Source organism: Neovison vison, chromosome 2, assembly GCF_020171115.1.
Source record: "Neovison vison isolate M4711 chromosome 2, ASM_NN_V1, whole genome shotgun sequence".
NCBI lineage: Eukaryota > Metazoa > Chordata > Mammalia > Carnivora > Mustelidae > Neogale > Neogale vison.
This window is the reverse complement of record NC_058092.1, coordinates 157,990,351-158,062,439: the sequence shown is the minus strand read 5'-3', so window position 1 is coordinate 158,062,439 and position 72,089 is coordinate 157,990,351. Positions and strand designations below refer to the sequence as shown.

Here is a 72,089-nt window from a genome sequence, read left to right as displayed (position 1 = left end):
GAACAGGTTGGACTGACAGTCTTGAAGGAGACTCTCTGTCACACAGTCTTGAAGGAGGACCCCAGTTTCACAGTCTTGAAGGCGCATGGTGGGGGTGGCATCACGAAGCCAGTTCTCTGACTCCATCAAGTTCCGGGGCTCCGATCCCCTGCGCCGTGCCTCAAGGTGTAGCTCTTCGAGGTCTCGGACCAACTTTGTACGTTGCAAGGGACTGTCACTTTTCCCTGCAGGCCCTGATCTTCTCAGCTTGTCACGGAGGCCTTGGTTGTTGGCCAGCACACGGGGTTCTAAGGTGACTCCCCAGGCAGGGGCCTCCTTGAACTCCCCCACCTCCCCGGGCTCTTTGGCACTCAAATTCTGGGGCTCTAAGTTGAGCTCTAGCATGGTCATGTCCCGTGAGGCCCGACCCCCATTCACCCTCCTTAGCTCCTTTGTGGCCATTGCTGGACTTGGGCTTGACTCCAAGTTGCTGTTCATAAGAGTCCTAGAGACAGTCTCACTGTGCCAGATTCTGCCCACAAAGTTGTATGTGAAGGTCCGAGAAGGTGACCTGGGTCCCTGTCCAGCCATAGGGCCACCCTCAGGTGAGGTCCCTTCCAGAGCCTGCTGGATTTCCTCACACGTAGGTTGGGGAGCACCGAGGGCACCCCCCCAAGTGGGGTAAGACTCTTTCATCACCTCTCCTTGATAGGGCTGAGAAGGATTTCCCACGAACTTGGTGCCCAAGCCAGCCTTGGATATGCAGGTGGCTGAGCGGGAAGGGAATGCCTGGGAGAGTAGGAAGCCATTCTTCAACTTGAAGAGGTTTATAGTCTTGAGAACCTTGAGGGGGAGGCCCCAACGGTGCTTCACCCTGAGTCTTTTGATATGTGCTTCTAGCATCCGCTGAGCGTATGGACTGAGGATGGAAAAATCGTGGGAGGACTCCCACGTGGAGGGTCCAACTGGGACAGAGGGTGCAAGGCCTGCCTGGGTCTGGGGCTTAGTTAGAGTTGGGAGCTGGGACTGATCCAGAGGGAGGGGCTGGGGCTGAGTCAGAGGGAGGGGCTTGGGCTGAGTCAGAGGGAGGGGCTGGGGCAGGGGCTGAGTCAGAGGGAGGGGCTGGGGCAGGGGCCGATCCAGAGGGAGGGGCTTTGGCTGAGTCAGAGGGAGGGGCTTGGGTTGAGTCAGAGGGAGGGGCTGGGGCAGGGGCTGAGTCAGAGGGAGGGGCTGGGGCAGGAGCTGAGTCAGAGGGAGGGGCTGGGGCAGGGGCGGATCCAGAGGGAGGGGCTTTGGCTGAGTCAGAGGGAGGGGCTTGTGCTGAGTCAGAGGGAGGGGCTGGGGCAGGGGCCAGTCCAGAGGGAGGGGCTGGGGCTGAGTCAGAGGGAAGAGCTTGGGCTGAGTCAGAGGGAGGGGCTGGGGAAGGGGCTGAGTCAGAGGGAGGGGCTGGGGCAGTGGCTGAGTCAGAGGGAGGGGCTGGGGCAGGGGCTGAGTCAGAGGGAGGGGCTGGAGCTGAGATGGAGGAAGGGGCTTGGGCTGAGTCAGAGGGAGGGGCTTGGGTTGAGTGAGAGGGAGGGGCTTGGGCTGAGTCAGAGGGAGGGGCTGGGGAAGGGTCTGAGTCGGAGGGAGGGGCTGGGGCAGTGTCTGAGTCAAAGGGAGGGGCTTGGGCTGAGTTAAGGGGAAGAGCTTGGGCTGAGTCAGAGGGAGGTGCTGGGGCAGGGGCCAGTCCAGAGGGAGGGGCTGGGGCTGAGTCAGAGGGAAGAGCTTGGGCTGAGTCAGAGGGGGGTGCTGGGGAAGGGGCTGAGTCAGAGGGAGGGGCTGGGTCTGAGTCAGAGTGAGGGGCTGGGGCAGGGGCTGGTCCAGAGGGAGGGGCTGGGTCAGGGGCTGAGTCAGAGGGAGGGTTTGAGTCAGAGGGAGGGGCTTGGGCTGAGTCAGAGGGCGGGGCTGGGGCGGAGTCAGAGGGAGGGGCTGGGGCTGAGATGGAGGAAGGGGCAGGGACTGGGACAATCTCAGGGTCAAGGGTTGGGGCCTGGCCAAAGGGTCATGTAAGTCATGGGACAGGGAGAGGCGTGGAACCACGTTGCCCTGAATCTGGAGTGGCAAGGCATGAGAGAGCTCATTGAATATGACAGACGGGAACTCCAATGGGGGATCGGTCACCCTGACAGTGGCCACCAGGGACTCGCTGTGCAGAAAGGGGAGACCCCAGAAGAGCTGGAGGCATTTCTGCTCTAAATTGTCCCTTGGAATCTTGGGTCCTGGGGGTGTCTCAGGACCGAGCAGCTGTTTTGCTTTGCCCCTCATGCTCGAGAAGGACGGGCGGTCCGTGGTGTCCTGCCCGTCACCTGGGGACTTGAACATTCTTCCGAAAGAGGTCAGCTGGTATTTTGACCTTTCTTTCTTGTCCTTCTCCCTCCAAGACCTCAGTTCTTTTCTTTTGCCAATGAGTATCTCCAGAAGATTCTGGACATCTGGGTTGATGAAAGGGGGGATCCTAGTCTCTTCCTGTCTGTGTGTGGGGTCTCCACAGAACAAGGCTTCTGGTGGGCCATGGGACAGAGGCACTTGACGGGATTCCAAGTGTGTTGAGTTGGACAGGTTCCAGGCATTGGCAGCTGCCTGCCACCAGGACAGGGCCGAAATGGGGCAGTGTGAGCGGCCCAGGCCCGAGATGGCCGGGACAGGAGAAGCTGACCTGTCAGCTGACCAAGGCGGGTGCGAAGCCGAGCTCTGTGGGATGGGGCACGGCAGGGGTGCCCTTGAGTCACACTGAGGGACAGTGAAAGGAGAGTCTGGTCGCTCTGGGGCCAAGGAGGCGGTCAGAGGCCCAGGGCAGGCCTCTGAAGGAGGGAGACATGGCGGGGAAGGGGGAAGAGCAAATGGCTGGTGTGGAAAGCCATCCGGGGGGAGGAAAGGCTCTACTAGCCAGGAAGTAGTCAGGGAGGAGTGTGAAGCAACGGAAATTGAGGAGGTCATTGGTCCTGCTGGCAGGGTGGAGGCCAGAGGCCGAGGGGACCCCGTCAGTGGAGTTAGGGCAGGTGATCGGGCCACAGCGGGAGCAGCATCTTGCAGAGGCTCCCTGCATGGCTGACGGGCTCCAGCTGGCACCCCTCGGCGCACCTGCCCAGGGGCTGCTTGATGTAAGAACTGGTGAAAGCCCCCCTGGTCAGAGAGCCTCTCCAGGTGGCTGTGGGAGACAGGAGGCATGAGCTGCCACTGTAGCAGTTGGGTCCGGGAGCGGTCCCCATGGCCCTCCACACCCCACACCCACATCACAATGCTCCTGCTGTCCCTCACCCTGGGTCTTTGGTCACAGTCTGTCCCCATGGCTCCTCCCAGCCCCCACAAACAGCCCCAGAGGCTGTTCCCTGCAGCCCAGGGGTCACACCATAGACTCGGGAATGCCCACCCAGGGGAGAAGGGGGAAGATTCTTTACCTTTCCAGAAGGGAGAACAGGTCCTGAAACTCTTCCAGATTTTTCAGAAATTCTCTGAAACCTGGAAACAGGAGACCGGGTCACAGCAGAAGACAGGGTCCAGGGATCTTACGGGAGGCTGGGTACAATGTCCCAAGGGGAGACCTTTGGGGGATTGGACTGGGGAACCCCAAACAGCACTGTCCAAGGCCACATGCCCGCATGGTGACTACAGGATTCATGATGGGGATCACTTTGTCTTTCCAAATTGCATCCCCATTCATGACCTTGCTGGGGTAGGAAGGACTACTGTAGCCTCCAGAGGAATCTAAGCAGAGTTGAACAGCTTATCCACAGTGGGAGCAGGAGGTCCCCGCCCCCAGTCCAGGCCCTGGGGGGTTTGGTTAGGGAATACCAGTTTCCAGCCCCTCAGGGCTTCGTTCTGGTGCAGAATCTGGGAAGCCTCCGGGTTCACTCTCCCTCCTCAGAGCCCCCAACCCCCACCCAGGGCTCTGTTTCCTGAGGGATGGGCTCAGGCCCTGGTGTCCTGGAGACAGTGGGACTGGGCCTTCAGAGCGGGGGGCACAGTGTAACTGGGGCACGCAGGGGTGAGTGGCGGACACTCACCTTTCATGGTCTGATGTTTTTTGCTTCTGTTGCTCCTTCTCCGTGGCTCGACTTGGTACTGAGATAAGAGAACATGGGGAGGCTGGGACCCCCACCCCAGCAGCAGATGACCCAGTGCTCAGGGGCCTGACCTCCGCTAGAGAGGCAGCTCTTAACCTCCGGTCCTTGGCCACCGGTCACTGTGTTTGGGACGCTGCCCTGGACCCCTCCACCACACCTGGGCTCCGGCCCGAGATCTTCAGAGAGAAATCCTCATGTCCCTCTAACCCTTGGCTGGTCTGGCTTGTCCTGGATGGATGGTGCTACTCTCTCCTGAGAATACCTATTCTATTCTTTCCCATTTCAGGGGTCTTTCCAGTGACTTGGAAAAGTGGAAAGAATAATAGAAAAGATGATCAAGTTACACTCTGCTGGGTCTGGCCCGAGGGTTCCTTACCTTCCCGCTCTTCCTGTGTTTCTTCCCTCGTGGTGAGGACGGATCAGGCTGGAAATAGGAAAGAAAAAGGACGAAGAGCCCCAGTCCACACACAAAGGCAAAGATGGCATTAACTGCCCAGAGAGTGGGACTGGGGCTCAGCCAACCATCAGTTAGGGATTCCTGAGGGAAGAGATAATCCTCCATCTCTTCCCTCTAGAAAGTATTAATGTCCAATCGCACTGCTGCCCTCAGGTAACTGAGCCCTGAGAGTTAGTGACCGATCGCACTGCTGCCCTCTGGCAACTGAGCCCTAGGTGTCTCCCTGCAGACACAAGCCCCCTGCCCACATCACAGAGCTGTGGTCTGGTCACAAAGGGCCCTTGAGGGCAGGTAAGGGACACAAGTAGCTGGGCCACACCCCCTCTCCACCGCTAGCCCTGTAGCTCTGTCATCCCTCCGCCCTCCCAGGCCTGTGCTACCCGCTCACCATGCTAGAGACAGACCTTTCTCAATTTGCCTGCGTGAAGCTCAGATAATACCTGTTCCCCTTGAGATCTCCAGTTGTGCTCCATCAGTTTCATAGCTTTTAAAAACCTGTTGAGATACCACCTTACACCAGCTAGAATGGCCAAAATTAGGAAGGCAGGAAACAACGTGTGTTGTAGAGGATGTGGAGAAAGGGGGACCCTCTTACTCTGTTGGTGGGAATGCAAGTTGGTGCAGCCTCTTTGGAGAACAGTGTGGAGATTCCTCAAGAAATTAAAAATAGAGCTTCCCTATGACCCTGCAATTACATCACTGGGTATTTACCACAAAGATACAGATGGAGTGAAAAGAAGGGCCATCTGTACCCCAATGTTTATAGCAGCAATGGCCACGGTGGCCAAACTATGGAAAGAACCAAGATGCCCTTCAAGGGATGAATGGATAAGGAAGATGTGGTCCATATACACTATGGAGTATTATGCCTCTATCAGAAAAGACGAATACCCAAATTTTGCGGCAACATGGACGTCACTAGAAGAGATTATGCTGAGTGAAATAAGTCAAGCAGAGAGAGTCAATTATGTGGTTTCACTTATTTGTGGAACATAAATAACATGGAGGACATGGAGAGATGGAGAGGAGAAGGGAGTTGAGGGACATTGGAAGGGGAGGTGAACCATGAGAGACTATGGACACTGAAAAACAACCTGAGGGTTTTGAAGGAGCAGGGGGTGGGAGGTTGGGGGAACCAGGTGGTGGGTATTGGGGAGGGCATGTATTGCATGGAGCACTGGGTGTGGTGCAAAAACAATGAATACTGTTACGCTGAAAAGAAAGAAAAAAAATCTGGAGTTGTCCTTGGAATTTTGGTTAATTCCAGGAACTTTTGTCCTCTGTGTGCAGCTCCAGTCTCCCCACATAATATGTTCTTTCCTTGCATCACCCTAGTACAAAAGAAACTCAAACTTCTTTTGTGCTTCTTTAGCCATGTACATTTTGAAAACATCTTAAGATGTTTTATTTCAATTAATCTTCACTAACTTCAGCTAGAGGGACTTAGAAAGTTAATGTTTATTCAAAATTTACAAAGCCGAGGAAGTAGGTAAGAACTTCCAAATGAGTTCACATTTCTCCCAGGCTTGCAGCGAACTGCTACCTGACAGCCCAAGTTTCTCAACATTCACAGTGTTGTCTAGAAAGTAGCTTCAGTTCTGAGAATGTCTTGGTTATTCAGTATTCTACTGACACCATGGAAAGTTGCCTGTGTGATGATGTCATGCCTCTGCCCATGGGTTCTGACTGTGGTAGGGCTGTGAATTAGAGCCATCGCTTTTGAAAATGCTTCACCAGGACCTGGGCCAGGCTGAAGAGAGCAGGCCTTTTGAAAGAGTGATTCTGCTGCTAGAGCTAGAGAAAACCTGCCATTTTGTAGTAATAAAAACCGGGGACCAACCCAGTCCTGTCGAGTGGAAGGTATGTGCTCTGCAGTATCATGCTCAAGTACAGTGAACTACCGTGAAACATCGTTAAAGTGTAAATTACTTAGACATGCTACTGAGAAAGAGATAAAAGCGACTTGCAGAAAAATTGTGCCGGATGGTTGCATTTGTTCTAGTTTCAAAACTATACAAAATCAAAAAAAAACTATACAAAATCAAATACGATTTAGCGATGCATTTACTTTGGTAAAAATATAAGGTAAACACAGAGAATAGTGAACAGGACTGATGGACAGACAGGGGGAGGGTTGTACAGAAGACTCCAAAGATGTGGATAATACTGCATTTCTTAAAATGGTTGGGATGTGTACGGGTTTCTTTTCCTTATTCCTTACATCTTCTATATAATTCATAAATGTCAGCTTGTAGCTTTTAAACACTAAGATACACTCTAATGTAAACAACCCCTTTGGAAATAAAATCAGACATAGCAAAAATAAAATGGCCGATAGGAAGGGAGGAGAAAAACCGATTGTAAGATGCTTTGTGCCCTGCAAGGGTCTTTGCTGCCAAGACCTTAAAGATCCCAGTGTGACTTTCAGTTCTGAAACCTCCCCACCGCCCTTCTTATGACAAGTATTCCAGCTAAGATCACTTTCTGATGGTTCCCAAAACTAAAAGAAAATGCAGGCTTTTGATTCTCAGTGGATGGTACTTGCTTCCTGCTGGCTGGAGATTTTCAGCAGTAAATGAAGGTATTGGGCTGTGGCTGTTAGCAGGCTGCATTCTGACTGTGCCAGGCAGCAGGGCCTGGGTCTGGCTGGCCCACCACCAGGGCTCGTGGAACAAGGTGACCGTGATTCAACAGAAAACAGATCATACCATGCCTCACACTTGGGGATGGATTTTATTAAACAAAGAAGAGGAGGGAAAATGTGTTTGAATATAGGCCAGGGACGTTCAAGCTAACAAGCCCAGAGCTTGCCAAGTGATGGGAAAAAAAGGATCTTTTCATAAATAAAACATAGGGAAAAGTAAACATTTGAGATATATAGCAGCTTTTGGAGAAATTGAGATGGGGCTTTCATGTTTGGAACATTTTGGTTGTTTAGTTATAAACACTGATCTACATATTTATGTGTAATATGTATCTTTTCGTAAGAAAAGCAGTGTTTCCATGTATTTACGCTGGACAGACATCTGAAGTTCACTATTTTTTTATTTAATTATTTTCAGAAAAACATTATTCATTATTTTATCACCACACCCAGTGCTCCATGCAAGCCATGCCGTCTATAATACCCACCACCTGGTACCCCAACCTCCCACCCCCCCACCACTTCAAATCCCTCAGATTGTTTTTCAGAGTCCATAGTCTCTCATGGTTCACCTCCCCTTCCAATTTACCCAAATTCCCTACTCCTCTCTAACGCCCCTTGTCCTCCATGCTATTTGTTATGCTCCACAAATAAGTGAAACCATATGATAATTGACTCTCTCTGCTTGACTTATTTCACTCAGCATAATCTCTTCCAGTCACGTCCATGTTGCTACAAAAGTTGGGTATTCATCCTTTTGATGGAGGCATAATACTCCATAGTGTATATGGACCACATCTTCCTTATCCATTCATCCGTTGAAGGGCATCTTGGTTCTTTCCATAGTTTGGCGACTGTGGCCATTGCTGCTATAAACATTGGGCTACAGATGGCCCTTCTTTTCACGACATCTGTGTCTTTGGGGTAAATACCCAGGAGTGAAATTGCAGGGTCATAGGGAAGCTCTATTTTCAATTTCTTGAGGAATCTCCACACTGTTCTCCAAAGAGGCTGCACCAACTTGCATTCCCACCAACAGTGGAAGAGGGTTCCCCTTTCTCCATATCCTCTCCAACACATGTTGTTTCCTGTTTTGTTAATTTTGGCCATTCTAAGTGGCGTAAGGTGATATCTCAATGTGGTTTTAATTTGAATCTCCCTGAGGGCTAATGATGATGAGCATTTTTTCATGTGTCTGATAGCCATTTGTATGTCTTGATTGGAGAAGTGTCTGTTCATATCTTCTGCCCATTTTTTGATGTGTTTGTCTGTTTCATGTGGGTTGAGTTTGAGGAGTTCATTGTAGATCCTGGATATCAACCTTTTGTCTGTACTGTCCTTTGCAAATATCTTCTCCCATTCCGTGGGTTGCCTCTTCGTTTTTTTGACTGTTTCCTTTGCTGTGCAAAAGCTTTTGATTTTGATGAAGTCCCAGAAGTTTATTTTCTCTTTTTAAGTGCACTATTACATGACACTGATGCTCACAGAGATGGATTCCACTCCTGTTTTCCTCTTCCTTGTGCTTCACCTGATATATAATAAAATCTCCAATGATAGAACACAGGGTGTACCACCCTGCCTTTTCTGTGATGAATGCCAAGGTTTGAGAAATGTTTTACCTGGGAGTGCTCACTCAACAGCCCAGGTTGTAGCACTGAGCAGATCTGTGCCTCAGTGTCATCTATTCAAATCCGGGAAGGTCAGTTGAGGTCCTCCTGCCCAAACGCTGGGCAGAGAGACAGAAGCCCCAGATTATGGAACTTTCCCCGAAATAGACAAGAACTCCCAAATGGTTCTGCATATCTCCCAGAGTTACAATGAAACCTTCTAAATATTTATGTTAGTATCTAGAGAAGGAGTTTAGCTTCCAATATAAATATTTTTGTAAATAAAGCCAGTTCAGTGAGACCTGAATGGTTTTTGTGCTCCTTTTCACTACACAGAGGATGCTCCTGCCTCATATCCTCTCTAGCCTTTTAGCGTTCTAGGATTAGTGAAGTTGCAACTACTTTGCCTCCTACCTGAGTCGTCCATCGACAGAGTGAACAGCACACATTGGAGGATATGATAATGTGTTTCAATCATCAGATTGGCTAAGCTAAAAAAATGATACTGGGGAAGGAGCAGAATCACAGGTGCTCTCATATGTCCTGGTGAGGTGTGAGTGGTGGCCATCCACTCCAGAATATTCCAGGAGGAGCTATTGAATTTTAAAAATGGGCTTATGTGCATGTTCTCAGAGCACTGAAAAGTATGGCGCACAGAAAAGGAAACCATCAACATGATGAAGACAGCCTACCAAATTATCACAGGATCAGAGCGGCATATGCACAAAAGTTTCAACAGTTTGGGTTATTGTCATCTTTAATTGACAAGGAAGTGACAGTCCCTCCCCAGATATCATGTTGGGAGGGTTTTTTTTTTAAGATTTTATTTATTCAATTGAGATAGAGACAGACACACACACAAAGAGACACAGAGAGTACAAACAGGGGGACAGGCAGAGGGTGGGGGAGAAGCAGACTTCCCACTGAGCTGGGATGCCAACACAGGGCTGGGTCCCAGGATCTGAAGATCAGACAGAGGCAGACACTTAACCATCTGAGCCCTGACCCCCCCAATTAGGAAATTTTTATGAAATGGTACTAATTAGCTTCTTGGATCCTCAAAAAACCAAGCAAGTTGAAGTGAATCTGAAGCAGACTGTACTAGGACAGTGGATTGTGCTGAATGTCAAGTTGATAAGACCTGTTCTGTTACACAAAGGCACTTGCAGATTCTGATTCTGCCATTTACAAGAAAACAGATGATGCATGGCTCTTCTTGACAGTGAGATAGTCACTGGTATTTGTAGGCGGCAGGAACAGGAAGTCTACAGGGCTCCTCTCTCTGCCAATGTTTACACCCCATTACAGCAAGTTTCCTTTAAAATGCACTGGTTGGGGTACCAGGTGGTGGGTATTATAGAGGGCACGGATTGCATGGAGCACTGGGTGTGGTGAAAAAATAATGAATAATGTTTTTCTGAAAATAAATAAATTGGAAAAAAAAAGTAACAATACCAAGTATTGACCAAAACATAAAATAATACATCTCTTACACACTGGTGACAGAAATATAAAATGGAACAAACACTTCAGAAAAGTCTGATACCATGTATGCTAATCCTACCATCTGAGAAACTTTACTTCTAAGTATTCAGCCAAGGGAAATAAAAATAGGCCTATATTAAAATGCACATGAAGTTCACTGCAGCTATGCTCGTAATAATCAAAAACTGGAAAGGGAATGGATAAACAGAACTGCAGTACTAAACATACAATAAAATATGACTTAATCAAAAAATGAAGGTGTAACTGACAGATACTAAAACACGGATGCATCTCAAAATCAGGCTGAATGAAAGACAGACAAGGAAGAGGACATATTGTGCATCTCCATTTATGTGAATGGTATTTAAAAAAATCAGTCTAACCTAGCTACAGAAGGCAAATCACTGGTTGCCAGAGGCCAGGAGGGAGGGAGGGGGAAGTCCCAGGAATGAGAAACCTTTCTGGGTAATGGGTGTGTCCTCTTCATTGTAGGACTCATACATATGAGTATACTCTTATTTTTAAAACTCAAGTTGGTGACTTAAACAGGGTCTATTTAGCCATATTTCAATTACTGCCCAGAGTTGGTTTTTTAAAAATTTGGAAGCAGTATTATTTTAATAACAAAGATCTTAAAATTCTGAAAATCATTAACAGGTAAAGAGACAATATCATTAAGCTTTATTAAAGTGAATCAACTAAATCTAAATATATCAGTATGTATAAATATCAAAACCATGCATTTCAAGACAAAAATAATTTGCAAAACAGGAGTTCCCACTGATATACTAGCAAAACAATGTTACATACACACACACACACACAAACACACACAGAGAAATATATTTGAAATATTACTGTAAAACTAGTAAGACCTGAGATCAATACTAACCAAATTCAGAAACGTGCGGAAGGTGGTAAGAGTTATAGGGTATGGAATGGATTTGAGGATGGTATGCAGATACTTCAACTATTCTTGTACTACATTACTTCCAACCTGTGACAGACACACCAATGGTAAAGATATGCCTCATAATTAGATACATATATGAAATATTTCACTAAAACACCACCAAGTTTCTCTCCCTGGAATGGCGGGCTATCACTGGGTCAAAAAGCCTGAATTCAATAAAGCTAAGCCATGAGGAGCTTCCTGTCAATTTCAGGTGGGACAAAAAAGTCCCGGCACTCTAGGCAGTTCTCTACTTTCATTAACACACTCAATGTTACTTCTGGTTCCTGAACCCAAGAAGAAGAAGCAGACATATCCTCAACTGTCCCTGGCTGATGCAGTGTACATTCTGATTTGGCTCTAGTCCATGAGGAGAACCCCCAGAGTAGATTCCAGGATGAACCAGACCATCAAGCATTATTTGCAGAAGTATCAGCATAGGTTGGGGACAGACTAATCAAAAACCCTCTGACAGGGGGATGGAGTGACATATGTCTCTCCAAAAGTGAAATCGGGGTCTGAGAAGAATAGTCAGTTTATCTGTTCTTTTCAAAAAGCTTCACATTCCACAGTTAATGTTTTTATAAATGTCTATTTTCAGCTTTATTTCTATTAAAAATTTTGAGATCAGTGATAATATAGCTAAAGGAAAATTTCTGTCCGTATTTCCTAAAGACATACTTCCTTCAACACAATCTTCAGATATAAGAAAGTCCAAATTTTGTTTAAGCGTGCACGCTCAAAACATCTTTACGATGTCTTCTGGTATCAACTGTCTTGCTCAACAAAATGGCATTTCTCGATAAAGGCTGAACCACATTTGTGCATTCTTTGGGTATCTTCCTTATTATTTCCCTGACATACATTGAGTACAACCTGTGTATAAAGGTCTCAAAAGTATACAAGATGTTGACACTTTTCCCCCAAGTGTGCTATGATTGTTATTTAAGGCCAAATTCTGGAAGAATATTTTCACACATCTGTCTGATTGACAGGATTATCTCCTACGTAAGTTTCTTATTTAATAAGTTCTACTTCATAATAATCCCCCATATTTCCTACATGCATTAATAGGGTTTCTTCTACAGTCATTTTATTTGTCTTATTTCAACAGATTTTCAGACATTCAACAAAATCAGAGTATTTTCCCCTATGAGTATTCTCTTGTTTACTTTGGAAGATGACTTAGGGTAAAAATTTGCCATTCTTTACATTCATAGGGGTCACGTCCTTTGTGAATTTTCTGTGGTATTTTGAGGTATGAATCACAAGAGAAAGATTTCTCTCACTGCTGTATTCATAAATTTTCTTCCCCTGTGTGTAACCTTGGATGTACTGTGATAACTGATTTCTTGGAGGTTTTCTCACTCTCGATACATTCACAGGGTTTCTCTCTTATGTGTATTCTCTGATGTACTTTGAGGTCCATGTTGCAACTGAAGGTTTTCCCACAATGATTACATTCATAGGGTTTCTCTCTTGTATGTGTTCTCTGCTGCTTAGTGAGATCTGACTTATGATAGAAGGACTTTCCACATGCACTACACTTATAAGGTTTCTCCCCTGTGTGTATTCTCTGATGTACTGTGAGAACTGATTTCTCAGAAAATGACTTCCCACACTGATTACATCCATAGGGCTTCTCACCTGTGTGAGTTCTCTGATGTGAATTGAGGACTGAGCTGCAAGTGAAGGTTTTCCAACACTGAGTACAGTGGTATGATTTCTTCCCTCTGTGTGTTCATTTGTGTATTGTAAAGTCTGACTTATGGCAAAAGGTCTTCCCACGTTTTTTACACTCATAGGGTTTCTCTCCTGTGTGAGTTCTCTGGTGTACTGTCAGGTATGAATTCCTAGAGAAGAACTTCCCACATTCTTTACATTCACAGGGCTTCTCCCCTGTGTGAGTTCTCAGATGTACTCTGAGGTAGGAGTTTCTAGAGAAGAATTTCCCACACTGATTACACTCATAGGGTTTCTCGCCTGTGTGTGTTTTCTGATGTACTGTGAGGACTGAGTTACTTACGAAGGTTTTTCCACATTGATTATATTCATATGGCTTCTCCCCTGTGTGAATTCTCTGGTGTACTGTGATATATGACTTATGGTAGAAGCTTTTTCTACATTCCTTACATTCATAGGGTTTCTCTCCTGTGTGGCCTCACTGATGTAAAGTGAGGAGAGATTTGTGAGAGAAGCATTTCCCACATTCCTTACATTCATAGGGTTTCTCTCTTGTATGTGTGTTCTGATGTTTGGTGAGTTTTGACTTTTTGCAGAATGTTTTTCCACATTCATTACATTCATAGACTTTGTCTCCTATGTGTGTTCTCTGAGTTATATTAAGAACTGACTTCTCGGGGGGAGGAGTCAAGATGGCGCAGAAGTAGCAGGCTGAGACTACCTCAGCTAGCAGGAGATCAGCTAGAGAGCTTATATAAAGATTGCAAAACACCTGCAAATCCATCGGCAGATCGAAGAGAAGAAGAACAGCAATTCTAGAAACAGAAAAACAACCACTTTCTGAAAGGTAGGACTGGCGGAGAAGTGAATCCAAAGTGACGGGAAGATAGACCCCGGGGGGAGGGGCCGGCTCCCGGCAAGCGGCGGAACAACGGAGCACAAAATCAGGACTTTTAAAAGTCTGTTCCGCTGAGGGACATCGCTCCGGAGGCTAAACCGGGGCGAAGCCCACACGGGGTTGGCGTGACCTCAGGTCCCGCAGGGTCACAGAAGGATCGGGGGTGTCTGAGTGTCGCAGTGCTTGCGGTTATTGGAACGGGAAAGCCGGCTGCAGAGACAGAGCCGACAGTAAGCTCGCAGCTCAGAGTTGCCTTGAACCGGTCACAAGCTCGGTGAGCTCGGAGCGCGGCCGGAGGTTAGGCAGACGCGAGTTACTAGGAGATGTTCTCTGAGGGCGCACTGGGGAGCGGGGCCCCGGGCTCTCGGCTCCTCCGGGCCGGAGACCAGGAGGCCGCCATTTGTATTCCCGTCCTCCAGAACTCTACGGAAAGCGCTCAGGGAACAAAAGCTCCTGAAAGCAAAGCCGAGCAGATCACTCAGCCCAGCCCCTGGTAAGGGCGGTGTAATTCCGCCTGGGGCAAAGACACTTGAGAATCACTACACCAGGCCCCTCCCCCAGAAGATCAACAAGAAATCCAGGCAAGACCAAGTTCACCTACCAAGGAGTGCAGTTTCAATACCAAGGAGAGCAGCAGAATTCCAGAGGAGGAGAAAACAAACCACGGAACTCATGGCTTTCTACTGTGATTTTTTAGTCTTGCAGTTAATTTAATTTTTTTCTTTTTCATTTTTTTTCTCTTCTTCTGCTAAAATTTTTTATAACTTTTACCCTTTTATTTTTTAATGTTTTTTAACTAGACTATCTAATATATATATATATATATTTTTATACTTTTCTTTATTCATTTTCTTTTTTTTAATTCTTTTTTTTCTTTTTTTCTTTATTTTTGAACCTCTTTTTATCCCCAAATCAGAAGAGATCCTAATCTCTTCAATCTTTTTTCTTAATTCTTTTTTAAATTCTTGATTGAATTTTTAATTCAATCTCTTTTTTTTAATTCTTATTTTCTTTCTTTCTTTTTGAACCTCTTTTTATCCCCAAATCATAAGAGATTGGGAGATCCCAATCAGAAGAGATTGGGAGATCCCAATCAAAGGAGATCCCAATCAGAGGAGATCCCTCACCCAATCGTGAGGGGAGAGAAATCCCCCCTCACGATTTGGGATCTCTTCTGATTTGGTTAAAACATATTTTCTTGGGATTGTTGCCACCCTTTTAGTATTTTACGCTCCTTCATATACTCTTAGCTGGACAAAATGACAAGGCGGAAAAATTCACAACAAAAAAAGGAACAAAAGGGAGTACCGAAGGCTAGGGACCTAATCAATACAGACATTGGTAATATGTCAGATCTAGAGTTCAAAATGACAATTCTCAAGGTTATAGCCGGGCTTGAAAAAGGCATGGAAGATATTAGAGAAACCCTCTCCAGAGATATAAAAGCCCTCTCTGGAGAAATAAAAGAACTAAAATCTAACCAAGTTGAAATCAAAAAAGCTATTAATGAAGTTCAATCAAAAATGGAGGCTCTCACTGCTAGGATAAATGAGGCAGAAGAAAGAATTAGCGATATAGAAGACCAAATGATAGAGAATAAAGAAGCTTAGCAAAAGAGGGACAAACAGCTACTGGACCATGAGGGGAGAATTCGAGAGATAAGTGACACCATAAGACGAAACAACATTAGAATAATTGGGATTCCAGAAGAAGAAGAAAGAGAGAGGGGAGCAGAAGGTATACTGGAGAGAATTATTGGGGAGAATTTCCCCAATATGGCAAAGGGAACGAGCATCAAAATTCAGGAGGTTCAGAGAATGCCCCTCAAAATCAATAAGAATAGGCCCACACCGCGTCACCTAATAGTAAAATTTACAAGCCTTAGTGACAAAGAGCAAATCCTGAAAGCAGCCCGGGAAAAGAAGTCTATAACATACAATGGTAAAAGTATTAGATTGGCAGCTGACTTATCCACAGAGACCTGGCAGGCCAGAAAGAGCTGGCATGATATTTTCAGAGCACTAAACGAGAAAAACATGCAGCCAAGAATACTATATCCAGCTAGGCTATCATTGAAAATAGAAGGAGAGATTAAAAGCTCCCAGGACAAACAAAAACTGAAAGAATTTGCAAACACCAAACCAGCTCTACAGGAAATACTGAAAGGGGTCCTCTAAGCAAAGAGAGAGCCTACAAATGGTAGATCAGAAAGGAACAGAGACAATATACAGTAACAGTCACCTTACAGGCAATACAATGGCACTAAAATCATATCTCTCAATACTTACCCTGAATGTTAATGGGCTAAATGCCCCAATCAAAAGACACAGGGTATCAGAATGGATAAAAAAACAAAACCCATCTATATGTTGCCTCCAAGAAACTCATTTTAAACCCGAAGACACCTCCAGACTTAAAGTGAGGGGGTGGAAAAGAATTTACCATGCTAATGGACATCAGAAAAAAGCAGGAGTGGCAATCCTTATATCAGATCAATTAGATTTTAAGCCAAAGACTATAATAAGAGATGAGGAAGGACACTATATCATACTCAAAGGGTCTGTCCAACAAGAAGATCTAACAATTTTAAATATCTATGCCCCCAACGTGGGCGCAGCCAACTATATAAACCAATTAATAACAAAATCAAAGAAACACATCAACAATAATACAATAATAGTAGAGGACTTTAACACTCCCCTCACTGAAATGGACAGAACATCCAAGGAAAAGGTCAACAGGGAAATAAAGGCCTTAAATGATACACTGGATGAGATGGACATCACAGATATATTCAGAACATTTCATCCCAAAGCAACAGAATACACATTCTTCTCTAGTGCACATGGAACATTCTCCAGAATAGATCACATCCTCGGTCCTAAATCAGGACTCAACCGGTATCAAAAGATTGGGATCATTCCCTGCATATTTTCAGACCACAATGCTCTGAAGCTAGAACTCAACCACAAGAGGAAGTTTGGAAAGAACACAAATACATGGAGACTAAACAGCATCCTTCTAAAGAATGAATGGGTCAACCGGGAAATTAAAGAAGAATTGAAAAAAATCATGGAAACAAATGATAATGAAAATACAACGGTTCAAAATCTGTGGGACACAACAAAGGCAGTCCTGAGAGGAAAATATATACCGGTACAAGCTTTTCTCAAGAAACAAGAAAGGTCTCAGGTACACAACCTAACCCTACACCTAAAGGAGCTGGAGAAAGAACAAGAAAGAAACCCTAAGCCCAGCAGGAGAAGAGAAATCATAAAGACCAGAGCAGAAAACAATGAAATAGAAACCAAAAAAACAATAGAACAAATCAACCAAACTAGGAGCTGGTTCTTTGAAAGAATTAATTAAATTGATAAACCCTTGGCCAGACTTATCAAAAAGAAAAGAGAAAGGACCCAAATAAATAAAATCATGAATGAAAGAGGAGAGATCACAACTAACACCAAAGAAATACAAACTATTATAAGAACATACTATGAGCAACTCTACGCCAACAAATTTGAAAATCTGGAAGAAATGGATGCATTCCTAGAAACATATAAACTACCAAATTGAACCAGGAAGAAATAGAAAGCCTGAACAGACCCATAACTAGTAAGGAGATTGAAACAGTCATTAAAAATCTCCAAACAAACAAAAGCCCAGGGCCAGATGGCTTCCCAGGGGAATTCTACCAAACATTTAAAGAACTAATTTCTATTCTCCTGAAACTGTTCCAAAAAATAGAAATGGAAGGAAAACTCCCAAACTCATTTTATGAGGCCAGCATCACCTTGATCCCAAAACCAGACAAGGATCCCATCAAAAAAGAGAGCTATAGACCAATATCCTTGATGAACACAGACACAAAATTTCTCACCAAAATACTAGCCAATAAGATTCAACAGTACATTAAAAGGATTATTCACCACGACCAAGTGGGATTTATCCCAGGGCTGCAAGGTTGGTTCAACATCCGCAAATCAGTCAATGTGATACAACACATCAATAAAAGAAAGAACAAGAACCATATGATACTCTCAATAGATGCTGAAAAAGCATTTGACAAAGTACAGCATCCCTTCCTGATCAAAACCCTTCAAAGTGTAGGGATAGAGGGCACATACCTCAATATCATCAAAGCCATCTATGAAAAACCCACTGCAAATATCATTCTCAATGGAGAAAATCTGAAAGCTTTTCCACTAAGGTCAGGAACACGGCAGGGATGTCCATTATCACCACTGCTATTCAATATAGTACTAGAAGTCCTAGCCTCAGCAATCAGACAACAAAAGGAAATTAAAGGCATCCAAATAGGCAAAGAAGAAGTCAAATTATCACTCTTCGCAGATGATATGATACTCTATGTGGAAAACCCAAAAGACTCCACTCCAAAACTGCTAGAACTTGTACAGGAATCCAGTAAAGTGTCAGGATATAAGATCAATGCACAGAAATCAGTTGCATTTCTCTACACCAACAACAAGACAGAAGAAAGAGAAATTAAGGAGTCAATCCCATTTACAATTGCACCCCAAACCATAAGATACCTAGGAATAAACCTAACCAAAGAGGCACAGAATCTATACTCAGACAACTATAAAGTACTCATGAAAGAAATTGAGGAAGACACAAAGAAATGGAAAAATGTTCCATGCTCCTGGATTGGAAGAATAAATATTGTGAAAATATCTATGCTACCTAAAGCAATCTACACATTTAATGCAATTCCTATCAAATTACCATCCATCTTTTTCAAAGAAATGGAACAAATAATTTTAAAATTTATATGGAACCAGAAAAGACCTCGAATAGCCAAAGGGATATTGAAAAACAAAGCCAAAGTTGGTGGCATCACAATTCCGGACTTCAAACTTTATTACAAGGCTGTCATCATCAAGACAGCATGGTACTGGCACAAAAACAGACACATAGACCAATGGAACAGAATAGAGAGCCCAGAAATAGACCCTCAACTCTATGGTCAACTAATCTTTGACAAAGCAGGAAAGAATGTCCAATGGAAAAAAGACAGCCTCTTTAATAAATGGTGTTGGGAAAATTGGACAGCCACGTGCAGAAAAATGAAATTGGACCATTTCCTTACACCACACACAAAAATAGACTCAAAATGGATTAAGGACCTCAATGTGAGAAAGGCATCCATCAAAATCCTTGAGGAGAACACAGGCGGCAACCTCTACGACCTCAGCCGCAGCAACATCTTCCTAGGAACATCGCCAAAGGTAAGGGAAGCAAAGGCAAAAATGAACTTTTGGGATTTCATCAAAATCAAAAGCTTTTGCACATCAAAGGAAACAGTTAACAAAACCAAAAGACAACTGACAGAATGGGAGAAGATATTTGCCAACGACATATCACATAAAGGACTAGTGTCCAAAATCTATAAAGAACTTAACAAACTCAACACCCAAAGAACAAATAATCCAATCAAGAAATGGGCAGAGGACATGAACAGACGTTTCTGCAAAGAAGACATCCAGATGGCCAACAGACACATGAAAAAGTGCTCCATATCACTCGGCATCAGGGAAATACAAATCACAACCACAATGAGATATCACCTCACACCAGTCAGAATGGCTAAAATCAACAAGTCAGGAAATGACAGATGCTGGCGAGGATGCGGAGAAAGGGGAACCCTCCTACACTGTTGGTGGGAATGCAAGCTGGTGCAACCACTCTGGAAAACAGCATGGAGGTTCCTCAAAATGTTGAAAATAGAACTGCCCTATGACCCAGCAATTGCACTACTGGGAATTTACCCTAAAGATACAAACGTAGTGATCCAAAGGGGCACGTGCACCCGAATGTTTATAGCAGCAATGTCCACAATAGCCAAACTATGGAAAGAACCTAGATGTCCATCAACAGATGAATGGATAAAGAAGATGTGGTATATATACACAATGGAATACTATGCAGCCATCAAAAGAAACAAAATCTTGCCATTTGCGACAACATGGATGGAACTAGAGCGTATCGTGCTTAGCGAAATAAGTCAAGCGGAGAAAGACAAACTTCATATGATCTCCCTGATATGAGGAAGTGGTGATGCAACATGGGGGCTTAAGTGGGTAGGAGAAGAATCCATGAAACAAGATGGGATAGGGAGGGAGACAAACCATAAGTGACTCTTAATCTCACGAAACAAACTGTGGGTTGCTGAGGGGAGGGGGGTTGGGAGAAGGGGGTTAGGGTTATGGACATTGGGGAGAGTATGTGCTCTTGGGTAAATTGGAAGGGGAGATGAACCATGAGAGACTATGGACTCTGAAAAACAATCTGAGGGGTTTGCAGTGGCGGGGGGTTGGGCGATTGGGGGGCGAGGTGGTGGGTATTATAGAGGGCACAGCTTGCATGGAGCACTGGGTGTGGTGAAAAAATAATGAATACTGTTTTTCTGAAAATAAATAAATTGAAAAAAAATAAAAATAAAAAACAATGTAAAAAATATATATAACAAGATACAACAATAAGATATAACAAACAAAATCCCCAGTTACACTGAGCAGTCAAGAAGGTCACTGTCCACCAGTCCCATTATTTTCCATCACGAAACTCTGGATGTTCTTTGTAGTACTTACTACAATTTGTAATTAAACAGACATGTATAATTTCTATTCCCTCCAGTAGACTCCATGTGGGTAAAGTACTTTTTTATATATCTTCTTTGCCCTAGACCCTACACAGTGCAGACAGTGGATGCTCAGTGCACACTGAAGCGGGTGGGTGCTTGGGAGAACCCTAACGGGTAAGGTGCTGAAAGATATCAGAGTAAAATGCTGCTCAAGGTCTGAAGGGGAGCAGTGTACTTGGACTTTATTCCTTTTTTGAAGTGTCGGAGGACTAATAACAGTTATTTTTTTAAATTAATTAATATTACAACTGGGTGTCTGAAAAACTGCAGTTTCAAATTTTGAACCCTATAGATGCCACAGGGTAGGACTTTTTCTTCTTCCCACCAACACGTCAGTGGTGTGCAGCACAGGGACACTTAGAGAGTGTTGAAGAACTGCGCCATATTGTGCTAATGTTTATCCAATCTTTCTCTCAAGGTCAATCTGAAGCGACCATGTCCTTTCTGGGCAGAAGATGGCCATGTTCAATAAAAGACTGCCATGTGGAGCCCTGTCCAGAGGTAAAGTAAATTAAAAAAATAATAATAAGGAAAACATTGCTTCCTCTTGGGCTCTTAGATAAGCATGAATTTATATTTTAGGCCACTGTTAATGGATTTAGACTTGTCCTCAAATTCATATGCTGTCAGCTCTTTTTAACCACATTCTTGAAGGTTTATTTTATACTTGTCACCAAAATGGGTTTGAAGAAGCTCTTGTACCCAGTAGTATTGATTGGTTGAGGAAGTATAGTATGGTTCTAAGCCAGGTGGAAGCCTGGGCGCCTGTTCTAGGACTGGATCTACAATTGACTAACTCTTATTTCATGGTTTGTTGAATATGCTTTTTATTTCATAAGAAAAGTGATGTTAGTGGACCTTAACTTTTACATTTAGAGTGGGAATTAGAGTGCTTTGTAAAGCAGAGGAATTTCAGGCTTGGTATGAGGTCTTGGTGGTTTTGCTACATTAAATAAAAAGCTATACTTATATTTTAGACTTTTGTTTTAGACATATACCATAGTTAATTCTTCTTAAACAGTAGTTCATTATAAGCTCTGTTTTCATTTCACTTTTTACTTTTCTTACCTAATCAATTAATCTAGTTTGTTATCCTTAAAAATTGGGAAAAAACCTTAACCAATGTCCTTTATAAAGGGACAATTTAAAAAATCCTCTTCATTTTCCTTTAAGAATAAATTTTTTTAACTTTTTCATCTGAAATAATTTCAGACCTACAGAAAAATTGGGAGAATAATTCCAATAGTCCTCATTTATTTTTATTCAGATTCTCTGAATGTTTATCACGTTTGCTTTATTACTCTTTGTATATATTATTTTCTGAACTATTTGGGTATAAATTACCAACAAGGGGATCCAATATCCCTAATTACTTGTGTTTGCTTAAAAACAAGATTATTCTCTTATGTAACCACAATGTAACTAACAAAATCTGGAAATTAACATTTTTATAATATGAATGTATAATCTATAGACCTTAGTCATATATTGCTGAATGACTTATTAATGTGCTATATAGCTAAAAAAAGTGTTTTATAGTGTACATTCACTTCATGTGTACGAAATGGTGCTTCAGTAGTTCCATATACTATTCAATGCTGATCAAGATAAGTGCACTCTCAATCCACTTCCCTGGTTTCAGACATTGCCCCCTCCTTATCTCCTCTCTGGTATCCATCTCTTTGTTCTCTAGTTAAGAGTTTGTTGTTTTGGTTTGTCTCTTTTTTGTTCTTGTGTTTTTTTGCTTCTTAAATTCCACAGGTGAGTGAAATAGTGTGGTAATTCTTGTTCTCTAACTGGTTTGTTTTCCTAAGCATTATACTCTCTAAATCCATCCATGTTTTGCAAATGGCAGGACTTCATTCTTTTTTATGGCTGAATAATATTCCATTGTATGTGTATACACCACATCTTCTTTATCTGTTCATCTATTGATCGACACTTGGGCTGTTTCCATGGGTTGTCTATTGTAAATAATGTTACTATAAACATAGGAGTGTAGGGTGCCTAGGTGGCTCAGTGGGTTAAGCCTCTGCCTACGGCTTAGGTCATGATCTCAGGGTCCTGAGATTGAGTCCCGCATCAGGCTCTCTGCTTGGCGGGGAGCCTGCTTCCTCCTCTCTCTCTCACTCTGCCTGCCTCTCTACCTACTTGTGATCTCTCTCTGTCAAAAAAATAAGATCTTTAGAAAAAAAATAGGAGCGTATATATCCCTTTGAATTAGTGTTTTTGTATTCTTCGGGTAAATACCTAGTAGTATAATTGCTGGATCATAGGGTAGTTCTGTTTTTAATTTTTCAAGGAACCCATATGCTGTCTTCCACAGTTACTGCACCAGTTTGCATTCCCACCAACAGTGCATGAGTTTTACTTTTTCTCTACATCTTCACCAGCAGTTGTTTCTTGAGTTTTTGAGTTTAGTCATTCTAACAGATGTGAGGTGATAGTTCAGTTTGTTTTTGATTTGCATTTACCTGATGATGCATGATGTTGAGCATCTTTTCATGTATCTGTTGGCCATCTGGATATTGTCTTTGGAGAAATGTCTGTTCATATCTTCTGCCCATTTTTAAATTGGATTATTTAGTATTTTTTTTGGTGTTGAGCTGTATAAATTCTTTTTTTTTTGAAGATTTTATTTATTTATTTGACAGGCAGAGATCGCAAGTAGGCAGAGAGGCAGGCAGAGAGAGAGGAGGGAGCAGGCTCCCTACTGAGCAGAGAGCCCAATGCGGTGCTTGATCCCAGGACCCTGGAATCATGACCTGAGCTGAAGGCAGAGGCTTTAACCCACTGAGCCACCCAGGCGCCCCGAGCTATATAAATTCTTTATATAATTTGGATAGTAATCCTTAGTTGGATATGTCAATGCAAATATCTTCTACCAGTTAGTTAGGTTGTCTTTTAGTTTTATTGGTGGTTTCCTCTGCTGGGCAGAAGTTTTTTTTTTTTTTTATTTTAGTGTAATCACAAGTGCTTGTTTTGTTTTTGTTTTACTTGCCTCAGGATACATACCTAGAAAGATCTTGTTATGGTCAACATCAGAGAAATTACTGCCTGTGCTCTGTTCTAGGAATATTATGGTGTCAGGTCTCACATTTAGGTCCCTAATCCATTTTGAGTTTTTTTTAAAAGATTTTATGTATTTATTTGACAGAGAAAAATCACAAGTAGATGGAGAGGCAGGCAGAGAGAGAGGGAAGCAGGCTCCCCGCTGAGCATAGAACCCGTCGCGGGACTCGATCCCAGGACCCCGAGATCATGACCCGAGCCGAAGGCAGCGGCTTAACCCACTGAGCCACCCAGGCTCATTTTGAGTTTTTGTGTGCAGTGTAAGAAGTCCCGATTCATTCTTCTGCATGCAGCCATGCAGTTACCCTTTGTTGAAGAGACTTATTTCCATTAAATATTCTTGCCTCCTTTGTCAAAGATTGACAGTAGCATCATGGGTTTATTTCTGTGCTTTGTATGCTGTTCTGTTGACCTAAGTGTCTACTTTTGTGCCAGTACCATACCATTTTGATTACTACAGATAATATAATTTGAAATCTGGAATAGTGTTCCCTTCGGTTTTGATTTTCTTTTTCAAGATTGCTTTGGCTATTCAGAGTCTTTTGTGGTTCCATACAAAGTTTAGGATGTCTTTTTTCTAGTTCTGTGAAGAATTCTGTTGGTATTTTGATAGGGATTGCATTAAATGTATAGCTTGCTTTGGGTAGTATAGAAATTTTAACAATATTTGTTCTTGTAATCCATGAGCATGAACTGTCTTTCCATTTCTTTGTGTCATCTTCAGCTTCTTTCATCAATATTTTAATAGTATTCACAATCAGGTCTTTTCACCTCTTTGCTAAGTTTATTCATAGCTGGTTTATTATTTTGGGGACTATTGTAAATGGGATTGTTTTCTTAATCTCTCTTTCCGCTGCTTCCTTATTACTGTTTAGAAATGCAGCAGATTTTTGTACATTGATTTTATGTCCTGAAACTTTACTGGATTCATTTTTAGATGTAGCAGTTTTTTGGTGGAGTCTTTAGGGTTTTCTACACAGAATATCATGTCCTCTGCAAATAGTGAAAGTTTGATTTCTTCCTTAACCAGTTTGGTTGCCTTTTATTCCTTTTTGTTGTCTGATGGCTGTGGCTAGGACATCCAGTACTACGCTGAATAAAGTGGTTAGAGTAGATATCCGTGCCCTTTTTCTGACCTCAGGGTAAATGCTCTCAGCTTTTCCCCCATTGAGTGTAACGGATTTTCTCTATAAGGCCTTTATTATAGTTGAGCTATGTTTCCTCTAAACCTACTTTGTTGAGGGTTATTGATCATGCATGGATGCTGTATTTCATTGGATGCTTTTTCTGTATCTGTTGAAATCTGAAGCTTCTTTTCCTTTCTCTTACTGATATGATGTATCACACTGACTGATTTGTAAATACTAAACCACCCTTGCAACCTGGGGGTAAAAGTTGATCAGGGTGAATGATTTGTTTTTTTTTTTTTTTAAAGGATTGTTGGACTTGGTTTGCTAGTATTTTGTAGAGGATTTTTGCATCTATGTTCATCAGAGTTATTGGCCTGTAGTTTTTTTTTTAATTAAAAAAATCTTTGTTATTTTTTGTAGTTTTTTTTTAAAGATTTTATGTATTTATTTGACATTTGACAGAGATCATAAGTAGGGCGGGGGGGGGTGTTGGTTGCAGGGAAGCTGGCTCCCTGCTGAGCAGAGAGTAGAAGGCAGGGCTCTATCCCAGGACCAGGGGATCATGACCTGAGCTGAAGGCAGAGGTTTAACCCCGTGAGCCACCCAGGTGCCCCTGTACTTCTGTTTTTTAATGGTGTCTTCACCTGGCTTCAGTATCAGGATGATACTGGCTTCAGAGAATGAATTTGTAAATTTTCCTTCCTCTGCATTTTTTTGAAATATTTTGAGAATAATAAGTATTAACTTTTCTTGGAATGTTTGATAGAATTTGCCTATGAAGCCATCTGGTCCTGGAGTTTTGTTTGTTGGGAATTTTTATTTTTTTTTAAGATTTTGTTTATTTATTTGACAGAGAGAGATCACAAGTAGGCAGAGAGGCAGGCAGAGAGAGAGAGGGAAACAGGCTCCCTGCTGAGATGAGAGCCCGATTCTGGGCTTGATCCCAGGACCCTGGGATCATGACCTGAGCTGAAGACCGAGGCTTTAACCCACTGAGCCACCCAGGCACCCCATGTTGGGAATTTTTTGATTACTGATTCAATTTCATTGTTGGTTATCAGTCTGTTTAAATGTTCTTTCTTCCTGTTGCTGTTTTGATAGATCATATGTTTCTAGGAATTTGTCCATTTCCTCTAGGTTGTCCAGATTTAGAGTATGTAATTTTTCATAATACTCTCCTGTAGTTACTTGTATTTCTGTGGTGTCCATTGTTACTCTCTCTCATTTGCAATTTTGTTTGGGTCCTCTCACTTTCTCTCCCCCATCCTTTTTTTTTAATGAGCCTGGCTAGAGTTTTATCAGTTTTGTTTATCTTTTCTAGGAACTAGCTCCTGATTTCATAGATTTTTTCTATTTTGTTTTTTAAAAATTTTCTGTATCATTTATTTGTGCTCTAATCTTTATTATTTCCTTCCTTCTGTTGGTTTTGGGTTTTGTTATTCTTTTTGTAGCTCCTTTATATGTAAATTTAGGTTGTTTGAGATATTTCCTACTTCCTGAGGTAGGCTGGTATGGTCCTAAACTTCCCTGTTAGAACTGCTTTTGCTCTATCCGCAAGATTTTGGACCACTGCGTTTTCATTTTCATTTGTTTCCATGTAATTTTTATTTCTTTGAGGTCTTGGATGACTCATTCATTGTTTAGTAGCATGTTATTTAACCTTGATGAATTTCCGCTCTTTTCAGATTTTTTTCCTATGGTTGACTTCCATTTTCATAGTGTTGTGGTCAGAAAAGATGCATGGTATGACTTCGGTCTTCTTGACTTTGTTCAGGCTTATTTAATCTGTGATCTGTTCTGGAAAATGTTCTGTGTGCACTTGTGGAGAATGTGTATCTGCTGTCTTAGGATGGAATGCTCTGAAAATATCTTTTAAATCCATCTGATTAGGTGAATGGAGCCATTGTTTCCTTGTTGATTTTCTGTTTGGACAATCTGTCCATTGATGTAAGAGGGGTGTTATAGTCTCCTATTATTATTGCATTCCTATCGATTAGTTTTTGTTTGTTTGTTTGTTGTTAACTGTGTATTTGGTTGCTCCCATGTTGGGTGCATAAATATTTATAATTGTGTATCTTCTTGTTGGAGTCTCCCCTTCATCATCATATAGTGTTCTTCCTTATCTCCTGTTACAGTCTTTGTTTTAAAGTCTGTTTTGTTTTACTTAAGTATTACTACTCCAGCTTTCTTTTGACATCCATTTGGATGACGAATCTTTCTTCATCCTCTTACTTTCAGTCGGCAGTTGTTTTTACGTCGGAGATGAGTCTCTTGTAGGCAGCCTTATAGATGGCTCTTGTTTTTTTTATCCACTCTGTGTAATTCAATGACACCCCATGTCTTTGGATTGAAGTGTCTAATCCATTTACATTCAAAGTAGTTATTGGTAGATATAAATTTATTACCAAGTTGTTACTTGCTTTGTGATTGTTTTGTAGTTTTTCTCTGATCTCTCTCTTGCTCTTTTTTTGTGGTGTTTTGGCTTTCCTTAGTGATATACTTGGATTCCTTTCTCTTTATTCATTGCATATCTATTGCTGGTTTTTTTTTAAATTTCTTTTCAGTGTAACAGAATTCATTGTTTATGCACCACACCCAGTGCTCCATGCAATATGTACCTTCTATAATACCCACCACCTGGCTCCCCTAAAGATACAGATAAAAAGAATCCAACACAAAATTTCAATGCTTTCACTGACCTCCTATCTCACAATACCCATTACAGGTGAATGGGAGGGGAGCTAATATGGCAACCACTGTGTCTGAAACATGGAAGGCATACCCTTTCTTTTCTTCCTTGTATCAGAGCTAATGAAAGCCATCAGCTGGTCATTAGAAATAAACTTTTCCAATTTGTAAGTCAGGTTTTTAGTGTTTTGCTGTTATTTTGAAAAACTGATGGATGATAGAACACTACGGAGGGGAAGAGAAGTTTGTATTCAGGGACTCCCCATATACTCTCATATGGGGATATGGGTATCCCCATATACTCCATATACTCTCAGGATATGCTGGAATGAAGACAGGCTTGGGGAATTCCTACTCATAATGCAAAATAACACTGGGATAAAGGTAAGTATGTGATGAACACCAATGCTTGCTTCTCACGCTTTCTTCAAATATACACACACACGACATGCTAAGAGTTAGCATGTGTCGGTTTAAATGATAGCACATCTGTACCCTACCCTTTGCTCTAAAAACTATTTTAACAACCACGGTGTCTAGCCTTAAGGGATATGGGAAAGCATCTCAGTGATCTATCCTCCTCTTAGGCCCCTGTTACTTAATGACATGAATGACCATAGCTGTGGGATCTTCACACACACGTAGGGAGCAAATCAATGTTGCAATTGCAGTAGTCAAACCCAAACTTTTCCAATTTTTTGATAAACTAAGGAATACATAGTTCACTCCACAATCTCCTTTGCTGTGCCATGGATTCAGATGAACTGGTGTTAATATCCAGAAACCATTTTGAGAAGCAGCCCTACAATTTATAGAAATCATAAAACCACTCATAATAAAGAATCTGATAAGGAGACCAGAAGTGATATGGATCCCTACTGATCTTGCTAGCTGAATACCCACTCCTGATTTCAAGAACAACTGTGCATCAATGACCAGGGGAAGGCCAGTCAGGAAGGCTCACACAGTACTGGGACCTTCCTCCATGGAGGTGGGCCTTTGGCAAAAAGTAGGAAAACACCTCTTGTTTAAAGGACAGCTCTCTAGAATCCTTTTCTCTACTTTTCATAAATACTATGCAACAAGAAAAAGTCAATGTATATGAACTGGAGTCGAGAGAAGAGATCAAATAGTAAAACCTCATTTTTTTTTTTAACATTTAGTCAGAATTTTGGAAAGGATGCCTGGGCTTCTGAATCAAGATGCTTCAAAAATAGACCCCAAATCCCAAAGAGAGCTACACTAGTGTTTTTAAGCACCTTTATCAGTAAGAGTAGAGGACACATCTTTCACAGCATCCATAAGTTTCTTTAAAAAATGAACTATATTTTGGGGTCCCTGGGCAGCTCCACTCAGCTGAGCATCTGACTCTTGGTTTTGGCTCAGGTCATGATCTCAACACCCCAGGATCGAGCCCTGTGTCAGGCTCTATGCTCAGTGCACAGTCTGCTTGGGATTCTTCCCCTTTTCTTCTCCCTCCCCCTCTGCCCATTCCCCCATCCGCATGCCCAGGAGCACACATATGCTTTAAATCTTTTTTTTGGAAAACTAAATATAAAAAATAAAAATTATATTTTTGACCATAAAAAAATCACAAAATTTTGAGTTCCCTGGGGACCTCTCATCATCTGTGAGTCCCCTACACTTACTGCAAATGTAAGAAATTAGTAGGTACCACTAAAATTTACTGAATGAAAAAAAATGTGACTGAAAAAAGTATTCTCTACTTCCATACATCTAATAAGATTAGGCTATCTAGAAATGTTTTCTATTTCCTAGGATATTAATCATCAGTCTACCCCTGTTTAATATTCACAAAAAGAAAAATTTATAATCATAAGTATGTTTACAACTTTCAATTTAAATATTTTTTTAAGATTTTATTTATTTATTTGGCAGAGAGAGAGAGAGAGACAGCGAGAGAGGGAACACAAGCAGGGGGTATGGGAGAGGGAGAAGCAGACTTCCTACCAAGGAGGGAGCCTGATGACAGGCTTGATTCCAGGACCCTGGGATCTTGACCTGAGCCAAAGGTGGATGCCTAACTATTGAACCACCCAGGAGACCCTCAATTTACATATTTTAATTTATCCCCTCAGTTAAGAAATTTGCCATCATTCCAACACAGAGCATGTAAAAATATTTTAACACCTGAGATTTGAGGACAAGCCAATTCCCACTGAACAGATACTTCAGACGTAAACTTCTGAATATTCCACAGGCTCTGTATGGGAAGGAATTCATGAAGGAATTAAATACCACAATTTACTAACAACCAAAACTACTTTCTGGTAAGTATTGTGATTTCTGTCTAGACATAGAGGGTTGATGAACGAAGGGTGGGAATGACACGGGAAGGTTCAAAGGTTCACTTTGAGGGGTCCCCTCCAACTCCTATGGTTCCCTAACCTTATTATATAAGAATATGTATCTTTAGGTGGAAAGGCACAGAAGCAAGAAAGAGACTTGATTCTTGCTGAAAAAGAAAGGGTTTTACTCCAAGGTTAAGGTTCCCTCAGGATATTCTAGAAACAAAATGTCGGCAGCTCTCACAATCAAGGATAATGCACACGAAGTGCAATCCTTACGACTTCCCTGAAGTCAGTTACTTAGTATTTCGTGTATGAATGCCCAGTACTGACCGGTAGGCCCAGTATCTTGTATGTCCTCAATAAACGTTTATTAACTAAATTCAAGACTCTCTCACTCTCAGCAAATGTAATGATATATAAAGTAATTCAAATAAACACCAAATCTTCTGCATACAAAATAACAAAACTGGCAAAGACAGAGTTGAAGCGTAACCCATTATAGTGGCTCAGTCGGTTAAGCTGCTGCCTTCGGCTCAGGTCATGATCTCAGGGTCCTGGGATCGAGTCCCACATCGGGCTCTCTGCTCAGCAGGGAGCCTGCTTCCCTTCCGCTCTCTCTGCCTGCCTCTCTGTCTACTTGTGATTTCTCTCTGTCAAATAAATAAATAAAATCTTTAAAAAAAAAGAAAAACATGGAAGCTGTGTCTTTTTCAATTTAAAATTATTTGTTTGCCATAGCTGATAGGGTTATTTAATGTCTTGAAAAACAAACAAACAAAACATTTTGGAGATTATAGGATCAGCTTCATCAGAGGGCAGGAAGTAGGTCTTCCTATTCAAAGAAGGCAGGGCAAAATTTCAGTAGATGGGACCATCTTCCGCCTGGAAACTAAGAAATCTCTGGGGATCTTGAAGGTAGGAGCAGAAAGTTATTGTTCCTACAAAGGTCAGACAGTTTACCTAGAACTTCTAAAAAAACTTCAGAAAGTTTTTCACCTTTTCGTACTTTGCTGGTTATTAGCTAAGTGGGAGAACCACACAGAACCGTCCAGTAAGACATATGACCCAGGGTTCTGGGGAGTAAAGCACGGAACGTGTAGAGCATTCCTAATACCTTAGAAAGAGTTGAATACTGAACTCTGATTGGCAGATAACAAGCTTACGGACGTACGTTCCTACAGTTGGTATTATTAACAGTTAGGAGAGCTGTTAAGTGGGAGTTTTGATTTGCAGGATTTCTAAACAAGATACATTCAAAGGGCATATCCTTCCTAACAGACACTCCAAGGAATGCATAAACAACAAAACCAACAAGTATAAGACCACCAAGCTGGGAAAGGCAAGATTAATAGCCATTATACTTGAATGATGCATATTCTAGTCATGACACAGGCATAAAAATAGAGAACATCAGAAAGTCACCCAATAGAAAATGAGTATTAAAAAGTCACCCAAAAAGGTGTTAATAATAACAAATTCATAACTAGTTAATAACTAATAACAAATTACCAGAGAAGACTAAGAGGGAAAAAAATCCTAAATACCTAATGTGATCATTTATACCATAAACTTATCTCTCTAGAACAAAAAATTCTTGGGTTTAAGGGTAGCACAAGGAGGAATTTCAAAATGGATAAAGCAATCTGTGAACTTCTGAAAACACTTTAAGTTTCATCTTAGTCACATGTTCTAACCCCAGAATTAAAAATTTTTGCAGCATTGAAACAAACTGGAGACCCTTACCAAACCATAATTTACCATTTTCATGGGAATATAGGAATTATCTCAGGGTATTTCCTCTTAATAAATATGCCCCAACTACAAACTGATGTTTCTTTAATCTTCACATTCTTTCTCCATTGGCTTTCCATGTTTTTCCTCAATATCTTTCCTACTATGCAAAGCTGATAAAATTATCAGTTGTGTATACTATAGGTAAGCAATGAACAAAAATCTCTTCAGCGCTGAAGTACTTTCAAGCATAATTTCTTATCACTCTAGCATCTGCAACGTTCTCTCTTCTGTTCACATTTTCTAATGTGCTACAGTCTAAATGCTTGGGTCCCCCCAAAATTCACATGTTGGAATCCTAATGCCCATGTGATGCTGTTAGAAGGTGGGGCCTTTGGGGCGCCTGGGTGGCTCAGTGGGTTAAAGCCTCTGCCTTCGGCTCAGGTCATGATCCCAGGGTTCTGGGATCGAGCCCTGCATCAGGCTCTCTGCTCAGCAGGGAGCCTGCTTCCTCCTCTCTCTCTCTCTGCCTGCCTCTCGGCCTACTTGTGATCTCTGTCAAATAAGTAAATAATAAAAAAAAAAAGAAGGTGGGGCTTTTGGGAGGTGTTTAGGTCATGAACATGAAGCCCTCATGAATGGGATTAATGTCCTTCTGAAAGAGAGCCCACAAGGCTCCCTAGACCTTCCATGACATTAGGACAGAGTGAGAAGTCTGTGACCCAGAAGACCGCCCTCACCCAACATGCTGCACCCTGACCTCCGACTTCCAGCCTCCAAAACTGCAGGAAATAAACTGGGTGGCTTAAGCCACCCAGTCTGTGGTGTTTTGTGATAGCACCCCAAACGGATAAGGCACCATGTCGATTCCTGAAGTTGCTACCTAAAATTAGAAAAACATTAGAGGGCGCCTGGGTGGCTCAGTTTGGCGGGCGACTGCCTTCAGTTCAGGTCTGATCCCGGAGTCCTGGGATCAAATTCCACATTGGTTTTCCAACTCCACGGGGAGTCTGCTTCTCCCTCTGACCATCTCCCCACTCATGCTCTCTCTCACTCTCAAATAAATAAATAAATAAAATCTTTTTAAAAAATGTTTGAAAAGAAATGAGCTACAAAACACTGGGTCAGTAGTGAAAAGAGCTCGTGTTATTCAGCATCTAGTTGTGAGGCGCAGAAATGCTGAGTGATTTGTCCATTGCCACCCTGATCCACGGCAAAGAAAATCGGTACTCATTGTGACTCCTTTAAAAACCAAACTAAACTAGAGTAGGATAGGGTGGGAGGACATGGGGAAGGCAGAAAAGACCAGACAACACACTATGACCTGTTTAGGCCATGGACATAAGCCTCTGGACAAGGCCATCAGGTCCCCAGTGCCTAACACCGCACACATCTCCCTTCATTGGGGAACATGAAAAAGGATCTTCTGTATTCATACCCATGTAACTATATCGTTGAGAGATTAACTAAATTTCAGCTCGGAGGGGAATTTATGTCGCTAAAACAAAATACAGGAAAGGTATGGTAAGTATTTTAATAAACCGTATGTGCTGCTAATGCTACCACTGACACATCCCATGCGTAATTACAAGAAATTAACTTGCATGTATAGTAGATAAAATAGGGAGCACCCCACTACCACACAGTGATCGGTGTGAGACCTCCTTCCTGGTTTCTTTTTTTTTTTTAATTTAATTTTATTTTTTTTCCAATTTATTTATTTTCAGAAAAACAGTATTCATTATTTTTTCACCACACCCAGTGCTCCATGCAAGCTGTGCCCTCTATAATACCCACCACCTGGCACCCCAACCTCCCACAACCCCGCCATTTCAAACCCCTCAGATTAAATTTCAGAATCCATAGTCTCTCATGGTTCATCACCCCTTCCAATTTACCCAAAAGCACATACCCTCCTCAATGTCCATAACCCTAACCCCCTTCTCCCAACCCCCCTCCCCCCAGCATCCCACAGTTTGTTTTGTGAGATTAAGAGTCACTTATGGTTTGTCTCCCTCCCTATCCCATCTTGTTTCATGGATTCTTCTCCTACCCACTTAAGCCCCCATGTTGCATCACCACTTCCTCATATCAGGGAGATCATATGATGTTTGTCTTTCTCCGCTTGACTTATTTCGCTAAGCATGATACGCTCTAGTTCCATCCATGTTGTCGCAAATGGCAAGATTTTGTTTCTTTTGATGGCTGCATAGTATTCCATTGTGTATATATACCACATCTTCTTTATCCATTCATCTGTTGATGGACATCTAGGTTCTTTCCATAGTTTGGCTATTGTGGACATTGCTGCTATAAACATTCGGGTGCACGTGCCCCTTTGGATCACTACGTTTGTATCTTTAGGGTAAATTCCCAGTAGTGCAATTGCTGGGTCATAGGGCAGTTCTATTTTCAACATTTTGAGGAACCTCCATGCTGTTTTCCAGAGTGGTTGCACCAGCTTGCATTCCCACCAACAGTGTAGGAGGGTTCCCCTTTCTCCGCATCCTCGCCAGCATTTGTCATTTCCTGACTTGTTGATTTTAGCCATTCTGACTGGTGTGAGGTGATATCTCATTGTGGTTTTGATTTGTATTTCCCTGATGCCGAGTGATATGGAGCACTTTTTCATGTGTCTGTTGGCCATCTGGATGTCTTCTTTGCAGAAACGTCTGTTCATGTCCTCTGCCCATTTCTTGATTGGATTATTTGTTCTTTGGGTGTTGAGTTTGTTAAGTTCTTTATAGATTTTGGACACTAGTCCTTTATGTGATATGTCGTTGGCAAATATCTTCTCCCATTCTGTCAGTTGTCTTTTGGTTTTGTTAACTGTTTCCTTTGATGTGCAAAAGCTTTTGATTTTGATGAAATCCCAAAAATTCATTTTTGCCTTTGCTTCCCTTGCCTTTGGCGATGTTCCTAGGAAGATGTTGCTGCGGCTGAGGTCGTACAGGTTGCTGCCTGTGTTCTCCTCAAGGATTTTGATGGATGCCTTTCTCACATTGAGGTCCTAAATCCATTTTGAATCTATTTTTGTGTGTGGTGTAAGGAAATGGTCCAATTTCATTTTTCTGCACGTGGCTGTCCAATTTTCCCAACACCATTTATTGAAGAGGCTGTCTTTTTTCCATTGGACATTCTTTCCTGCTTTGTCGAAGATTAGTTGACCATAGAGTTGAGGGTCTATTTCTGGGCTCTCTATTCTGTTCCATTGGTCTATGTGTCTGTTTTTGTGCCAGTACCATGCTGTCTTGATGATGACAGCTTTGTAATAAAGCTTGAAGTCCGGAATTGTGATGCCACCAACTTTGGCTTTGTTATTCAATATCCCTTTGGCTATTCGAGGTCTTTTCTGATTACATATAAATTTTAAAATTATTCATTCCATTTCTTTGAAAAAGATGGATGGTACTTTGATAGGAATTGCATTAAATGTGTAGATTGCTTTAGGTAGCATAGACATTTTCACAATATTTATTCTTCCAATCCAGGAGCATGGAACATTTTTCCATTTCTTTGTGTCTTCCTCAATTTCTTTCATGAGTACTTTTTAGTTGTCTGAGTATAGATTCTGTGCCTCTTTGGTTAGGTTTATTCCTAGGTATCTTATGGTTTGGGGTGCAATTGTAAATGGGATTGACACCTTAATTTCTCTTTCTTCTGTCTTGTTGTTGGTGTAGAGAAATGCAACTGATTTCTGTGCATTGATCTTATATCCTGACACTTTACTGAATTCCTGTATAAGTTCTAGCAGTTTTGGAGTGGAGTCTTTTGGGTTTTCCACATAGAGTATCATATCATCTGCGAAGAGTGATAATTTGACTTCTTCTTTGCCGATTTGGATGCCTTTAATTTCCTTTTGTTGTCTGATTGCTGAAGCTAGGACTTCTAGTACTATGTTGAATAGCTGTGGTGATAATGGACATCCCTGCCGTGTTCCTGACCTTAGTGGAAAAGCTTTCAGTTTTTCTCCATTGAGAATGATATTTGCAGTGGGTTTTTCATAGATGGCATTGATGATATTGAGGTATGTGCCCTCTATCCCTACACTTTGAAGGGTTTTGATCAGGAAGGGATGCTGTACTTTGTCAAGTGCTTTTTCAGCATCTATTGAGAGTATCATATGGTTCTTGTTCTTTCTTTTATTGATGTGTTGTATCACATTGACTGATTTGCGGATGTTGAACCAACCTTGCAGCCCTGGGATAAATCCCACTTGGTCGTGGTGAATAATACTTTTAATGTACTGTTGAATCCTATTGGCTAGTATTTTGGTGAGAATTTTTGCATCTGTGTTCATCAAGGATATTGGTCTATAGCTCTCTTTTTTGATGGGATCCTTGTCTGGTTTTGGGATCAAGGTGATGCTGGCCTCATAAAATGAGATTGGGAGTTTTCCTTCCATTTCTATTTTTTGGAACAGTTTCAGGAGAATAGGAATTAGTTCTTCTTTTAATGTTTGGTAGAATTCCCCCGGGAAGTCATCTGGCCCTGGGCTTTTGTTTGTTTGGAGATTTTTAATGACTGTTTCAATATCCTTACTGGTTATGGGTCTGTTCAGGCTTTCTATTTCTTCCTGGTTCAATTTTGGTAGTTTATATGTTTCTACGAATGCATCCATTTCTTCCAGATTGTCAAATTTGTTGGCGTAGAGTTGCTCATAGTATGTTCTTATAATAGTTTGTATTTCTTTGGCGTTAGTTGTGATCTCTCCTCTTTCATTCATGATTTTGTTTATTTCGGTCCTTTCTCTTTTCTTTTTGATAAGTCTGGCCAGGGGTTTATCAATTTTATTAATTCTTTCAAAGAACCAGCTCCTAGTTTGGTTGATTTGTTCTATTGTTTTTTTGGTTTCTATTTCATTGATTTCTGCTCTGATCTTTATGATTTCTCTTCTCCTGCTGGGCTTAGGGTTTCTTTCTTGTTCTTTCTCCAGCTCCTTTAGGTGTAGGGTTAGGTTGTGTACCTGAGACCTTTCTTGTTTCTTGAGAAAAGCTTGTACCGCTATATATTTTCCTCTCAGGACTGCCTTTGTTGTGTCCCACAGATTTTGAACCGTTGTATTTTCATTATCATTTGTTTCCATGATTTTTTTCAATTCTTCTTTAATTTCCCGGTTGACCCATTCATTCTTTAGAAGGATGCTGTTTAGTCTCCATGTATTTGTGTTCTTTCCAAACTTCCTCTTGTGGTTGAGTTCTAGCTTCAGAGCATTGTGGTCTGAAAATATGCAGGGAATGATCCCAATCTTTTGATACTGGTTGAGTCCTGATTTAGGACCGAGGGTGTGATCTATTCTGGAGAATGTTCCATGTGCACTAGAGAAGAATGTGTATTCTGTTGCTTTGGGATGAAATGTTCTGAATATATCTGTGATGTCCATCTCATCCAGTGTATCATTTAAGGCCTTTATTTCCCTGTTGATCTTTTGCTTGGATGATCTGTCCATTTCAGTGAGGGGAGTGTTAAAGTCCCCTACTATTATTGTATTATTGTTGATGTGTTTCTTTGATTTTGTTATTAATTGGTTTATACAGTTTGCTGCGCCCACGTTGGGGGCATAGATATTTAAAATTGTTAGATCTTCTTGTTGGACAGACCCTTTGAGTATGATATAGTGTCCTTCCTCATCTCTTATTATAGTCTTTGGCTTAAAATCTAATTGATCTGATATAAGGATTGCCACTCCTGCTTTTTTCTGATGTCCATTAGCATGGTAAATTCTTTTCCACCCCCTCAATTTAAGTCTGGAGGTGTCTTCGGGTTTAAAATGAGTTTCTTGGAGGCAACATATAGATGGGTTTTGTTTTTTTTTATCCATTCTGATACCCTGTGTCTTTTGATTGGGTCATTTAGCCCATTAACATTCAGGGTAACTATTGAGAGATATGATTTTGTGCCATTGTATTGCCTGTAAGGTGACTGTTACTGTATATTGTCTCTGTTCCTTTCTGATCTACCACTTGTAGGCTCTCTCTTTGCTTAGAGGACCCCTTTCAGTATTGCCTGTAGAGCTGGCTTGGTGTTTGCAAATTCTTTCAGTTTTTGTTTGTCCTGGAAGCTTTTAATCTCTCCTTCTATTTTCAATGATAGCCTAGCTGGATATAGTATTCTTGGCTGCATGTTTTTCTCGTTTAGTGCTCTGAAAATATCATGCCAGCTCTTTCTGGCCTGCCAGGTCTCTGTGGATAAGTCAGCTGCCAATCTAATACTTTTACCATTGTATGTTACAGACTTCTTTTCCCGGGCTGCTTTCAGGATTTGCTCTTTGTCACTAAGGCTTGTAAATTTTACTATTAGGTGACGCGGTGTGGGCCTATTCTTATTGATTTTGAGGGGCGTTCTCTGAACCTCCTGAATTTTGATGCTCGTTCCCTTTGCCATATTGGGGAAATTCTCCCCAATAATTCTCTCCAGTATACCTTCTGCTCCCCTCTCTCTTTCTTCTTCTTCTGGAATCCCAATTATTCTAATGTTGTTTCGTCTTATGGTGTCACTTATCTCTTAATTCTCCCCTCATGGTCCAGTAGCTGTTTGTCCCTCTTTTGCTCAGCTTCTTTATTCTCTATCATTTGGTCTTCTATATCGCTAATTCTTTCTTCTGCCCCATTTTTCCTAGCAGTGAGAGCCTCCATTTTTGATTGAACTTCATTAATAGCTTTTTTGATTTCAACTTGGTTAGATTTTAGTTCTTTTATTTCTCCAGAAAGGGCTTTTATATCTCTGGAGAGTGTTTCTCTAATATCTTCCATGCCTTTTTCAAGCCCGGCTATAACCTTGAGAATTGTCATTTTGAACTCTAGATCTGACATATTAGCAATGTTTGTATTGATTAGGTCCCTAGCCTTCAGTACTGCCTCTTGCTCTTTTTTTTGTTGTGAAATTTTCCGCCCTGTCATTTTGTCCAGCTAAGAGTATATGAAGGAGCAAGTTAAATACTAAAAGGGTGGCAACAACACCAGGAAAATACGCTTTAACCAAATCAGAAGAGATCCCAAATCGTGAGGGAGAAATCCCCCCTCACGATTTGGTGAGGGATCTCCTCTGATTGGGATCTCCCAATCTCTTCTGATTGGGATCGCTTCTGATTTGGGGATAAAAATAGGTTCAAAAAGAAAGAAAGAAAAAAATTAAAAAAGAATTAAAAAAAAAAGAGATTGAATTAAAAATTCAATCAAGAATTTAAAAAAGAATTAAGAAAAAAAAAGATTGAAGAGATTAGGATGTCTTCTGATTTGGGGATAAAAAGAGGTTCAAAAAGAAAGAAAGAAAAAAAAAGAAAAAAAAGAATTACAAAAAAGAAAATGAATAAAGAAAAGTATAAAAAAGAAAAAAATATATATTAGATAGTCTAGTTAAAAAACGTTAAAAAAGAAAAGGGTAAAAGTTATAAAAATTTTAGTAGAAGAAGAGAAAAAAAATGAAAAAGAAAAAAATTAAATTAACTGCAAGACTAAAAAATCACAGGCAGAAAGCCATGAGTTCCGTGGTTTGTTTTCTCCTCCTCTGGAATTCTGTTGCTCTCTCCTTGGTATTGAAACTGCACTCCTTGGTAGGTGAACTTGGTCTTGCCTGGATTTCTTGTTGATCTTCTGGGGGAGGGGCCTGTTGTAGTGATTCTCAAGTGTCTTTGCCCCAGGCGGAATTACACCGCCCTTATCAGGTGCCGGGCTGAGTGATCCGCTCGGCTTTGCTTTCAGGAGCTTTTGTTCCCTGAGCGCTTTCCGTAGAGTTCCGGAGGACGGGAATACAAACGGTGGCCTCCTGGTCTCCGCCCGGAGGAGCCGAGAGCCCGGGGCCCCGCTCCCCAGTGCGCCCTCAGCGAACAGCTCCTAGTAACTCGCGTCTGCCAAACCTTCCGGCCACGCTCCGAGCTCACCGAGCTTGCGACCGGTTCAAGGCAACTCCGAGCTGCGAGCTTACTGTCAGCTCTGTCTCTGCAGCCGTCTTTCCCGTTCCAATATCCGCAAGCTCTGAGACACTCAGACACCCCCGATCCTTCTGTGACCCCGCGGGACCTGAGGTCACGCCAACCCCGTGTGGGCTTCGCCCCGGTTTAGCCTCCAGAGCGATGTCCCTCAGCGGAACAGACTTTTAAAAGTCCTGATTTTGTGCTCTGTTGCTCCGCCGCCTGCCGGGAGCCGGCCCCTGCCCCCGGGGTCTATCTTCCCGTCGCTTTGGATTCACTTCTCCGCCAGTCCTACCTTTCAGAAAGTGGTTGTTTTTCTGTTTCTAGAATTGCTGTTCTTCTTCTCTTCGATCTGCCAATGGATTTGCAGGTGTTTGCGATCTTTAGATAAGCTCTCTAGCTGATCTCCTGCTAGCTGAGGTAGTCTCAGCCTGCTACTTCTGCGCCATCTTGACTCCTCCCCCCTCTCCTTCCCGGTTTCTTGAGGGGTCTTTCTGTCAAGTTCCTGTACTCGGGCTGGTCTGGTGCACTGCTGTTTCCAGTAAGATTTCTGCAGCTTTAAGCATGAATTGAAAAGGACTGCTTACCTCACTTTCACTCTGATTAAACTTGGAAAGAAGGAGATTCCAGGCATCAAAGCTACAGACAGCTCTTGAAAGCATCCCCCAGTTAAGATTCATGACTCCAATCAGCTCCTGAGCTCCCTGCTTCCAATCACTGCTCCACAAACACACTCCATGCTTCTTCCTTCTGGGTTCTGACTCCCTGTTTCCTCTGCCTAGATGCACAGGCTCTGCCTCATTTAAGCTTCACTGGAAGAAAGTCTAACCACACTTCAGGGCTGCTCAAATTCTTCACCTCCCTGGCAGCGAGCAGTTCATGTTCTTTCACCAGTGGAAGTGTCTCCTTCCTTTGAATCCACGGGAGAAACCTGTGCTTTCCTAACAGAATTGATCACTACAGCACATATTGCATCAGTGCATTCTTGTTAAAGTCCTCTCCTCCCACCCTTCCTCTCTCCCTCTCTCCATTCCTCTTCTCAACTCATGTGGAATATTACACTGCATGAGGCTGGCCACCTGGAAAGAACCCAAGTACTTCCTGGTAAAAGAAAAAGTGGGGTGTCCCTCAGAGTTGTCAGTATTCCCAGAGAAACTAGCCCCACCTGTCCACTTCCTCATATGAAGTCCACGTGTTCATTCCAAAGCACCTGTCACCACGCAGACACGTCTGCCCACAGAGCCCTTTCCCTTCTAGGGGGACCCAGATTCCCACCTCACCTTTGCCACCAGACTTTCCCAGGGGTCCCCTGGAGCTCACAACCCATCATTACCTATATTCCCTCAACATCCAGGCCTTCTCTCAGACTATTAACTTTCTGATTTCTTGTCCCCAAACTGTCCCCTCCCCTCCAGGAGATATGGCTTTCGGCAGCCATCTCAGAGAGCTACCCCCATACTTCAGCTGGCAGAGAGCCTGGGGCAGACGGGCAGACATCTCTCTATCTGGATGTAGGCTTCTAGAATATCCTTCCACTTCCTTTGCCACTTTCTCCCAATTCCTCTCAAGCACCTGCCATCATCAGATTGTATCACTCATAAGTATCTCACTACAATCATCTATAGGCCTCTGGAGAAATCCCCTTGATTAATGGGCTATTTTCAAATTTGGCTCATTTTTCTTTTTTTTCCACTATAAATGCTCTCATTATCATGAACAGTCATAGAAAAATCCTCAGGCATTCTATTCACAGCAGCATCTGACTTTTGATCACTCCCTCTCTTACCAATCTGCTATTTATGGGGTACACAGACCATTTTCCCCTGGCATTCCTGTCCCCTCATGGCAGCAGCTTCTTGGTATCCTCTGAAGGACTCTCTCCATGAGGTCTAAGAGGTGAGTGCCAGGGCTTAGTCTTTGGATCTTTCCATCTATGCCCATATTCTAGGTCATTTCATCCTAGCCCATGACTTCTTCCCTGAATTTAGATCAGCATCTCTGACTGCCTTGCCTTATTAAAAATCTTGAAAAATGAACACTTGATGCTATGACAGTACCTGGGAGAGGGATGGGGACCTGCTTAGAACAAAACCTAAGGGTCATTCTTGATTTTCTCTCATGCCCCACATACGATCCATCAGCATATCCTCCTTGCTATCTTGGACTCCCTCCTGACCATGACCCCAAACCACCACTGTGGGGTTCAGCCCACTGTCATGTCTCTTCTGGAAAGTAATACATTGGGCTCTGTGGCTCCTCTTGTCCAAAAACGCTGTTCACCACCCCCACACTAACCCTGCACAACATCTGGAATAATCCTCTTACATCGGGTTATGTCACACCTCTGAAAAAAATCATTTGAAGACTTCCTTTCTAACACATTGAGGGTAAACCCCATATTCTGGTCCTGGGCCACATTTCTAATTTCATCTCCAACCAATCTTCCAACCATGCTGACCTCCAGGCTCCCACTAGCTTGAGGGACTGGACAGAGGAATGAACAGAATACTCCTGACCTAGGAATCCACAAGTCTTGCCCTTGACCACATACATGACTTTGTATTAAGTAGTTACTGATTTTATCCATCAGTGACGTGCTTCTTTCACTGGTTTGAAGTACTGGGGTGGTAACGCTGTTTTTTGTTTTTTTTTTTTTTTGAACTGCTCTATGTTCAACTTCAAGAACAGTACACACTATGAGTACTCAAAAAAGTGTTTGCCAACTAAATGAATGAACTGAACCAATCAACACTTCATGGGATGAAAATGTAAAACTCCTTTGGAGTCATTTCAATACATTATATGTAAATCATGCGATTTACATATAATGTATTGACCATTTGTGGACCACTTTTAGTTCAAAGGGGGATTCTGATCAGGAGTCAGTTTTTGGCACTATGAAGGAGCTACTTGGAAAGCACACTATACATGTTCATTTGCTTGGCTGATTTTCCTCTTTCATACTTCTGTACATAAGACGATAAGGCTATATGTAAAAAGAATTCTAAAAAAAAAAAGAATTCTACTCATAGCTCTCCTGTTATCAAGAAAAGAAAGGCACCTCATTGATCATGACTGAAAGTAGATGCAACCACCAGTTGGATTCACCCAGGGAAATTTAGGTTTTATGCATGTGTATTAATGCTATTTAAAAATATTCTTAAAATACTTTTAGAAAAATAACTGTAATTAAGAATATGAAATGCTGGGAGGCTTGCATGGCTCAGTTGGTGAAGTGTCATCTGCCTTCAGCTCAGGTCATGATCCTGGGGTCGTGGGACTGAGCCCCATATTGGGCTCCTTGCTCAGTGGGGAGTCTGCTTCTCCCTCTGCCCCTTATACCACTCTTGTGTTCTAGCTCTGTCTGTGACAAATAAATAAATAAAATCTTAAAATAATCTAAAATGTTCTAGCTTCTAAAATTTCTCCCAATGTAATACAGTATTTATCAATTTATTTCTCAGTAACAAACCTATTGTAACTTTATATGCTGCTAACCATTTATAAAATCTTTCAACATATTTGATGACGACTTATTGGAGAGAAATGAAGAATTATCAACTTTTGTCTTGGATGTTGGCTTTTAAAAAATCCTAGGTAAGGGTGCCTGGGCAGCTCAGGTCATGATCTTTGGTTCAGGTCATGATTTCAGAGTCCTGGGATCCAGCCCCATGTTGGGCTCCTTGCTCAGTGGGATCCTGCTTCGCGCACTCCCTCTGCCTGTTCCCCCTGATTGTACTCTCTCTCTGTCAAATAAATTTATCTTTAAAACAAAAAAGTCTAAGTAGGTTTGTGATTTTTTTCTGACATATCTGAGTTTTTTTAACTTTTAGTAAAGTGCTAAAATTAGTAGTGTTATGTTTTACATTTATCTCAGATTTTTAATTTTAAAAAATACTGCAGAAAAAAAGAATTTATCACACGATTCCTTCTATTACAAAAACAGTAATTTTATATTTGCCACTAGAAACTCCACTTTGCAAATCTTTGGAGTTACCCTGAATTAAACCTATGAGAAGCATACAAATCTACTGGGAGCCATACATTTTAATGATTTAATATCTTATTCAGAGTAAATTATCATAAGTAATTTTTCCTATTTTCACAGTAAAAATAGAACATAAAAGTTGCACAGTATTTGCCTCATAACTATTCTGTATTTAGTTTGGCTAATTAAACTCATGTATCTCTGAGTTTCAGACTTTTGTTTAAACAACATGAATAAGTACTCTGTCAATACAAACTACATGGTTACACTTTATCTGCAAAGTCTGAGCTCTTTGCTTTAACATTAGTTTGGTATCTTAATAAATGTTTTCGTACCTTAACTCTGAGCACAGAAGTAAACATTCTTGCATCTTCAGATACACCTCCAATGTAGAATTTTTTCTGAAACACTGGGGGATGATCATTTTCATCATGAATCTCAACATACACTTTAGTTGTATTGCCTGGAGGATAAGAAATCATATATTTTTAATTGGTGGCTATTCACTAGAAAAAATGCACTGGAGTAAATACTTATTATACTTGCTTTTTTTCCTCTCTCTCTCTCTCTGAAACAGTGGAAATGAGAAAGTCATTCCTGAATGGCAAGTCTAATTCCCCGAGGTCCACAGAGGACATGGATAATGATGCTTCTGGGCCAATAATATGAAATTGCTGTTATTTCTTTTAATTACAATGTCTTTGTAATTCATTTTACGTGATTTAATAGGCACTAAAGTATTGTGTTCTGCTGATTTTAATGAAACAATTCAACTGTTCAAGCTCGCAAACATTTCATACACACTACCAACTATACCAAAGTGACACAAATACATAAACACCTTTACGAAATAAGAGAAACTGACGTCAACTAAAAACAATATTTTTTTTCCTTAAGTGTAAAACTAGCACTGATAGTCTCTCAGTTTAAAAATGTACAATATTGGGGCACCTGGGTGGCTCAGTGGGTTAAGTCTGCCTTCAGCTCAGGTCATGATCTCTGGGATCGAGCCCCGCATTGGGCTCTCTGCTCAACGGGGAGCCTGTCTCCCCCTCTCTCTCTGCCTGCTTCTCTGCCTACTTGTGATCTCTGTCAAATAAAATCTTTTAAAAAATGTACAATATTTTCTTTTTTTTATTTTTAGGATGAAAAGTAAACAGTGGTTGGGTGAGGGGTTTATTTCTACAAAGAGAAACCGAGTTTAATCATAATGTTACAGCCTATTGTTTATCCACTGAAAAAAGTGTAGCTGGAGAGATAAGTGAGATCGTGTGAGTCATCTACACTGGGGTGTGATGTCTACCATACTAAATATGCCATAAAGAACACATTTCATCATTAAATGTTAGAATCTCACTCCCTCCATCATCATCATCACTCTAATGAAAAAAATGTAGCACCTGTCACTAGTCCACGAATAACCCTCTACAGGGAACCCAATATACAAAAATAACTCGGCGTGCCTGGGTGGCTCACTTGGCTAGACGTCTGCCTTCTGCATGATCTCTGGCTCCTGGGATTGAGTCCTGTGTCAGGGCCCCCTGCTCAGTGGGGAGTCTGTTTCTCCTCTCCTCTTGTGCTCTCTGTGTCTCTCGCAAATAAAGATGTGTGTGTGTGTGTGTGTGTGTTTATCAAAATACTATGCAGCCACCAAAAAAAAAAAAATCTTGTCATTTGCAATGACATGGATGAAACGAGAAGGTGTTATGCTAAGTGAAGTAAGTCAAACAGAGAAAGACAATTATCATATGATCTCTGATTGAGGAATCTGAGAGGCAGGGGGAGGCTGTGGGGGGAAGGGAGGCAAAAAATGAAACAAGATGGGATCAGGAAGGGGCCAAACCATAAGAGGCTCTTAATCTCACAAAACAAAATGAGGGCTGCTGGGGGGTGGGGGTTAGGGAGAGGGTGGTTGGGTTATGGACATTGAGGAGGGTATGTGCTATGGTAAGTGCTGTAAAATGTGTAATCCTGAGGATTCACAGACCCCTGGGGCAAATAATACATTATATGTTAATAAAAAATTTTTAAAAAAATCAGTGAAGGAGCACAGACTTGGGTGTCAATCATATTGGCTGGCCTTCTGATTTCAAATCTCCTGGTCTGTTAAAGTATGGAGAACAATAAAAACAAAACAAAAAGCAAAACCAAAAAAAAATAAATAAAATCTTAAAACAATACTTAAAAATAATTCACAAACCAGGAAAAATGAGGAATTGCTTGGTAATCCCTTTGCAACAAGTAGACTGAAATGATAGAAGCATTCTGCTGTCTTACCAATGTGAACTTTGCTCATATATTTCAATTAGGATCAAATATAGGGCAATTGAGCTACAAATTATTTATCAGGGTAAACTTAAAGTTGCTGCTTTATCATAGCCCCAACTACAACAAAGTAATACCGATCTATAGCACCATAGGCATATCGTGGGTGTACAGTAGTAGATCTGTGTCGATTAAGTACACAAAGGAATAACCTGCATTGTCTTAGAACTGAAAAACAGGCTGCTTTCTGCTTCCTTGGAGAAAAGGTCAAAGAGGTGAAAGAGTTATTTTCCCGGAGGTTTTAACCCTACCCTGCTGCTCCCCATTTAGTTTCCCTCTTATTTGTCTCTTTCTGGCCATCCCTGACCTGGAGGAGTTGGAATGGGGAGGAGAGTGTGCTAGCTCAACAGAGAAGGTGCCCCGCAGGGAAGCAAGGCTAACGGTAGTTAGCCTACTGTGTATTGGGGTGGGGAAGTGCTCCGAGCTGCCCCCTGGTGGGCCACCAGCCAAGGTTGGCCAAAATGAACACCACTTTCATCTTACTAACTGACCAGCTTTATCTCAAGAATCAAAGGACCTAACCGCTCTAAATTTAACATGTTTTAACAAAAGGAATTCCAAACTACAATTATCACCTTTAAGCTTTTTTTAAATTAATGACCATATTAGTTATGATCCCTATTGGCAATACTTGAGAAAGTGAAGGCTGATTTTAAACTCACTGTAAAGGAAAAAAATTTATGTGCTGAAATTTATCTACTTCTCTCCTGACACTTTATAAGATGATGACAGAAGGTTAAGTCCCAGGCATAACGTATTATGCCATCAGGAACAGTTGTGCTTTAGATAATCTTTTAAAAAGCAACTGTTAAGTATTGGGAAAAATAACATGAGAATCAGTGTTGTAATCTGAAGTGACACTTACATGCTCATAAACATATTACATGTATACATTTTATAAATTCCAGAGACTGCAATAAAAATATTTTAAAATATATGTTTAGTAGTTATTAAAAATCTCTAATAAAATTAACATCTGTAGAAACACTGAGATAAATATCTACTTACACTAATGACATTCAATGGGTACAAATAATCTGTAAAATAATTTATCCTGCTTTAACCACCAGACTAAAGTTTTTCACGGTTTCCTTTGACAAAATACTCATCTCACAAAAATCATCATTACCACGTAAAATAGTATGCTTTCCTATCAGTTGTGCTTAAGTCCATATTTGCTTTGAGACTGATACATTTAACCATATTTCACTTGGTGCTTTAAATAAACAGTAAAATAACATGTGATGGTACTTCCATGCCATAAATTATGTGAGGAGAGCAAGCATGATGATGGAGAGTAATCACAGGACTGAATTATCTGTTTAAGTTTTTCTTGTAATTTTCATTTGCCAGATTTGAGCATTTTTAGGTTTATATAATAACAGTAATAATAATAGTAATAATAATAATAATAATAATAATAAGCAGCATGTAACATACCCAATTCTCTCAGTTTTTTATTAGCTGCTCTTCTTGCCTCTAATGTCTTTTCAACACAATATGGGTTAGTTTCTCCTCTTGGTTTTTTAAATATTTGCCTAACAACTCTGCAGTTTGACAAAAATTTAACTAGAATTGGATCATAACTCTGTGTTACTGAGCTGTATAATTTCTGGCTCATCTGCCAGAAAATAAATGGAAATAAAATATTATTAGTATTTTATATTTACTTAGTATATAATGCTGTTGAGTTCCATGTCAGTTTCATCCTGGGCTATTTTTATACCCAATAACTTTATCATAATCATTACAGTCTTATTGCATTTCACACACTGGAATGTTGTGCAATCACAATTTTATTTTATTTTATTTTTTAAGTTATTTTTACAAGATTTTATTTTATTTCATAAGGTTATACTTATTTATTTTAGAGAGAGAGACAGGGTACAAGCAAAGGGTAGGGAACGGGGCTTAGAGAGAGGGAGAAGCAGACTCCCCACTGATCAAGGAGCCTGATGCAGGACTTGAACCCAGGACCCTGAGATCATGACCTGAGCTGAAGTCAGATGCTTAACTGGCTGAGTCACATCAGTACTCCTTAAGGATTTTATTTTTAAATAATCTCTACACCCAATGTGGGACTTGACCCCCATAACCTCGACATCTAAAATCACATACTCAAACCAATGAGCCAGCCAGGAGCCCCCACAAATTAGAAAGGAACAAAACAAAACAATCAATCAAACAAACAAAAACAAAACAAAACAAAACAAAAAAGGCAGCACCAAAGTGTGATTAATAGTATGAATAATTCTTTTCTTTACATCTATAGGAACCCATTTAAAAATCTATTTTCATCATGACTGTCCAAATATAAACCATAAATATAAATGTTTTCTTATTATGATAGCTCCTTAGTTGAGGAATTATTTGTTGAGGAATTTAAACCCAGTTTCACATCTTCATATGGTCCTCCCAGGTCTAGCAAAAATTCAATACTGGGAGCTAATGGTTATTGGGCAGTATGGGGCTGCCAATTGCACCAAGCTTTGCAGGAGAATCTGGTCCTAGGAGATAGATAGAGCTGTTATCACAGCTACTGTTATTCTCATTTTCATGCAGAACACTGACAGGAGAACGAGGGGAGGGGCTGGCCCAGGGCTGGTGCATGTTCTCTTTGGCACATGGTTTGGCTGAGACTGGAACCCATTATGTGACAGTAGGACTCAAACACTGACATCTCTAGATTATTGGGAAAAGGGCCAGTTTGTGTGCCCTAACATGGGTGAAAAGAAATTTCAGGTTGATTGCAGCCAACACTTTTGATTGACTGCAAACAACACTTTAAAGATTACAATTGTAAACTCCTTGCCTTTTTGTAATTAGGAGCCTCTGCACGCTGTCTGAGTTCTCACACAGCCCTCCACACTGTCCCAGAGGATTTTAGAGCAGGGTTTATGATCTGACTCCCCAGTTTTCCCAGCAAGTATTTGATGGCCTGTTCTATATCACACTGATCAAGTAAACACATAAATACATCAACTGATCAATACATTTCAGTGTTTTGCCTTTGCTGGTGATGATTCCAGTCCAGGCATCCTCCTCAGGATAATCAATTTTATGAGTTTACAATGCATTGTGTGAAACACAATGTCCTCTCAGGTGCCTGGAATTTACCTGTACCCACCTTAAGAAACGTCCTCTAATGGTCAAGGGGTCAGATTTAGTCAGAAGATAAAAGAATGTCTTAAGGATACATGTCCTAAGGAAGAAAATGAAGTCAGGGCAAGGGGGGTGGTCTGCGGAAGAAACTGCAGGGCATTTTGCCAAATTAAGTCAGTCAGACAAACAAATACTGTATGACCTCACTTACACATGGAATGAGGACAAACAGAACTCACAGAAACAGAGTGGTGAGGGACACCAAGGTGGGGCATGGGGGGGTAGGTATTGTTGATCAAACAGACAAACGTTCAGTGACAAGACAACTTCATTCTGAGGCTCTAGTGAACACCATGGAGACTGACAGGAAGTGAGAACTAACTTGATTGTGGTAAATCACTTCACAATATATACATGTATCGAATTACCAAATTAAACACCTTAATAATTTTATTTGCCAAGTATACCCAAATAAAGCTGGAAAAGAATTTTGATAGGTCTAAGAAATGACTGTAAAATAAATACCTGGCAGTCACAAAATAAATAAAATACACCCAGGTGGTTTAAGCCCTAGACTATCACTCACTCACATGTTCTGACTCATGGATGTACCATGTGAGTGACACCAGTGGCTTCCTTGGCTTACACACTTTGACAATGCTTGCATACAGACTTAGGGTGCTATCCTGGTCTTCCACTGAATTTGGGTTTTGAGGATTTCAAAGGCAGAAATTTGGAAGTAACTCTGATTTAAATTCCTTTAAGGAAATACAGTTCTTATCTTTTTAAGAGTACTTGTACAATCTTTTTTTTTTTTTTTTTTTTGGTCAATAGTATATCCTTTAAGGTAGCTGTGAAGCACATAACAGAAACAGAAAAATGCTGACGGAAAACAGGAAAGTGATGCTTTGATAAAATGGATGGGATAACAGTGTGAGAAGAGCAACACCAGTGCCAGATGTCAGACACCCTATGCCCTCCCCTTCTGCAAGGACTGGGAGGAGCCCCACAGGGGCCAAAGGACATTACAAGCTGGGAGCAGGTGGCGGATTTATTTGGCATGTGTTTTGGTTAGGAACATTGTATTCTTCCTCTGTACTTGGGCGCTCATTGCCTCATTTCCCTCCTCAAATGACATCCTTTTTCCTCCAATTTTGGAGGAGAGAACCTCTTCTTTGGGCAGCACCTTTGGCTTCAGTAAGCCAAGATGTTCCAGAAGGGACCACTCCCTTGAGGGAACGTGACATACCTCCTTAGTTTGAAGAAAGAAAAATGGAACTGCTTAAGAGTAAAGCTCAGGGAAGAAACTAGGAGTCAGAACAGAACGTTTGGGAAGAGCCCTCTGTTCCCTTAGGCAATCTAAACAAGGAAAAAAGTGTTCAAACACTAAGTGATGTTCAAAAATACCACTAATTCAACTTGACTCCATGTTTTTCAAGACCATATTTAGTTTTTGATTATCTTTCCTTCTTTCTTTTCTTTCAATAATTAACTCTGGGCTGTTAGTTTTCCCAGGAAGCCCCTAGTATTCTCAAGATCAATCTGTTTCTTCTGTCCACACCACAAACCTACTGCCTACATTGCACTGGGTTCTCAAGAAAGACTTTCTGAACAGCTGTTTAAGGAGTTAAAGCTGTGGTTCTCGGCCATGGTTGACTTTGCCCATCTGGAGACAATTGTGGTGGCAATAACTGCAAAGGGAAGGTAGGTAGGGGGATTGAGTAAGTAGAGGCCAGGGATGCTGAGGAACATCCTGTGATGAACAGCAACAGGCCCCCAGAGAAAAAAGGAAAAAAAGAAAAAAAAAAAAAAAAACAGCCCAAACTGTGGATAGCGAGAAGCTGAAAAACCCCAGTTTAAAATAAAAGAGTGGCCATTCTAACTGGTGCAAGGTGATATCTCAATGTGGTTTTAATTTGAATCTCCCTGAGGGATAATGATGATGAGCATTTTCTCATGTGTCTGATAGCCATTTGTATGTCTTGATTGGAGAAGTGTCTGTTCATATCTTCTGCCCATTTTTTGATGTGTTTGTCTGTTTCGTGTGGGTTGAGTTTGAGGAGTTCATTATAGATCCTGGATATCAACCTTTTTTCTGTACTGTCATTTGCAAATATCTTCTCCCATTCCGTGGGTTGCCTCTTTGTTTTTTTGACTGTTTCCTTTGCTGTGCAGAAGCTTTTGATTTTGATGAAGTCCCATAAGTTTATTTTTGCTTTTGTTTCCTTTGCCTTTGGAGACGTATCTTGAAATAAGTTGCTGTGGCTGATATCGAAGAGATTACTGTCTATGTTCTCCTCTAAGATTCTGATAGATTCCTGTCTCACGTTGAGGTCTTTTATCCATTTTGAGTTGATCTTTGTGTATGGTGTAAGAGAATGGCCGAGTTTCATTCTTCTACATATAGCTGTCCAGTTTTCCCAGCACCATTTATTGAAGAGACTGTCTTTTTTCCACTGTATATTTTTTCCTGTTTTGTCGAAGATTAATTGACCATAGAGTTGAGGGTCCATATCAGGGCTCTCTACTCTGTTCCACTGGTCTATGTGTCTGTTTTTATGCCAGTACCATGCTGTCTTGGTGATCACAGCTTTGTAATAAAGCTTGAAATCAGGTAAGGTGATGCCGCCAGCTTTATTTTTGTATTTCAACATTTCCTTAGCGATTCGGGGTCTCTTCTGATTCCATACAAATTTTAGGATTATTTGCTCCAGTTCTTTGAAGAATGCCGGTGGAATTTTGATCGGAATGGCATTAAAAGTATAGATTGCTCTAGGCAGTATAGGCATTTTAACAAAGTTTATTCTTCCGATCCAAGAGCATGGAATGGCCTTCCATCTATTTGTGTCTTCTTCAATTTCTTTCATGAGTGTTCTGTAGTTCCTCAAGTATAGATCCTTTACCTCTTTAGTTAGGTTTATTCCCAGGTATCTTATGGTTCTTGGTGCTATAGTAAATGGAATCGATTCTCTAATTTCCCTTTCTGTATTTTCACCAGTTAGAATGGCCAAAATTAACAAAACAGGAAACAACATGTGTTGGAGAGGATGTGGAGAAAGGGGAACCCTCTTACACTGTTGGTGGGAATGCAAGTTGGTGCAGCCTCTTTGGAGAACAGTGTGGAGATTCCTCAAGAAATTAAAAATAGAGCTTCCCTACGACCCTGCAATTGCACTCCTGGGTATTTACCCCAAAGACACAGATGTCGTGAAAAGAAGGGCCATCTGTACCCCAATGTATAAGAAAACCAACCCTAAAGGCCTTTGTCAGCAACCCTGTGGGGACCCCTCTCGCTCTTGAGAGCTTTTTCTACATCTTCACTTAATAAACTTCTACCGCTTTACTCACTCTGTTGTCCTCGAGATTCATTCTTCGGCTCCCGAGACAAAATCTCGCTCTCCCACATCATTTTGGTGCCAAAACCCAGGACCACGTCCACCTGAGGAGGAGCAGATAGCGAACTCTTTCCTGAGAGAGGGCTGTCCCTCAGCTGACCTCTTCCCATAAACAGCAAAACCCGCACCTGTGGGCCGGCTGGAGGCGAACCGCGCAGGCACCAGTCTTAGGCCTCGGTGATAGGCTTCTGGAGAAAGGTGTGGTCGGTCCCCCTTCCCCCGACGGAGGGAATGCTGGCCTCACCTGTCGCACCTGCTTTCTGCTCATTGCCTTTTCTTAAAGGATCTTTTGCCTCAGGGACGTTGTGTCAGGTCCTTCCAGTCTCCGAGGATCAGCAGGCCACTCCAGCCAGGGACTCCGTTCAGGGTCCTTTTATCCTCCGCCATCCCTTCTCTAAGCACCTAGGAATGTTATGGGTTCCCTGGTCCTGCTGACTTTGTCAGATGGAGGAAGAACGTTGCCTATGTAGATGGAAGGGTTTTTGTTTGTTTGTTTGTTTGTTTTTCATTTAAAAATTTCTTTTTGTGAGAACATAGGAGGAAAATCTTTTCCTCAATTTTTGTTGCTTGGTAAGATACGTTTCTCTGTTAGGTACAGTTTAGGTTTAATCATGACCAGGGATCAAAACCCAGGTTATCAGCAAGCGAGATTAGAGCTATCCCCCTTACATGAGAAGTCAGAGGGAGCCCAATGTTTCCTGGGAATTTACTGGACAACACGCGGCATGAAGGAGGGAGCTGCAGACCCCAGCAATTCCTCCACTGGTTGCCTTAGTGGCTGGAACTTTAGTGGGTCATGTAGTTGGACTTTCTTGTTTCAACAAGAGAAATATGAAATGATGATGCTAATCTCGGGGTCTGCACCCCTCAGTAGGGCCATGCTTACGGATGGGACCTCAGGTATAGGGACAGAAAAAGTGCCCAGGGGTAAGGTGAGGGAACATAACTGAATCCAAGTTTAAACTGTTAACCTCGCTCAGCCTTTATGATTAGGCCAGATTTTTTAGGGGTACATCCAGAGGAGAAAAGGAAGATCAGGTGACAGAACAACTCAGAGTGGCTACTCCTGTTAAGCCACTGTTTCACACTGGGTAGGAAACCAGGGGACGCCTTGGTTCACAGGGGAGAGCTGGATGTAGGGACGCCTTCACAGTCACCTTCCCAACATGCACTAGGTAATGCCTACTAGGATCGCAAGATGGGAAACCATTCTCCATGGAGACTCCTGGATTAGGTGCTGCAAAGCTGGGTAATTCCCTTGTAAAACTTTCTAGGGTTAAAACAAACAAACAAACAAACAAAAATTCTACTGTTTTCCAGGGGTTAAACGGGACAGGTTCTTCAAGGCAAGGTAAAATCAGGCGTGACCTTTGCGACAATGCATGGTCTCTTCAGTCCCCAAGAATTCTCCTCTGAGGTGCCTTTTAACCCACTGGAGACAACTGGCATTGCAAGTTTAGGAAAAGGTTGAGTTCCTGTAAGCCTCACTGTATTGCCCCAGTGGGAAACTGGGCATATAGACTAAGGAATCCTGGATCTATCCAGGCTTTCAGGACTCCAAATCAGGGCCCTGACATAACAGCCTCTTGCAGAAGGTGTTTACCCAAACATGTTGGCTAGTAAACTCCCTCCTGACCTACTGGATCAGTGTCTAAATAATCCTCCTCCCAATAAACCCAGGTTGCTGGAGGAAACACAGGCCTCCCACCAAGGGGATGCTGACTCTCCCCTTGCCCCTCACTGTTCCTACTACTAGATGTGAAGGCTTCTTTTTTCTCAGGTTAATGGCGATAATTGGAGCCAACTGTGGTTAGTTGGCCTCAGGTCCTGGACTTTGAGGAATATTTCCAAGCAGTTGCTGAAATTCCCTTTGTTTTGTTCCCTGTCTTCTCTGGTCAGACAGAGACTGCCTAACCCCACTTGTTGGTGGGATAACAAGGCAATTGTGCATCTGTCCAAATGGATGAGCTTTAGAACTGGGAAACCTTTGCTCTGTCTCCCAGCAGCACTTGCCCCGTCTGTCTGCCCCACCCGCCTCCTGTTTCTGTACCTTGGAAGCGGCCTGCATACAGGCTCACTTCAGGTCTCCCCTCCTGTGTCTCAGGTGAAACTTGACAATGGGGAACAAACACACTTTGAAAAGTGGACCCAGCTGGAACAAAACTTGGGATTTAAACTACATGTCTTTAAAGTTATCATCATTAAATGTGAAGCTCATATTCTGCCAAGGTTTGCTGAAGGTCAAATAAGCTCGTGCTATCTCTGTTCTAATTTGTTAGCAAAAAGATGGCTAAAATGATGGTTAATTCTATGTCTCATCAAAGTTTTCATAGGAAATTGTGAAAATATCTTTCAAGGTCTTTGGGATTAAATTCATTGGATCTCTAGGTCTTTTCCAAATAGAATAAGGTGTTCAGTCACTGATGACTGGATGTAGGTTTGTGCCTCTAACTACTTACTCTGAAGAAACTGAGGATATTTACATCTCTGGTTAACATGTTTTATGCTCAATGGGTTCATAAATTTGCCATCTGAAGAATTCTGGTGTAATGGTTCACCATTGGTTACTACTTAGTGTTTTACTGGAAACTAAGATATCTTTTTTTTTTAAAGATTTTATTTGTTTATTTGACAGATCACAAGTAGGCAGGGAGGCAGACAGAGAGAGAGAGGAAGAAGCAGGCTCCCCGCTGAGCAGAGAGCCCGATGCGGGACTTGATCCCAGGACCCTGAGATCATGACCTGAGCCGAAGGCAGTGGCTTAACCCACTGATCCACCCAGGCGCCCCTGGAAACTAAGATTTCTAAAAGTGCAAAATTTGGCAACTCTATGTGTAGAAAAGTAGGAGATGTGTAAGAAAGATATAAGGCATGGGAATGCATTTGTTTTGAAGGTAAAAGAAAGAAATTCTGTCCTAAATGAAACTGGTTGTTTGCAGAGAAATGGCTTGGGACAAACTCAGAATTAAAAACAAAGTTATAGGTTTGTGAAGGGAAATCTTTGGAAAGGAATTTTTGGTGTGGTCAGGACAGACTAAGATTGGAATAGATGATATAAGTACATCAGTGTAAGACTGAAATTCTGCTATCTCTGTTAAAACACAAACATTTTCTTGAGTTGTTGGTGTTCTTTTTGGTAGAATGTAAACAGCTATTTTCTCTTTGGCTGCCAAGAAAAACCAGTTTCTATGTTTTGCCTTTATCAGGTCTTTGAAATCCCTAATCCTATTTATTAGGCAGGTGCCTTAAAACTTTCTAAGGTTTTAACAAACTTCTCCAAGATTTAAGTCGTGAACACAGTCTTATTGACTAATCAGACTTGTTTTGAAGTTACAGTCTGGTATAAGGTCATCACTGGACATTCTGGCTATTGAAGTGTTATGTGACACAGAAATAATGGAGTTCCTTTGTCAATTGCATCTTAATGAGTTCTCATTAACAATGTCCATTTTTGAATTTTGTCATTTATAATTGTTCTTATTTGCTTGCAAAATAAGTTTCATCCTCCAGGAGTCTCATAAAAAGGACTTCTAGGACAAATACATGTGTTCAGTATCTTTAAGATCAAAACTAAAATGGGTAAAAACTTTCTAAACTAGCAGGGCTCCTGGATGGTTCCATCTCTGATAGTCATTTACCCTAGAAGCCACCTCCTACAATTGCAAACAAAGGCTTTAACCATGTATCTAACAGCTCCCCAGGTTAAAGAGAGCCTTAGAGCTTACTTAGCTCCCAGGACCTACTTAGGACTGAGCATATAATAGGCAAAACCAGATGTTTGCTCAGAAGGACTCAAAATGGTACTTCTCAGGTCCTGGATGCACTCAGACAAGAGTTAAATGAAGTCAGAGAAGGAATTCTGGAGACTGTCTACTATTGCTCCACCATTTTGGATGTGAAAAATTTCCTCACATGTGTTTGTTTTTGTTTTTTTTAATGTATTTTATTTATTTATTTGACACAGACACAGACACAGACACACACACACACACACACACACACACACACAGAAAGAGAGGAAGCACAAGCAGGGGGAGTGGGAGATAGAGAAGGAGGCTTCCACCGAGCAGGGAACCTGATGTGGGCCTCAATCCAAGGACCTGGGGATCATGACCTGAGCGAAAGACAGACACTTAATGACTGAGCCCCCAGGTACCTACACATGTTGTTTTAACATTACAATTAACTCCTGGTCTGTGTCCCAATTAATAGGGGACATCTGTGATCAATTAAGATCAAGATGTCCACAGATCTATTTGACAAAATTGGAAATTGGGGCTCTTATCTCATAGATGTGATCATAATTTAGGGCCTAATACTTGCTTTATGCTCATCCTTTTGCATGTGCTGATGCACGGACCGTTTGCTGCCCATCATGACCCCTGGAGCCATACCTTGGGCCCCTGGACCTAGCCCAGGACAGACTCTAACTGTGGCACAGCACACCACCCCATTTCAGCAGGAAGCAACCGGAGCGGTCATCGTCCCATTCGCTGAGGGCAGTTAGGGTTACTGTTCCAGGGAGAATGAGGAAATGATAGGTGGGGCTAGGTAGGGAGGGATAGATATGGGGCCATGTGAACAGGCTCACAGAAATTCTAAAAGTATAGAGGCATGGGAAAGCCAGAGATTGGAGAATAACCGGAACCAACTTGCCCTATGTGTGTATGTGGGGGTGTCTTTTATGATAATCACCTGTGACTTACAAAGGGTAACCAGACCCTGAGAAGGAAGGAAGCCCCTGAAGGTGTTGTCAGGAGTCCCTGCTCAATGGTAGTATCAGTAGAAATGTTAAAGAGATTTCAGGTCCCTGGTTAACTTTCTAAAAAGACCAACCCCAAAGGTCCTCGTTGCCAAAGGTTGCTGATCTTTTCTGAGGTACAGTTTCTCAACAATAACACGGCAGTAATCATACATAGCCAATGAGATTAAATGAGCAATTATAAGTGGCTTCACCATTTCCCATGACTCAGCTTACTGACGGTCAGGAGAGGGAAAGTATTAGCAACACTATTACCACCAGAAGGAGGAAGAATACCAAGGCCACAGAATTTAAAAATAAAAATTCCTTAAAAAATTAAAATAATAGGGGGGGACAAGATGGCGGGGTAGTAGGAAGAGGCGTCTTTTCAGCTGGTACCCCAAAGTGAGTTGATTACCTACCAAAGAACTCCGATCACCCATGAAATCAGCCTGAGATCAGAATTATACACGTCTGGATCTCTACAGGGGCAGAAGACGCCAGTGAGCAGGTAAAGAGGAATGGGAAGAGCGGACTGATATCGGAAGATAAACCAAAGGGGGAGGGAGCCACCAGTGGCGACCGGTGGGAAAGTAATACCCCAATCCGAGCGAGAGTGCCCTGCGTCTGGGGACCAGCAGTAACTGGGAGACTGGTTGAAAGCACTCCAAAAGAGCAAAGGATCGCGGGGGGAAATTGTGGGAATCAGGGCGGCTAGGGAGAGGGGCTTAAGTCCCCGGTCCCAGACGGCCTCCCCGGCGCTGAGTCAGAGAGAGTGCGGCGGAGAAACTGCTCCTGGTCCCTAAGCCGCCAGTGCGCCCCAGAGCGCATGGGTTCTGGCTCCTGTGAGGGGATGGGAGATGCGCTGGTCTGCGGAACGCGCGCCAGCCCTACCACAAAGCTCGAGATAACGCGCGCACGTCCCTCGAGCTCCCCTGAATTACTGAGGCCTGGCCAGCGCTCCTTGACCCGCGCCATTGTTTCAAAGCCTAAGCCGCGCACGCGCGCGAAACTCTTCCCCGGACAGAGGCGCGCAAAAGCTCAGGCTGGGGCTCACGGACCCGCGCCCTGTTCTCAGTGCCCCAGACGCGCGCCCGACCCATAGCCGCCCAGACGCGCGCCCGACCCATAGGTGCGCACAAGCCGGGCACTCCCAGCCCCGGCCGGTGGCAAAATCTCAGTGTGTGATCGCTGCTTGGAATCTCTCTGGCGGTCGGGAGCTCCCAGACAGCCGCCACTGCCTCGGCTTTGGGGACGAGCAAAAGATCCTGTGCCCCCAGGGTCTGCAACTTGGAACCTGCTTTGCCAGCGGCCAAGGGGGAATTTATTCAGCTTCGGCACCCAGACTGAGGCTTCTCTCTGAGACGGAGATCAGGGTGCAGTTTGATTTCTTCTACTACTACAAAAACCATCAAAGGCGGTCAAGGTGAGAGGGAAAAAAGTGAACAAGCAAAAAAACCGCCAGAGAACAAAAGCCTGAAAAAAAAAACAGTTTCCCCAGAGCGCACCCCTTTGAGGGGGGCGGGGGGACTCAACTCAGGAAACATCATTGACTGACAACCCACGTGGCAGGCCCCTCCCCCAGAAAACAAACCAAGAAAGAAAAAAAAAAAAAGGACTACAAGAGAACCACCACTACTTCATAGGAAAACTTGTATTGTTCACTCGTTTCCACTATTCTGGTTCATATATATATTTTTTTACACATAGGTATTTTTTTTAACCTATTTACCATCAAAGCGAGCTGTACAGTACATCAAATTCCATAATACCTTTCTGACCTGAACTTTTTGATACTTACACCTATGTTTTTCTTTTGCATTTTTATTTTTTGAATTCCTTTTAAAAAAAATTAGTTTAGTTTGGTCTAGTATATTCCTTTTTAATTTTATCCTCTAATATTCATATAGAGTTAACTTCAAAGTAATCCCCTTTCCCCAATCAATACTACCCCTATAGGTAAACCAATTTTTAATCCCCTTTATCTTAGGAAAGTGGAGTCCTTTAACAAAGATATCAAGATACATCCAGGAAGAATTAAAACAACCTTCCTCGCACACACTGAGAATTTATAAGAACTCTCCCATCTTCTTCCACCAGTGTTTCTGTGTTTTTTGTGTTTGTCCTGATAGCATAAAAATTTTACACTAGTGGTTCTTTTTGACGAGGTTCTTTCTTTATTTGCATACATATATATATATATATATATATATTTTTTTTTTTTCTTTCTCTTGCCATATAATTGTATCAGTCTTTTTATCTCTTTTTGTTTGTCTACTTCATAAATCTTACCTTGGGGCCCATCTGGGCTGAACCTTCTCTTTCATCTTCCCTTTCTTTCCTGTCTCCCTCTCTATCTTTTTTTCTTTTTTGTTTTTCTTTTTCTTCTTTTCCTTTTTTTTTCTTTTTCTTTTTCTTTTCTTTTGTCTCTCGTTTGGGTGGGGAATCCTGATTGCTCAGAAGTGTTGCAGGGTGCACCTTGACTGCACCAGAGTTGATACATCCAGCTACATCTGTTCAGTCTTCTCCCACAAAATGACTAGGAGGAGGAATGCCCAACAGAAGAAAAATACGGAGGATGGATCTTCTGCAACAGATCTAACAGCTATCAACATAGACAATATGTCGGAAAGAGAATTCAGGCTAACAATTATCCAGGCAATAGCTAGGTTGGAGAAAGCCATGGATGACCAAACAGAATTGATTAAGGCCGAACTGAAAGCGACCAGACAGGATGTTCACAATGTTAGGGCGGAGCTTAAAGCTACCAGGGAGGAGGTCTACAATGCACTCAATGAGCTCCAATCTAATCTAAACTCTCTCAAAGCTAGGGTAACTGAGACAGAAGATAGAATTAGTGATCTGGAAGACAAACAGATAGAGAGAAAGGATCAGGAGGAAGCCTGGAACAAACAGCTTAGATCCCACGAAAGCAGAATTAGGGAAATAAATGATGGCATGAAGTGTTCCAACGTCAGAATTATTGGAATTCCTGAAGGGGAGGAGAAAGAAAGAAGTCTAGAAGATATAGTGGAACATGTCCTTAATGAAAGTATTCCCAATATCGTGAATGGAACCAGCGTTCATGTACTAGAGGCTGAACGGTCTCCACCCAAGATTATACATTCCAAAAAAACATCACGACACCTGATAGTCAAATTGAGGAATTATAATTGTAGGTATAATCTCTTGAAAGCCACCAGGGCAAAGAGGCTCCTTACTTACAGAGGGAAGCCCATCAGAATAACGTCAGACCTGTCCACAGAGACGTGGCAAGCCAGAAGAGGCTGGCAAGATATATTCAGGGCACTAAATGAGAAGAACATGCAGCCAAGAATACTTTCTCCAGCAAGACTGACATTCAAAATGGATGGAGAGATAGAGTTTCCAAGACCGGCAAGGCTTAAAAGACTATGCAACCACCAAGCCGACACTGCAGGAAATATTAAGGGGGGTTCTATAAAAGAGGAAAAATCCCAAGAATAGCATTGAACAGAAATATAGAGACAGTCTACAGAAAGAAAGACTTCAAAGGTAACTCAATGTCAATAAAAACGTATCTATCAATAATCACTCTCAATGTGAATGGCCTAAATGCACCCATAAAACGGCACAGGGTTGCAGATTGGATAAAACGACAGGACACATCCATATGCTGTCTACAAGAGACCCATTTTGAACCTAAAGATACACGCAGACTGAAAGTGAAGGGGTGGAGAAGCATCTTTCATGCCAATGGGACTCAAAAGAAGGCTGGGGTAGCGATTCTCATATCAGATAAATTAGACTTCAAACTAAAGACTGTAGTCAGAGATACAGAAGGACACTACATAATCCTTAAAGGGACTATCCACCAAGATGATCTAACAATTGTAAATATCTATGCTCCCAATATGGGAGCAGCCAATTACTTAAGAAAACTGTTAATCAAGATAAAGAGTCATATTGATATGAATACACTAATCGTAGGAGATCTTAACACGCCTCTTTCAGAATTAGACAGATCATCAGAGCAGAAATCAATAAAGAAACAAGAGCATTGAATAACACATTGGACCAGATGGACCTCATAGATATATACAGAACATTCCACCCTAAAACAGCAGAATACTCATTCTTCTCAAGTGCACACGGAACTTTCTCCAGAATAGACCACATACTGGGTCACAAATCAGGACTCAACCGATACCAAAAGACTGAGATGATTCCCTGCATATTCTCAGATCACAATGCTTTGAAACTGGAGCTCAATCACAAGGAAAAGTTCCGAAGGAACTCAAACACCTGGAAGCTAAAGACCACCTTGCTTAAGAATGCTTGGATCAACCAGGAGATCAAAGAAGAACTGAAACAATTCATGGAAACCAATGAGAATGAAGACACTTCGGTCCAAAACCTATGGGATACAGCAAAGGCGGTCCTAAGGGGAAAATACATAGCCATCCAAGCCTCGCTCAAAAAAAATTGAAAAATCCAGAACACACCAGCTGTCTCTACACCTTAAAGAACTGGAGGATCAACAACAAATCAAACCAACTCCACACATAAGAAGGGAAATCATCAAGATTAGAGCTGAGATCAATGAGGGAGAAACCAGAGATACAGTAGAACGTATCAATGAAACTAAAAGCTGGTTTTTTGAAAGAATCAAAAAGATCGATAAGCCACTGGCTACACTAATCTGAAAGAAAAGAGAGACATCCCAAATTCATAAAATTATGAATGAAAAGGGAGAGATCACAACTAACGCCAAGGAAGTAGAAACAATCATCAGAAGTTATTACGAACAGTTATATGCCAATAAGCTTAGCAACCTAGATGTAATGGATGCATTCCTGGAAAAATATAAACTCCCAAAATTGAACCAGGAAGAAATCGACAACCTGAATAGACCGATATCTAATAACGAGATTGAATCAGTGATAAAAAAATTCCCAAAAAACAAGAGCCCAGGACTTGACGGATTCCCTGGGGAATTATACCAAGCATTCCAAGTAGAAATAACACCTATTCTGAAGCTGTTTCAAAAAATTGAAGCAGAAGGAAAACTTCCAGACTCTTTCTATGAAGCCAGCATTACCCTGATCCCCAAACCAGGCAAGAACCCGACCATAAAGGAGAATAACAGACCATTATCACTGATGAATATGGATGCTAAGATTCTCATCAAGATCCTAGCCAACAGTATCCTACAGCACATTAAAAAGATTATTCACCATGATCAGGTGGGATTCATCCCTGGGCTACAAGGATGGTTCAACATTCGCAAATCAATCAATGTGATACAACAAATTAATATGAGAAGAGAGAAGAACCACATGGTCTTCTCTATTGATGCAGAAAAAGCATTTGACAAAATCCAGCATCCGTTCCTGATTAAAACGCTTCAAAGTATAGGGATAGAGGGAACATTCCTGAACCTCATCAAATCTATCTATGAAAGACCCACAGCAAATATCATCCTCAATGGGAAAAAGCTAGCAGCCTTCCCATTGAGATCAGGAACAAGACAAGGATGCCCACTTTCATCACTCTTATTCAACATAGTATTAGAAGTCCTAGCAACAGCAATCAGACAACAGAGAGAAATAAAAGGTATCCAAATTGGTAATGAAGAAGTCAAACTCTCTCTCTTCGCAGATGACAGGATTCTTTATATGGAAAACCCAAAAGACTCCACCCCCAAACTACTAGAACTCATACAGCAATTCAGCAACATGGCAGGATACAAAGTCAATGTGCAGAAATCAGTGGCTTTCTTATACACTAACAATGAAAATACAGAAAGGGAAATTAGAGAATCGATTCCATTTACTATAGCACCAAGAACCATAAGATACCTGGGAATAAACCTAACCAAAGAGGTAAAGGATCTGTACTTGAGGAATACAGAACACTCATGAAAGAAATTGAAGAAGACACAAAAAGATGGAAGACCATTCCAACCTCTTGGATCGGAAGAATAAACTTTGTTAAAATGTCTATACTGCCTAGAGCAATCTATACTTTTAATGCCATTCCGATCAAAATTCCACCAGCATTCTTCAAAGAGCTGGAACAAATAATCCTAAAATTTGTATGGAATCAGAAGAGACCCCGAATCGCTAAGGAAATGTTGAAAAACAAAAATAAAGCTGGCGGCATCACCTTACTTGATTTCAAGCTTTATTACAAAGCTGTGATCACCAAGACAGCATGGTACTGGCATAAAAACAGACACATAGACCAGTGGAACAGAGTAGAGAGCCCTGATATGGACCCTCAACTCTATGGTCAATTAATCTTCGACAAAACAGGAAAAAATATACAGTTGAAAAAAGACAGTCTCTTCAATAAATGGTGCTGGGAAAACTGGACAGCTATATGTAGAAGAATGAAACTCGACCATTCTCTTACACCGTACACAAAGATCAACTCAAAATGGATAAAAGACCTCAACGTGAGACAGGAATCCATCAGAATCCTAGAGGAGAACATAGGCAGTAATCTCTTCGATATCAGCCACAGCAACTTCTTTCAAGATACGTCTCCAAAGGCAAAGGAAACAAAAGCGAAAATAAACTTCTGGGACTTCATCAAAATCAAAAGCTTCTGCACAGCAAAGGAAAGAGTCAAAAAAACAAAGAGGCAACCCACGGAATGGGAGAAGATATTTGCAAATGACAGTACAGACAAAAGGTTGATATCCAGGATCTATAATGAACTCCTCAAACTCAACCCACACGAAACAGACAAACACATCAAAAAATGGGCAGAAGATATGAACAGACACTTCTCCAATCAAGACATACAAATGGCTATCAGACACATGAAAAAATGCTCATCATCATTAGCCCTCAGAGAGATTCAAATTAAAACCACATTGAGATATCACCTTACACCAGTTAGAATGGCCAAAATTAACAAAACAGGAAACAACATGTTTGGAGAGGATGTGGAGAAAGGGGAACCCTCTTCCACTGTTGGTGGTAATGCAAGTTGGTGCAGCCTCTTTGGAGAACAGTGTGGAGATTCCTCAAGAAATTAAAAATAGAGCTTCCCTATTACCCTGAAATTGCACTCCTGGGTATTTATCCCAAAGACACAGATGTCGTGAAAAGAAGGGCCATCTGTACCCCAATGTTTATAGCAGCAATGGTCACAGTCACCAAACTATGGAAAGAACCAAGATGCCCTTCAACGGATGAATGGATAAGGAAGATGTGGTCCCTATACACTATAGAGTATGATGCCTCCATCAGAAAGGATGAATACCCAACTTTTGTAGCAACGTGGACGGGACTGGAAGAGATTATGCTGAGTGAAATAAGTCAAGCAGAGAGAGTCAATTATCATATGGTTTCACTTATTTGTGGAGCATAACAAATAGCATGGAAGACAAGGCGTGTTAGAGAGGAGTAGCGAATTTGGGTAAATTGGAAGGGGTGGTGAACCATGAGAGACTATGGACTCTGAAAAACAATCTGAGGGGTTTGAAGTGGCGGGGGGGTGGGAGGTTGGTGTACCAGGTGTTGGGTAATATAGAGGGCACGGCTTGCATGGAGTACTGGGTGTGGTGAAAAAATGATGAATACTGTTTTTCTGAAAATAAATAAATTGAAAAAAAATTAAAATAATAAAATTTCCTAGCACTGAATTATAGAAGAAAATTGTTTTTGTATGGGATATTGTATAGGGACTATCAAATAAGGTATGGGGAAATTCACTTTTTTCTGCATCTAGAAGAATTTCAGTAGTAATAAAATAATAGAAATACAGTAAAAGTGTCTTCAGTACCCATACGTTTGTTTATAGGACAAGACCACAATTTGCCAAAGTTATTTTGAAAATCTTTCTGTTTGAGAAATATAGACACACTATACATTATCTGACATAAAAATATTCTGACATTACGAGCCTGACATGAATCCTTTTTTCCTTAAATGCAGATTCATAGGTGAGAATAAAGAGTTATACTTGAGTATACCATTAAATAACCTTGGTATTTTTTTTATGTACAGTTAAAAAGTATACTTTAAGCCTAAAGCTTTTTTCTAATATATATTTTTTGAGATTTATTTATTCTGGGGGGTGGAGTGTTTTGGGGTGGGGTGGGGTGTTGGGCAGAGGGAGAGAATCTCAAGTAGATTCCCTGATGAGCATGAAGCTCTCTGTGGGGCTGGATCTCACAAGCCTGAGATCATGACCTGAGCTGAAACCAAGAGTCAGATGCTCAACCGACTACCCAGGGACCACTATCCTAAAGCTGTTTTATTTCAAGAAAAGCAATGGTTGATAACTCTGGTAAAATATGTAAATAAAGAGACCAAAAAAGGCTAACCAAGAAAACGATAATGTCTTGGAAAACCAATCTTCTAAGCACTTGAAAAGATACATCGACTGTAGTGATTCACGTCAGATAGGCAGTCTTGAATTATCGTGCATAACCCCAAACACACAACCAGAAAGAAACATGTTCTTGTTTCCTACATTAAAATAGGTAAAGAAGAATCCGGCAAGAAAAGATTAATAAGCCAACTGTGGTTAATTGTATTTTAATGGAAGAGAAGGAGGTTCATTCCTCTCTGTTAGCACAGTTTTTCTGTGTTAGTCCCTGCACTAGCTGCTTTGTTTCCAGTATCTTTTTTAAAATCTTTTAAGTGATCCATGAAGTAGATACTGTCATTTTCAGATAAAGAAAGTAAGACTTAAAGAGTTAAGTCAGTGCCTATAAGGGAGAGCCAGACTTTTATCCAAGCATGGCTGAAATTCGTATTCAGTCTCTCTCCATAAGAACAACAACAAAAAATTTCTAATAAAAAATCAGGTGACTATCTTTAGAGACTAGAATATAGGCTTGCAAATGGTAGAAGTGAAATAAAAGATTTCTGAGTAGGAAGATGAGTCTATTTCAGAGGGCGGGCTACTGTAATCACCTCCCCTACAGTTGGTCACAAGTGGAAGAAAAGTGACCAATAATATGAAGGATTTAAAAACGCCTGGGACACTTTGCTGAAGGAGGGGGAGAGAGCATTTAAAATAATATGCTGAAGTATTTGAGAGCATGAACATTAGCCTTTGCTCATTAATGCAGAGAAAATATGGGCATTGTTTGAGTTTCCTAGTGTTTCTGTAAATTAATGCTCACACAATACAAGTATATTACATTATGGTTCTGTAGGTCCGAGGGGTCCTCCTGGACTAAAATAAGACGTAGGCAGGCCTGCATTCCTTTCTGTGGGCCTGGGAGACAGAGCTGTTTTCTTGCCCTCCCCAGCTTCACCCACTGCCTCCCTCCCCTCCCTGGCTCTCATCTCCTTCCATTTCAAAGGCACCTATGACCCGTGGAGTCTCCCACCAGCATTACCCTCACACTGACTGCCCTGCCTTCTTTTACTTATAGGTACCCTTGTAATTGCATGGAGCCCACTCAGATAAGCCAGGAGAATCGATCCATCTCGTATCCCGAGTTTAGGAAACTTCCAGGAACCCTGTGCCATGTAAGGTGGCATAGCCACACACTCTAGGACATGGGCATCTCTTGGGGGAGAGAGCATTATTCTGCCTACAAAAAGGATATTGGTGATTTATTTAAAAATTTAGAATTCAGGGAAGATACTATATTTATGAAATGGGAAAATTTTAGGGTGCTTGGCAATGACAAATTCAGGAAAAGCCCAATTCTGTGATAATACATGCATGTTAATAACAGAGCTCTTCTTCCTTTACAAACAGCATTAATGATGGCAGTCACTGAACAGCGGTTATGGACTGAGCTGTGTCTCCCCTACCTTCATATGTCAAGGCCCCAATCCCTGATGTGACTGTATATAGACATATAGCCATTATGGACATAATTAAGGTTACATGAGGTTACAGGGTGGGGCCTTGGCCCAAAAGGCTTAGTGTCCTTTTAATAATAGAGAAGAGGGACGCCTGGGTGGCTCAGTTGGTTGGGCGGCTGCCTTCAGCTCAGGTCATGATCCCAGCGTCCTGGGATCGAGTCCCACATCGGGCTCCTTGCTCGGCGGGGAGCCTGCTTCTCCCTCTGCCTCTGCCTGCCACTCTGTCTGCCTGTGCTCGGTCTCTCTCCCTCTCTCTCTGACAAATAAATAAATAAAATCTTTAAAAAAAAAAAGAATAGAGAAGAGAGCTAGCACACCCTCCTCCCTTCCCCCCACCTCTCTCTTTCTCTCCGTCTCTCTGTCTCTGTCCCTGACCCTGTCTCCATCCCCTGTGAGGACACAGCCCAAAGGTGGCCATGTATGAGCCAGGAAGAGGGGTGTCACCAGAAACCAACCCTGATGTCACCTTGATCTTGGACCTCTATCCCCCAGAATGGCTAGGAAATGCATTTTTGTTCTTTACACCACCTCTTCTGTGGTATTTCGCTTTACCAGCCTGAGCACACCAAAGCAACGGCGGCACTAACTCCTGAAAAGCTGAGATGTCTCTAAGCTAAATGCTTTTTGGTGCTTTCCTGCAATTTATCCCCATAATAACGCTGTAACTGATTACCCCCATCTTATCCACGCAGGGAATGGGGCTTGGAGAGATTAAATGAGGTGTCTAAGACTACAGGACTAGAAGAGGTGGAAGATTCAGACCCAAACCCCTGCCAACATGCACTCCTGACCATTTCACTTTATGGCCTCCCTTCAGTCTGAGTAATTAAAAAAACCCAATGTAATCCCTAAACCTTTCTAAAGTTTGTGGTTATGGGGAGCTAGAACAGTCTGGGTCCGCTGGCGTAATTTTTAATTTATATTAAGGTATATGTACATTTATGCCTAAAACCACAGGAATAACGAACAATTCACTAGGCAATGTCTAAGGTTTCTAAGTCTTTAGAACTGTCCTGAAGCCTGAGAATACAGTGACAGAATGGGTCAGGCAAAATGAGTCTGCTTCTCCGGTGCATCAGGAAGATAGGTGAAAGATGCTGTAGTTAATCTGGCTTAAAATTAAATCTGCTCGGTGGAAGTATTTCTGTATAGTCTTTGCTGAAAACTTCCTTCATCCCTGCTTTGTGGGAACTTGGGGTAAAGTAGAAACACCATGAATTCAAAATGAGAAATCCTGGGACATGAGGGTGGCTCAGTCAGTTAAGCACCAGATTCTTGATTTTGGCTCAGGTCATGATCTCAGGGTCATGAGAAAGAGCCCCAGGTCAGGGGGCTCAAGATTCTCTCTCTCCCTCTCCACCTCCACTCCTGTTCAATCATTCACTCTCTCTCTCTCAAACAAACCAACCTAACAAAATGAAACAACAACAACAAAAACCCAGAAATCCCTTTTCCACATACTGGGGTATGTTTTGAATGAATCCAGACAAGAAAAAAAAACCTGATTTTCTCATCTATAACTTTGTTGAAAAACAATAGGCTTGTTTTGGTTATCAAATGTTACAACAGATAAGCATGTGCTTGCCATCATCAGAAAAATGTAAAGCAACAGAGTTGTTGTCACTAAGAATTGAAAAGCGTTTTGGCATACATGCTATTTTCAAAACATTTGCATAGTGAGTAGATTACATCAAAGTATATGTGAATACTTATTAGTACTACACATGTATATATGGGATAATTATATGTGAAATAATAAGAAATATATATTGGATTCTGCCCCTACTCCTGACACAGAGCTCCTAAAAATCCTTGTCATTAGGGGTGCTAGGAGCATGTTTTGTTCTAAAACTTAGTCTTTGGCCTGTTTCCTGACACAGAGCTCCTACAGAATACCTAATTTCCTGAGTGACAGGAGCATCTGACATGGAACTTCTGAATCCACTAGAATTCCTGGGTGAGAGGAATGTCTTTTGTTCTAATGAGGCCACTCTTGGTTGTCTCTGGGATGGCGCTAGTCACCAGAGAGCCCCAGCTGTCATTAGAAGCTCAGAACCATCAGGGCCGCTGCCCATTCTTTGGAGACTGCAAAGGGCCTAGAAATGGAATTAATAATCTGTCATGCCTTTTATATGATGAAGCCTCCCCCAAATCCCCACAGTATGAGGTGTGGAGAGCTTCCGGATTATGAGCACAGATGTGCTCCTTCCACCAGGGTGGGTGGAGCACCGGAACTCCAGCGGCAGGAAGCTCCTTTCAGACCTCGTCCTCTGTATCTCTTCATCTGGCTGCTCATCTGTGTCCTTCATCATGTCATGAAACAACCACTGAAACTGTATTTTTTGAAGAGTACTTAATGACATAAAAATATTTTTGATGTAACACTAAATGGAAATACAAAGCCCAAGATTCTAAACAGAAAATGCATGACCAAAATGTGTGTGTGTGTATATATATGTGTGTGTCTGTGTGTGTAGTCCCAGGAAAAAAGGCTGACAGAAATAAGCAAATTTTAAAAATATTCAGAAGTGTAGGATTATACATTATATATATATATATATATATATATATATATACACACACACACACACACATACATATTACATCTTATGTAGTAATAATAATTTTATTTATTTATTCTTAAACTATTATTTATTTATTTGTTTGAGAGAGGAAGAGAGATAGCCAGAGAGGGAACATATGCAGGTGGAGCAGGAGAGGGAAAAGCAGACTCCCTGATGAGCTGGGAGCATGATGTGGGGCTGGATTCTATGACCCTGGGATCACAATCTGAGCCAAAGGCAGATGCTTATTGACTGAGCCACCCAGGCATCCCACAATAATACTTTTATAATGAAGAGAAACTTAGTATTAAAAATGTGGAAAGGGGAAATGGGAAACAAATTATGAAAAACACGTTATTCACAGAAATGAAAAATCTTGAAAGAAACTTCTTTGATTCCTTTGTATGTCTTTCCCAAAATATCATGTCTTCTATCTAAAGAGCCTGGGGAGACACCGGATACATCTCTACTTTTTCTGCATTGACAAGCTTGGGCAGATGATAGTCAAGCATGTATTTTCCCCCAGAAATAAAATAAATTTTTTTTACTTGTTTGCTTGTTTGTCTTTAAGATATTATCTCCCCAGGCACTTGTGACTTCCTTGGGAACACTTAACCAGAAGTGATGAATAAAGAGAAAGGTGACCTTGCCAAATATAATCTAATTACTCTTTATCTGTAGATCTTTGCTTCCCTCATTAGTCATCTGGTACACAACATATTTAATAATTAGCTTTTTGCAGATTTTAGAAGCCATTTAACAACAACAATTTAATGCAATGAACAGGCTAATTTTAGTCCTTAGAAAGTACTTAATGAATACTTGTCAAATAGGAGTGCCAAGTCCCTGCACTATGTCATTACATGCAAGCATTTTCTTTAATCTCTTCCAAAACTTCTGAGAGGATAAAATAATTTTTTGAAGCAACAGAAACTTATAAACTTTCAAAGGTTCAAGTAATCAGCTACTTAAACTTTCAAGCATCAGTCACAGTAAAAATGGAAGCTAAGCTTTCGTTATGATAGAACACGCAATTTAGTCCTGTAACTTTCAAGGAGCGAGTCTCTCTTCTAGGACTGTCCCCACACTGCCTCCCTGGGCATCTCAGTCAACTACAGCTAGGTCCTAAATTGATTTTTGAAAAAAATGAAGTAGAATTTTATTTTATTTTATTTGTCTGTCATCAGTCTAGGTGCATCAGATCCCCGCTCAGTCTCTTGACCTTAGCTTGAAGGTGTGTGATCTCAGGTGTCTTGATGGCATTGTCTCCAAAAGCAGTGTTTCGAGTTTCTGACCAAGATTGCCAAAGCTTACCTCATACTGTGTCCTTCTTTAGATCCTCTTCAGCCTCTCCTTTGATTATATAAGCCACCAAGTACTCTTCTGGTAAGCTCTTTTTAGTATAAGTCAGTCAGAGGAGGTTTGTTGCTTCTAACCAAATAACCATCACAAGCACAGTGGGGAAGAGTCGATTTAGTCCACATCAGAGAATGGGGACCATATCTTCCTACCTATTCATAAAGTGTGGATTTTCCCTCTTCAGGTATCAAAAGACAGTGTTAAATGCAAATTTTCCATTTAGTGTTGCAAGACTTAAGTATGAAATTTTAGCATATTTTCTCCTTTGTCATCATGGATGATTATATTATTTTCACCACGCTTTTTGGAAAAATATCATCTGGTTTTCTGTACCTACACTATCCAGAGATCAATCAAGATAAGGGCATTCAAATCTAATGATGCCAAAAGTTGGCCTGACCATCCTTCTAACATGTCACAACCTACAACCACTGGGTTATGTGAAGAGCTTCCTGAGAAACATGAAGTCTCTGTATTATGATACGGGAGCAGATGAAGCACTTCCATATGTGATTTCAGCATGTGATTACGGTATGTTGAAGGGTCGCTCAAATATATCACAGTTAGTAACAACAATGCAAACAATAGTGATAATAATTACTGTAGCTTTTTAATTGGGTGTTTCCAAAGTTCTAATAAGTAATTTGTGGGCATCACTTTGCTCCAAAACCTTAGGAGGTATAGGTATATTTATTCTGATAGAGTGTTGAAGATTCTAAAGCTTAAAGATGCTAGTAAAGATCAGAGATGTCTATGGAACCCAGGCTTATCAAAAAGCAGAATCAGGGATCTTAAACAATTCATCATATTAGACTTCGTCTACTGTTTTGTCAAGTGTAAGGGCCAATTTAGCCAGAGCGATTTTATCTCGGTTGAACAGTGATTTTGTTGTGTATGTAGTAAAACTTAAATTGACCCTTCCCCTGCACCCCCCCCGCCTCCCCTCACCCAGGGGAACTTACTTAAAAGCAAGTCCAGGAAACCAGTAAAATATGGTCGACCAGTCCCTGATAACACAGCCCAGATACAAGGGCGGGTCAGGTCAGGTGGAGATAACAGCCCGAATGCAGAGATGAGTCGGGCCAGGTGGAGACATCCAATCAGTGGGGTGCGCATACTGTCTCCCTAGCTACCAAGGAGTGGGGCCCTGCCTTTTGGGCTCCAATTCTGACCAAGGTGATAGTCTAGTTCAAATAGCTTCTATGGGGTGAATTGTAATTCAGTTGGCCACCCGTGTGGGACCTAGCATGACTGTGCAGCTTTCTCTGTATGTTACAATCTCATTGGCCACCTGTGTGTGGCCAGGCTCAACCACATGGCCTTTGCTCTATAAAAGTTAGTCTGTGAGGCTAGGAGTCGCTCACTCTCTCTGTAAGGGGCAGGCCTGAAAGGTCGGTTTGATTATCGATGCTTGGTGCAAAATAAAGCTTTGTTTGACTTTCATTTTGTATCACTCTTGCTCCAATGATCACGGCTC

The 72,089-nt window shown here is 41.7% G+C and overlaps 1 protein-coding gene across 1 annotated transcript; it reads right to left on the bottom strand.

Moving 5' to 3' along the window:
• Positions 1 to 12,524: 12,524 nt before the first annotated feature.
• Positions 12,525 to 68,998, bottom strand: LOC122899232 (zinc finger protein 239-like). Its single transcript, XM_044236816.1, is given in 3 exon segments — positions 12,525 to 12,909; positions 12,994 to 13,580; positions 68,849 to 68,998. Coding segments are annotated over 3 exon segments (1,122 nt in total).
• Between the last annotated feature and the right edge of the window lie 3,091 nt (positions 68,999 to 72,089).